Genomic DNA, 68,160 nt, shown 5'->3' with positions numbered 1-68,160 from the left:
AACCGGAGGCGGAATCTTCGGACCATATCCGCCATTCATCCCGAGGGAGCTCCCGAGGTCGACCCAAGAACCCACCGCTTGAAGAAACCGGCTCCTCCGGTTCCGGTCGGCGCCCCGCCTGTTCTGCCGATTTACGACGCTTTGGCTCCCGGTCCGTCTCTAGCTCCCGCTCCCGCCCCCGGACCCGGCGGGCCCAAACACCATTTCGACGGTGAGAGCCAGGTGAAAGACTTTATCCACACTCTCCTCCACTACGGCGGGTACAACGAGATGGCGGACATTCTGGTGAATCTGACGTCTTTGGCGACGGAGATGGGGCGGTTGGTTTCGGAAGGGTACGTGCTGACGGTGCTGGCGCCGAACGACGAGGCGATGGCGAAGCTGACCACGGACCAGCTGAGCGAGCCGGGGGCGCCAGAGCAGATTGTGTACTACCACATCATACCGGAGTACCAGACGGAGGAGAGTATGTATAATTCGGTGAAGAGGTTCGGGAAGGTGCGGTACGACACACTGAGGCTGCCGCATAAAGTGGTGGCGCAGGAGGCTGATGGGTCGGTGAAATTCGGGCAGGGGGACGTTTCGGCGTATTTGTTTGATCCCGATATTTATACGGACGGGAGGATTTCGGTGCAGGGCATTGACGGGGTGCTTTACCCGACGGAGGAGGAGGAGGCCAAAACGGAGAAGAAATCTGTACCGGTTGTTAAGGTTGCTGCTAAGCCCAGGAGAGGTATATTCAGTAGCTTTTTTCTTTCTCTGCATTACTAATTTGCTTCTTGTTTTTCGATTCCTTGCTTAAATCTGTGTTTGTCAGTCATTAGATTTGTAATGTGTCATAATTGATGTTTTCTTTGAGGTTAAATTAGGTCAAATTCTACTAAGGATTGATGTTCATAGTGGAGTAGGTCGAAACAGTTTAGAAATGGTCAATTATGGTATGCTAGATGTTAGAAGTGATTAGGATGATGTGATCATTGATTTATTAAGGGATGGTTTATCACTAGTTCTCTCTTTCTTGGATTATCGGCTCGATTTGTCCAAGTTTTCGTCAATTGAACTTTCGGTGTGCAATGTCAATGAAGTTTCCAAGAGGCTTATGGCAAAACCCCTCTTCCGGCCTTTCTCCCTCCCGATATAGCACCTAATAACCCTTGTTTAGATCACACTCCTATCCTCCTCTGATGATATTCTTGTTTCCAAAGCTTTTCATGAACCTCTCACGACTGTTGCTACAGTTGCTGTTAGCTTAAGCCAAGGAGTGCCGTGCCTTGTCTTTCTGTGATTTGTTCGTTTGGTTTTTCAATTCGATTTCGATTGATTGATTCAGTTGATGTTTGTTATGTGTTGTGAGGGGCTGATAAAAATGCATTTGTTTGCGAGGTTAGGCTCGGAACTAGTAAAAATTTCACTAGTCATTTTGTTTTGTTTTCGGTTGAATTCTGGAGAATCAGTTTACAAATGGGTTGGTACTAATTCATTCATAAAAAATAAAAAAAGGGCAGTTTATTATATGCTAGATGACACAAATGATTAGGAGTGCATGGTTGATTAATGGAGGTTTTCTATGATTCGTCACTAGTGTGATTGGCATAGACATATCCAAGAAAGTGACACCCAACAACCCTAACAAGTTGTAGTCTTTCATGTGAACCATCTCAAAACCATCTATCATCTTGAGATTCATATCAATCAACGGATATCAGTTCTCTAATCGTGCACAAGCAACACAAAACACGACGTTTTTACTCATGTTTTATGTGCCGATATTAGGGTTTAGGGTTCTAAACCCCGCCGTTTTACGACATACACCTAGACTCTAGGGCTAGAAATGTGACCATGGTGTTTCTTGGGGGTAGAAGGAGGAAGCTTGGAAGTTAGGGTTAGGCAGCAAATACTGTCGGTGCAAAAGCATAAAATGTTTGATGTCACGGACTTTGGAGTGTGGGCGAGGACATGGACACTTCCACTACCACCGGTCTCTGATTCCATGTGACGCCAGCCGAGCAATACCCAGCTGTGACCTAATGCTATATGACCCACCACACCACATCCTGTCCCTTAATTAATTCCCATTTGCTTCTGCTAATTGAGAAGTCAGCTGGCATGGTTTTTTATTTTATTTATTTATTTTTATTTTATTTATTTGCATTTGATATTACAGATTTATTCAGTTGACTTATTATTTTTTCCTTTTTCCACTTATATTTTCAGGGAAATTGATGGAAGTAGCTTGTAGAATGCTTGGAGCTCACTTCTCTACTTGTCAATGAAGATACTGGTCTCTCTCTCACTCTCTCCCTCTCTCAAAATTAAATTTCTCCCCCGACGAAAGAAAAAAAAGGCGGAAAAAAAAGATGAATGTCTTCACTGTAAACAGTAATTGATAATGGTAAATACAGTTCTTTCTTCTGCGTCGTTGTAATTTGTTTTTCGAAACACATTTGGTTTTTTGGGGGTAAAACAGAGTTTTGGTAAGCATATCAGTGTAGGATGATCGATCATGAGTCTGCATATTATATAAAGATGAACTGAATGAATGTATAAACAGAGGGAGCGTTTGGGTTGCGGGATTTCTTTGGATATCCACCCAAGCAAAAGAATCTCCACCCCCTCTTGATTTCTCTCCCTTGATTTGTTATCAAAACTGTAATTACATACTCATTTTTTTAATTATTATTCTTATTTTGTTTGGGTTACTATGTTTGCACCAACTTCCTTTTTACTCCGTTGGCTTTGCTTGTGAATCAAAACTTCATCCTGTTTGCTTGCGGTTCAAACAAGCAAAGTTCTTGTGTCCTTTTGTAGATCCTCTCCGGGACTCCTCACTGGTGATCCGGGGGATCTGTTAACACCAACCATTCATCAAAAATTGTGTGGTCACATTTTTTTCTTTTTTATATTTCAACAGTAAGGCAGCTTTGTTTTGCTTGAAAAATATAAAAAAGCAAAAGGGTAAATTACACAGAACTACCTCAACCATTGGGTCATTAATAGTTTTATACCTCGTCTTTAAAAATTTTCAATGGCATACCTCATTTACGAATTTGTTACAATTTCATACCTTTAGTTAGTTGTCTGTCGTAAAAAAATAAATAAATAAAACCCAAACCCATCCCCCCCCCCGGGGCCAAACCCATGCCGCCCTCTCTTCCTCCTCTTTCCCATGGCGCTCGTCCCCCCCTCCTCCTCCTCCTCCTAAACCTCTCCCCCCCCCCCAACCCGAGCCCCAACCCAAAAAAAAAAAAAAAAAAAAAAAACCATCTTCATCTTCCCCGAGAGGGTGGGTGCAAGGAGAAGGGGGTCGGGGAAGAAGGGGTCTGGGTTTTTTTTTTTTTTTTGCAGGTTGGGTTCGGGTGGGGGGAAGACGAACTTGGGGTTTTTGAATGGGGGAATGGGTGTGGATTTAAGGAGTGGGGTGTGTAGATGAGGGAAGAGGGTGGAGGAGGAGAAGGAGGGGGAGGAGGGCCATGGGAGGGAGGAGGAGATGGAGGAAGAGAGGGCGCGAGGAGAGGGGTTCTGGGTTTGGAAGGGGGGACGGATGGGGAAGATGGGAAGGGGGGATGGGATTTGGGTTTGGGTTTCTTTCTTTCTTTTTTTTAAAAATATTTAATTAATATTTTAATAGAAAATGGGTCTCGTCACTTGCCACGTCAGCATTTAACGGAGGAATTGACAGACAACTGACGGAAAGTATGAAATTGTAACAAATTTGTAGATGAGGTATGACATTGAAACTTTTTAAAGACGAGGTATGAAACTGTTAATGACTCAGTAGTTGAGGTAGTTCTGTGTAATTTACCCAAAAGAAAAAACTGTGGTCACATGATTTTTTATGAACGGTTGGTATTAATTGATCTCCGATATAACCAGTGAGAAGATCCAGAGGGATCTAAGTCTTGTCCTTTTAGCCTTGTCTGCTGATGTGTCACCACACGACCTAATTTAGCTGAGGTGTCACCACAACACAACCTAATTTAGCCGACGTGTATGCCAAGCCAAAAAAAATGTGACTTGTAATCTAAACTTGTATTACAAGCAAAAGAACAGCCTACCTGTGTTTAAGTGTATGTTTGCTATGTGTTTTTATAATACAAACGATATTCGTACTATAAATTAAACTACAGTAATGGTTTAGGACCAATTCACAATGGATTGAAGAGAAAAATCCTAACCACCGAACCAATTTACACTTGGAAATCAATAAATGAAGATCTATATGATCATTGAGGCATTGACTGAAGAAGAGATAATAGAGTTGATAAAATGTATTAATCAATGAGATATGATTATGACATAGGAAGAGTGTGAACACTAAAAACTTATAAGTAAACACTCTTTAAGCAACTGATCAGCATTAGTCGTCCCTTTGGATTCCTAATTTGGTGTTCTTTCAAAATCATGTCATGTTGTTCTCCAATCTAACTTTGAGATCGGAATTTAGACACAAGTTGTATCGCAGTTTGAATGGAAAATGATTACGTGGAACTGATACATTACGTGACATGTTGACATGACGTCTTTTTATTTTATTTTTATTAGAAGATATATTCTTATTTTAAGCTACACTAAGAAGAGGTGAGAGAGTTCAAACTTGAGACGTGTGTTGAAGAGAAATAGTTTGGAATGAATTTCAGACCGGTATTCAATATGGCACATCCTGTGTGTCGATTCTTGGTACTGGTGAATCACATGATGGTGGCCAGGGGGAGACTGAAATGCCTCTGTAAGTCTTCTCGGCCACCAAAAAGGGAATTGCCGTAGGGAAAGCCACTAGTTGGTTCCATTTTCTAAAACAAAACAAAAAAAAACAAACAAAGCAATCTACTGTATGTGTTACAAAAAATCAAAACAAGAACCAAAATCCATTATAAATCATGATTCTCCTATGGTGTGGTGTTGTTTATAAACAAGAATCAAACCCACACGAAGCATAAAACTTACAATGTGACTTTAGTGACGGATCAAGAGTGCATGAAGAGTCAAGCTAGGCTGATTGGTTGCTCTAATTACTGGCTGATCACCAGAAAATTTTCATGTGCTACCACTAATTTCAAGCTACTATTTTGCAACATGCTAAGGTCGAACTTTTTTATTAAGGAGAGAGATTCAAACTCAATATATCCTCAATATTGATAATAGAAATGGACCTAAGAATTAACTAGTTAGTTGGCATAAGGTCAACCTTTACTTAGACTACATAGTTTCTTTGCTATGAAGAGTTATTATGTGCTTGAAAATTAGCTCCAAACACATTATCACACAAAGAAAGGCATGAAGCTATATTTGAAGTGCAAATAGCATTTTGCAATTATTTGTGTTAGTAGATTTTTTTTTTTTAATTGAATATTGAAATCTTGTTTGGGTTAACTTTCAGTTTTAGAAAAATGAAAACTGAAAACTCAAGACTAAATTTTGAAAACTCAAGAAAGTAGTTTTCAATTTTCAATTATTTTAACTAAAAACTGAAAGTAGATACAACAAGATTACAGTTTAAAACAAATGGAAACAAAAACTGCAAACGAAATAATTATCAAACCATCCGTCAATAATTTTTTTTGATATATGAATGTAGACCTCAAATTTGGTTTTGCATTAATTTAGAATATAAAAAAATATGTTGATATTGAGGCGGTGGTTGGGTACAGGAATTAATAAAGGAATCACAAGTTGGTGGTCTTTCATGATATGGTCAGTTGGTATTATTTGTCACTGTGTGATCAAATGGGAAAAAAAAGAAAGAAAGAAAGGAGAGATTTTGGTCAATTAGTGGTACTTGTTTAATTAAGGAAAACCCCTTCTTTGCATGCTCATTTTATATCATAAGATTTCTTTTTGTTCTTTCTAATCATACAGCATATAAAAATTGATTTTTAAAAGGAATGTATCACCAATCTGAGTTTCATTAGTAGCAAGATCCTTTAGAAGTGGAATCATCACTGGCTAGTCCCCAGGTGGACCATGTAATTTTGCATTTTATTGTCAAAAAATGTAAAGTGACCATATTGTAATATCATCATGCTCGTGGTTCTAATATTACTAATTCGTTCATATTATAATACGTGTTTAAACACAAATTTGACTTTTACTATGTTGCAACACATAAGTTAAATAACACCACCTGATACGCATGGGGATTCACATAGGGACCTCAATGCTTTTGAGACCCTCCGAAGCCGGAAATAAATAATGATACAGGTCTTTCAGGGCTCACTTGAATGCCCGGTGCAAACTCGTTTGTGCCCACCTAGTGTTTGAGGGAATGCATGTTCAACATATCTCGATAGCATGAGAAAGGAGGTGTTGACATCTCTCGACAAGATGCATCGACATCACTCGGCAATGAGTCTCAACAAAACTCAACATGGCCTTTCAGTAGAATTCATTAGATGTCAATATCTATCAGCATGCACACATCATGGTTCGACAAAAGACGACAGACATGTGAAATGCTCGATGAAATGGCCAATTGAAAATTTTGATTTGTTTTTTAATTTGTGAATGACTCAATATTAACACAAAAAAATAAAAAACACAAATCTATCGTTCAAACTATTGTAACACGTAAATTGATAACACAATCTGACATGTCTAAAGTGGTTTAGTCTTGACTCTTGGGCAAGTAGAAAGCAAAGTTTGATGCCCTTCAACTGGTGCATATGAAGAAAGAAGAAAGAAGAATGAAGAAAGAACAAGAAAAAGGTTAAAAGCCAACGTCTACGTAAATATAAGAAACCCAAATTCTCAGATGCGCAACAAAATGGGGTTTTGCACCAATAAATGCAACCTTCTTAGCATCATTGATTGATCAGTAATCAGTGTCGGTGTCAGTGTCAGCTGCTACCAACTCATCACCCTTCTAAATTATGTAGAAGGACCCTTAAGCTTTGGCCGACAGCCAAAGCTAGGAACAATTTTTTGCTTTATTTTCTTTGGGGAATTAATATAACTTCGTGTTTTTTATACATTTATTTTTATTTTTTAAATAATTTTTTTAATTTTTGATTGTCGGATCAAATAAACTGAAGAAGATTAATGATTAAAAATTAACAAAAATGTGTAGGAAGTAAAAATATGTGAATGAATAGCACTATCCTTAATTTAGAGACTACTATTAAATAAAAAGAAAGACCATATTTTCTTTGGAATTTAATTTATTATATCTATTTCTATAAAGACAGAAAGAAAGAAAAAGTGAATCATTCATAATTCCATATCCCTTCCTATTTTAAAATAAAACAATTTAATTTAAAAACAAAAAACCGAATTGATAAGATAAAATTAAGGAAAATTAATGAAAATGGCTTGAAAACTTTGAGTTTTAACGATAAGGACAAAATAAAAGGTAAAGTGAATAGTGCCGGTTTGACTTTTTAGTGTAAAATGTGGTTTTTCATAAAGTGAACAATACCGCGGACTTTTCGTTAAAAACTCCCATAAAATTAACCATGCTGTGGACAGTTTTTTTTTTTTTTTTTAACTATTAAAAATAAAAATATAAAAAAAATATTTCAAACAAAAATAAAAGAAATAAATTACAAGTAAAAAAATATAATATGGAAAAAAGCAAATTGCCAAGAAGCTAGTGTGTGTGTGTACGTATTTGATTACCCAAAAGAAAAAGTCAAAGCAAGAGATGGACTTGGTTATTATAATGCTTAGTCGGACCATTTAGCTGACTAGATTATTTGACATTTGCAATTTCTTATGACATCACTTAGCTAGTTGTTAAGGGGTTGATGTTACACACATTTGGACATAATCAAAGCTTAAGCTTTATTAAACACGTGGCCAAAATTTGATAAAACAAATTAAAAAACTAAATGAAAAATAGAAAAACAAAAGAGTAACTCCAAAGCCAATGCTATTATATATATATATATATATTTTTTTTTTCTTTATCTTAAACATTAAGGTGTGTTAAACGATTGTTTTATACATATATGGTAGGCTCTTACAATTTTTTAAGTAAAATTGGTGAGCCCACCTACCCTTTGGTTTTGTGGTGATATTAACATAAACAGCTGTTATTGGTACTGCAAAAAATTACTAAGAACTTCTTCTTTGTTAAAATATAAAGAATAGATTGCAATTTGATATGACAAACATTTTTTCTGCGTCCCACTAAGGACTTCCTTTGATCATAAGAAAACACTTTGGTTCCATAGGTAGTCATTCTTGCTAATTACAATTTAACATATGTGCACACATTTTTGTTTGTTTTCATGTTTTTTGATGAAATATATGTCAGAAATGTAATTTTAACATGAACATATTAGTTTTTCCATGGTCAAGGAAGCATAAAACATGTGCAATATCTGGAGCTGAGATCCTTTTCGAATTTCTGGTTCAGTGTTAACGGGCTTGAAAATCCCAACCACTCAATTAAAATCATGTGGTGTCTACTAACTCATCTCACTGACCTACTTCCTACTAACTCATCTCACTGACCTACTTCATACATAGCCAAGCCTTGAATTACTTAAATCTCTCTTTCTTTTTAACAGTCTAAATTTTTGAGTCTGTCGACTCCAGACATACAGATCCATGGAGTATCTCAACTTCAATATCTGAGGTAAGTTTCAATCAATATCCTCTTTGTCATGGGGCAGGTTTTTACTTTCTATGACAAACTTGAAAATTATCTCAAATATCTTCTTCATTTTGTCAGAAAAAAAATTCGAAGATCTTAATTTCTCAAAATTCGATTAGCTGTGCCCAGCTAGTGCAGTGGAAGTGGAATCAAGAATATTGTTTGATTAGGGTCAAAGCAAAGCCTTATTCCTGAACCACTCGATTTAATATTTGAACACCAAATATTGTAAAGCGAATATTAAGATCCCAATAGGCAACTGCATGGAACGTCTCATTTATTAAAATAACAAAATGCATGGAACGTGTGTGGGAAAACCCTTCAAACGTGTTGATTTGAAGACAAATTCATGAGATGTAAACTTAATTTGTTTGAAACTCTTTTTAGGGACTTGGCTTGGGTTTTTAGGTCCAGTTTAAGATTGCTGTACTTCTTTTAATAAATGGTTATTGCTATGTTTTAGAAATAACCATCTGCAAAATAAAGCAGTTGAGCGTTTGATAAACTGTATTTTCTAAAGGCTCAACTCCACTTTTTATTAAAGCAGCTTTTAAGAGCAACCTGCAGGCTGCTTTTAAAAACTACTGTCTGGAGGCCATTTCTTTTAAAAATAAGCGGTCTATTTTATTTTTACCCAATACTATTTTTTTTAATACATCGAAATTTTTACACTAAGGGGAGGGGGAGTTCAGCTAAGCCACACAATTAGCAACCTAATTTGATATCGAATTTGCTATCCACCAGATTCGAACCTAAGACCTCTCACTTTCAAGTGAAGAGGAATATCACTAGACGGTAGTATTAAGTGACTTATCAAATATTTTTTTACTGCTTAACTTTAAAGCGAAACAGTTTTTGGTGAAAAAAAAATAATACCAAACTGAGTATAATCACTCAGTAGTGTTGTAGAGACATTCAACAACCATATCTAATTGTCAATGAATGATTATATTAAGTACTTCAATGTACCCTAACCATTCCCCTTCTCTTAGAAAAGATTTGATGGTAAACTCTACTTCGGTTATATGTGAGTTTCCATCATCTCTTGTTACGTTGTCGGTTTCTTCAAAGTAAGGCCGTTTCTGAGATTTTAGAGGGTCTAGACAAACATCTAAAGTAATAACGCCATCATATTTATAAGAACTCATTTAGAATTTTTGAACACAAAAAGAATGACCTAAGATCCTAGTGCATTGGGCTATAAGCAAAATGGACCAAGGCCGAGGAGTCCTCGCAACCCAGTACATCATAAAAAACAACGGTGGGAACCTCAATTCCGAATAATTGATCCCTTGATAACAATTAACTATGGCTAAGAGTTTGGATGGGCTTGGTCACCTCTTGGACTTTTTTTGTTTTTCTTTTTCAAATTTTTTTTTTCTATTTTTTTTTAACAAACAATATAATTTACATTAAGGCAGAGTGTGTGGACTTAACTTCATAACAAGCAGCAAAATGTGGTTCAAATTCGCTTTTGACGAGAATCGAATCTAAGACCTCTCACTTACAAGTGAAGAGGAATACTATTAGACTGTAGTACTAAGTGAAGATGAATACCATTAGATTGCAGTACTAAGTGAAGATGAATACTATTAGACTGTTGTACTAAGTGGCATGTCACCTCTCGAACTTGTATGGCATGTGTTCACCGTTAGATGACGTCATATGTCAATAATATAAGGACATGTTCTATTTTCTTTTACATCTCTTTTGTTATTAGCACTGGCAGTGCACCCATGCCATAAGTTGTTCTCCACCACCACACACCCTATTGCAAACAAAGTAAAGAAAACTTTGTCATTCCAACAAATCAAATTAAAGTAGAAGATGAAGAAGAGGAGGGTTGTGGTGGAATTAGGCCTGGTCATGGGTCTGGCCGAGCCCATTTTTTGAGGGACCGGACCGGATCCGAATGCAAAGGAAACGGGTCTGGTCGGACCGGGGTAAGCAGATTCTAATATAGGAACCAATCCTAACTTGGGCCGGTTTGGGGTGGGTCCACGGGTCCTTGGTTTTTTTTTTTTTTTTTTTGTTATATATATATATATATATTAAAACAAAAAAACAAAAACCAAAAAAGGTAACATTTGCACATATTCAAATTCCGTCCTAGCCCTAGCAGATTCACTCATTCACATTTGCACAGATTTGCACAGATTCAAATTCATTCCCAGGCCCCAGCAGGTTCACATTTGCACAGATTGAAATCCAAATACAAAGTCCAACATCGTTCGATACATTAAATCCAAAAAAAAAAAAAAAGACGAAATGGCAATGCTAAAGCTAATACTCCAGTATTACCCTGGATGTACCACAATGAATTGTATCACTCCTGCTCCATATAATTTTAATATTTTACTCTAAAATTAATCTCATAAGAAATGGCAATGCTAATACCACTTAGGAGTTTATCTTACATGCCTGGTAATGGTATCACTCTGAAGGAAGTCCACCAAGGACTCTTCCACTAAGAGAATAAACAACCATTGCCAAGGTACCTTGAAAGTTGAAACAGCCGCTGCTACACCTGTAGCTACGAGCCTACGAGTATACAACCAACAATGAATAATCTGATATGATTGAGTGTGTTTGTTTTCCCCAAGAAAAGGGCAGAAAAACTCAGCTGCCACACCAAAAACGTCTACACAAAGTGGATACAGAGTAAAAGCTGAGAAGAGGAATTTCCATGAAATCAAAACGCAAGGAGACTACTTGAATCAAAACGATGGCCATAAGTTTGAAAAACGCAGGGAGACTACATGAATCAAAACTAGAAGAATAAAAATATAAAAAAAATTAAAAAAAAACTAGAAAATCCCTCCCCCCCCCCCCCCCCAAATCTGAAAAACGCACGCAGTTCTTGTTCTTGATCAAATTCCAATTACATTCAAAATTGCCTACTCAGATTGAAATCCCGATCCTAATCCCAATCCCAAATTTCAATCAATAACCAAACACTCCAAATCCCAACACAAATCCAAAATCTCAAATCCCAAATCCCACTCCCATCCAAACATATCCACAATTTCTTCACCCAAATGTTCATGCATTCATCAAATTACTCCCACCTAAAGATTTAGTCTCTAATCAATCATATTATTCATGCTACTGATCATCCGTATCAACAAAAATAAAATTTGGAGAAGTAGATAGTAGCCGGCTAAGTAACGGATGTCGTCGAGGTCGGAGGATGGTTCGATGGGTGGTGGTGGTGTCGTTGTGTTGGTCGCGGTGGCGGTGATGGGCGTTCTCTGGGATGTCGTTGGAGTCGAGGGAGTGACAGTGGAAAGGTGGGCGTGGGAGTGAGTGAGAGAGTGAGACTGAAACTGAAACTAATTTGGAAACCTAGGTTACAAATTAACGGTTCAGATTGGATGATAGGTTATCATTTAATATCGACCGTTGATTATAATTAGAAATGGGTCGGTCCGGGGCCTCATTTTTCTAAGGTTTAGGAACCGGGCCGCCCTATAAATAACCATGGCCTCGTCTGCCCGGCCCCGTTTGTTCCCAAAAAAATAGGACTTGGCCCGTACCCGCCCAAAACCTACATTACCTTCCCTGACCCCCGGTTCCTCTACCCGTTTGCCCACCCCTAGGTGGAATCGTTGGTATAGCTAATCAAGTATTCGTTTTTGCCATTGTCGTCATCAGGTTGCAAACGATGCGTAGAAAGTAGAAACAAAGAGCGTGTCTTTGTTTAAACTTGAACCCGACTAAATTATACAAAAGTTTTGAGGCATATAAGTTAGCGGGTATGAGGTGTATAAAATAAATAGAGTCGAATTAATTTAACCGACGCCTATTTAATACACATGAGTGTTAACACCAATTCGTATTGAATAGTTCTATCCAGTATTGAATACGGAGTGCAAAATGTAGCTTACATGTTATAAACTTATAATATGAATGGACACTTGTGTATTGCCTTGAGGCTTGTGTTCTGGTACACCGAAAAGTCTCACTTGTGTGAATTTTTTTTTTGGAAATTAACTAAAAAGAAGTGAAATATATACAATAGCGAAGGGTAAAATAGTAACCCCAGCACTTAAACCCTAGTACATTAAACACTTGTACCCTGCGCCGATTTATTATCTTCTCCAACCTCTCTCACCCTCGTCTGAAACTCCAGCCTCCAGGTCAGTGTCATGGAATCTGCTACTTACTATGAACTTATTAATTTTTATTATTATTAATGCTTCGTTATGTTATTGTTTTATTGAGAATTAAGCCCCGTAATTAATTAATTTGTTCAAAATTTGGAAGATTTGAGGCAGGCATTGTCAAATAGTCTTCAAATTTCTGTAATCTCATCTGCTGGATGAAGGTGTTTTAATCAACTAGGGTTTGGAGCATTGAGATTTTCTAACTTTTGTAGCTTGAATTGCGGTTATACAGAAACCATGGCCGCTGCGGATGTTGCTGCTCCTGTATTGGAACCAACGCTGGCGCACTATGACGTGAAGCTCTTCAACCGCTGGAGCTTCGATGATGTCCAGGTTTCTGGATTTTTCGCTTAAATTTCGTACCTTTGTTTTCCATAATCTATGATGAATTTGACGAATATGGTTGAGTTTCGTAACAACAAGTTTAGCTGGACTGTTATTATTGATCGCGTATATTTAGAGGTACATTAGGTTTGTTGTCGAATGTCGATATACTCTGTGATATTAGATAATTCTTCAGAGTGAACCGATGGTTGGTTAACCATGGAGGATCTGTGTTTGTTGTGCATTTCCTTGTTGGTTGTTCTCTTGCTTTTTAGAAATTTTAGACATCTGTGTGCCCTCCTTGCTATCGATTAATTGGTAATCATGTGTCAAATTGTTTTTGTTTAAATGTTGACTAGATCTTTTGTTATGTATATGATGAATTTCATTTTTTTCGAACATCTGACGTCTGCTAATTATAATGTGAATTGCGACTTGTAGGTCAGTGACATTTCACTGGCGGATTATGTTGGAGTTGCACCTTCCAAGCATGCAACTTATGTACCTCACACTGCTGGGAGATACTCGGTCAAGCGATTCAGGAAAGCTCAGTGCCCTATTGTGGAGAGGCTTACTAACTCACTCATGATGCACGGCAGAAACAATGGAAAGAAACTCATGGCTGTCAGGATTGTTAGGCACGCGATGGAAATTATTCATTTGCTAACTGATCTGAACCCAATCCAAGTTATTGTTGATGCTGTTGTTAACAGGTACACACACAATCTTCCTCATAGTAATGATTGACCTCTGCTTTGTCCCTTGTTTGATGCTTAAGGAGAAGCTCATGTGCCCCTTAGTATAGTTTTCCTGATTACATGTTGATTTTTATCTGTTGGGATTACGATGGATATGACCTTTCTTCTTCTTTTCAATTCTGTATATTTGTTTTTGTTTTCTCTCATGTTGTATGTCTTCTTCGTGCCAATCAGTGGTCCACGTGAAGATGCAACTCGTATTGGATCTGCTGGAGTTGTTAGGCGTCAGGCTGTGGATATCTCGCCTTTGAGGCGTGTGAATCAGGCTATCTATCTCCTCACAACTGGGGCTCGTGAGTCTGCTTTCAGGAACGTCAAAACTATTGCCGAGTGTTTGGCTGATGAGCTTATTAATGCTGCCAAAGGTTCCTCGAACAGGTACTGCGCTTATTTGCCTATTACATGTTATTTTCTCCAAAGTTTTTTTTTATTGTCTCTTTATTTTCCATGAGTTACGCAGTCTGATTTTATTCCTTTCCCTTGATTCTTTGTTTCTTCGCTGATGATTGGTGGTGTTTTATGTGCAGTTATGCAATCAAGAAGAAGGATGAGATTGAAAGAGTTGCCAAGGCCAACCGTTAAGAGGCTGCAAGAAAAATTTATGCAGGGAAGAAAATTTTGTATGCGTTTTTGTTATTTACGCATTATTTAGAATTTGTCGGGTATGCCCTTGAATGCGAGACATGTCTGTCCTTTCATGTTGCGAAAACTAGGTAATATAAAAGAGGAGCACTTCAAATGTTAATGAAGATAGGCATTGAGGATTTGTTTACTTATGGTTGGAGGTTGATGCAAATGATTTAACACTTTATATTTCAGCTTGGCTTTGGATGTTTCACAGAACATTTGCTTATTATCAACATATATTTGCATCATTCATCGCTAACTAGGCTCGCCTTACGCACGCGTGCTAATGTGAGTGTATAGGCTTTTTATGTTGTGCGTATTTTGATTGCGGTGAATGTTTCTTATCCAACTGCATCATCTCTGTCTAACTAGTACTACGGAGTAGTAATACTTGTTAGTGAGAAGTCTAAGGTTCGACTAACATGACTGACGAGAATGTATAATATTTTTGTTGAGATTGATATCTAGTGTTGACCCATTGTGTGACTTAGCACGATATGGTGGGAACTCAAATCCCCCACCAATTTTGTTGTGTTTCATAGGGGATTTTGAGCTTTTTCATTTCCTGATGAGCTTTTATCACTGGTTCAAGAAACTTGCAGTGTCTTAAGAATGGCTTCCAAGGTCAAAGGCCTATATGTAATCCTAGTTCTTTTTTTCTTCTTTGAACAAACGATAATCTACATTAGAGGGAGTGGGGCGGGTGAGTTTAGCCTCACAGTGGGCTAACAATAATATGGTTCAAATTTGCCTTTGACGAGAATCGAAACAATAACATGAAAAAGTAAAGAAAAATATCACATGACCATGATACTAAGTGGCTGTAATCCTAATTCTTGGACATGGTGTTTAATGCAAATTGGGAAAGCGGGGAGAAACAATAACCTGAAAAATGGTTTCAGGTTATTTTTCTTGAGTGCTTACCACTTGCAAGCACTAAGAATGGACACGTATTTGACCATTTTGGATTTGATCCAAGAGTCATTGATCACTAATTTAAACCATCGGATCCAATTGTTATATACGTATTGTCACTGAGTGTCTACAAGTACTCAAGAAAAATCGCTCCAAGTTCCTAGCCTTTTGATATGTAGGGAAAAAAAGAAATCATCAATTATAAATGAAAGACTCATAATCCATAGATCACTAAAGACAGCATTACTGTCTTCAAACTTCCACAGTAATTTGATGACTGAAAGAACAAACAAACTACATTTGACCTTTAAAGATATCAATAAACGACTTTCTTGAGTAATCCCACGATGGTTCCATATTCACAGCAATATGCAACTTAAACCTTTCAAGACCATATGAACACAATGCATCGGCATCACAAGTACGTCGTTAAACTCCAACCGAAACTTCATGGGGCATGATCTCGGGGATAGGTGCACCGAGGACTGGTTCTTTGATCTGGCGATCACTCGCTTCAGGCTCTATCTCATCTTTGAATTTGGAAAGATGCCCTGATTGGTCCTGAGCTTCTTCAGTTTTTCCAGTGCACGCTTTCTGGTCGTGTGTTTCTTCTTCGGTACACTTTGCTTCGGTTTTGGTAGCAGCAGTTTCCTGAGAATGAAGCCTAGTTTGAGACTTTTTAACTGGCTTCTTTGGATCTATGACGTCCTTTTCGCTTTTAGTCTTTAATCCTTTCTTTGAATTATTCAGTTCTCGATTCAGACGTGGGCTAAGAGACACCCCAGCAACTTCTGAAGAATTGTTTAGTGAAGAAATGGAGCTCTTGTTCCTTCCAAGCTTCGGAGATTTTGGCCGTGTGGTTGGAATCTGAATTGATTGGTGGAGAAGAGTCACACACAATGTTGCTACACAAAAGTAAACATGAAGCAGAGATGGGAGAAGAGTCTAAGACTTACCTTCTTGAGTTCAACTTTCGGAGGAGGCTCTTTATAGAAACTTGGCATGGGCGCTGCCTTAAATGTCAGGCTCTTCCTTAGTCGCTTGATCTCTGCTTCCTGACTTTCCTGCAGAATAAATATACGGAAAATATAATGAATACGCTGAAACTGAATATATGAAACAGAAATTAGAAATAAACAAGTCAATACATGAACAACAAAGGTATAATCGTCAGAGTGCTGTAAACTAGTCTGCACACCTTTGATTTTGCTTGTGAGTTATTTTTTTCTTCTTCCTTAGCCTGTGTCTTCTCTTCTAGCTTTGTAAAAAACTGATGAACGATGAATAAGGTTCGTTAGTGATACGAACTGAAAACTTTATCATGGTAGTTGAGCAGGAGATCCCGCATCCAAAATGCCCGCAATTGGATCCTCCCAATAAGTTGAATTCCATATATTGGGAGGATGCAATTGCAGCACTCTAATGGTGGATTGAGACCCACGAGGGAGTGTTTTCGAACAATTTCTGGCTCGCATCCTGATATTTCAAGCTTTTGAAAATAGTGGTAACTTGATCAGAAACTAGAGGTATGTTTTACCAACCTCCTTCCGTTTTTCAGCACGTTCTTCCAACCTGAAGGAAAACCCAGAAGCGCTGATCCTCCGGCCACTAGGTGTAGTACTTTTGATATAATACAGAATTCATGTAAGTATCAGTACAACAAATAAATAATTCAGATACTGGCAGTAAAGACTAAGAGATGAGAAGCAATAGTGCTCTAGGATATGAGGCATACGAAGCAACGGAGTGAGCATCATCATCCTCTTTGATTGGCAGAGTTGTTTTTACAGCATTTAAACTTTGATCAACTGATCTGTTATCACACAAAACATCATAAAATGACTACTCAATATCATTAAGCAGAATTAACTTTCAGTGGAGTAATTTTTTCCTATGCACAGAATCCACATAAGTAAACACTACAACGATCTGTAATGTTTGAACCAAAAATATAAAGGTTAAGTAAACTCGTGTACTGAATTGAGGTTGTAACCTACCGGATCACATCAGATGGGCTATTGGCGGATGTATCCACAGAACCAGACTTGCCAGGCTGATGCAATTAAGAGCGGGCATTAGCTACATTTAAGAAAGATAATAAGAGGAGTAAAATACAGAAGCAAAAACTTGAAAATGTCTTACTGGAGAGGATCTAATGCTGGGTATTGATGCTAAAGAAGTCCTCTTAATGGAAGCTCCACCAGTGGAGTTCCCATCCTTTGAATGAACTCCTGTGGATGCACGCCTAGTTGGATTATTCAGACGAGAAACTGAAATGGGAGCCTCAGCCTTGGTTGCATTTCCTCGGGCGTGTTTAACTTCTGTTTTCACTGGGTACACATCAATGCTCTTCTTCATAGGATCTGTACGAGATCCTCTTGCTGGAAAAGAAAGACTCTGAGAAAGTGTTGCCCTCTCCTTATGCAGGAATGGAGTTGCGCCTTTCACAATAGGTTTATCCTTGGCCGGTTTGCTCTTTGACAGACCATTGTTCGGAGCATGAGGATTCTGAAAAGACAATATAAAGTAGAAATGCGCATTGGTACATGTGTGTCATGAAATTGATAAGAGAACTAGTTCAAAACGACAAGGAATTCTGGCATGCAGTACCTTTGTAGTTTTTGAATTTTTACCAGGTGGAATGGCTGCAACCGCAACTTCAGAAGAGTTAATGCCTTCATCTTTTGTCACAGGTTCAGATATTCCCTTCACAGCAGGAACTTCTATATTACCATCAGCATTCTTGCCCTTTTTGCTCAAATCGGGTACTGATACATCTACATGTTTTTCCTCAATAACACAACTCTCATCCTCGAATGTAACCCCATTTTCAGACTCCATTTGTGAAATACTTCATGAAATGAAATGCAAAGTAAGCAAAGTCAAACAATAGTTCTACTATGAAAGAGATTAACATTTGGCTTAGGCCAGTAAAATCACACTACTAATAACAATATCGAACAATGACACAGAAAAATAGAGGGAAAAAAACACCAAAAAATCTTATCTTTAATACCATTTTGATTAACATGAATGATTCAACTTTATACCAGTAAGACATAACAAGGGTATGAAATAGCAATACTAAGACATCCAGAATTCTATATAGTTAGGCAGTCAACGTACATGAATGGTTGAGTATCCTATCCTCCCCAGAAGAACTCAATGTCATAACAATTTCTATCATTTTCCGGAGTGCCAAAATCACTTCCATAGTGTGTGGCAAAACTTTAAAAGTGCTTTCAATGAAAATAAAAGCACTTGCAAGCGAGAATCACTCAGAGCCTTTGATGAAACTTTTAAAATACAAAAATCTTCTACAAAAACACTCCCAAATGAACATCTTTTCAGGTTCTCGAAAGGTGAGAGTTTATTCTGCTACTTCCCAATGTGCCAAAGAACAAGATGAGGAGATACCCTCGAGACATTCATTTTTCTATTTGGCTGGCTTTACCCCTCCATCCAAAAGAGAAATGTAAAGCACAATTTGTAGCACGACAAACTACAAACCAAAAACACCATGAAATTTTATATGATGAAATGATTCTAACATAGCCAACTGGGAAAGAATTCCCATCATTTCAGTCATGAAACGCTTGATAATTCTGAGACCACAATGTATATCATTCTAACCCACAACACATAATCCTCAACATTCCAACAGTTCCGCGAAATTCGTTTAAAAAACAAACATCTGCACAGCAATAGAAGCTAACCATTTTACACTCAACACTCCATCACGTTTACAAAATCCCCATTCCCACCAAGCCTTTCATAGCAAACACGCGGCTCAGAAAACCAGTCTAACCAAATAAACAAATTGTATAATTAATCAACTAAGATTGTCACTAGAGTGTTTTTCACGAATTAAGAATTAAAAACAACACTCTGAGGCTCATGGATTTAGTTCTTGTGCACTAACATTTTTATCAAATCATCAATATATGCAAAGTTATCAAAAATACCAAGAACAGGGTAAGCAACAAAAACAAAGAAAACGCAGAAACCCAACAAAATAAGCAATTCAAAGGTTAAGAATTTAAGGTACAATCACTAAAGATCACAGAAAATAAGAACTTACAGAGATTACCAGGCAGTTCCCGAACTTGGGTTTTTGAATTTGGGATTAAACGACTTAAATAAGCACTTGAAAGAGTGATTGATAGCGAGACCAAAGAGCAATGGAAGCAAAATTCTACGACTGAATTATGATAGAGGAGGATAGGAACAGAGCAAAGCAGAGAGTATAGGAATATATTGATTGTGCTTTTGGATTAGAAGCACTTTGTGATGGTTAAGTGCTTCTGATGGTTGGAACTTGAAAGCTATGGAGGGAGTTGGTGACGCACGCTCTGGTTTGGTTCGAGAAATCCGAGAGAGGGAGGGGAGAGAGAGAGAGGGAGAGGACTGTCAAAGAAGCGGATGGAGATAGGAAATAGTAGCAAAATGACTAAACTGCCACTATGGAAGTTACTGGCAAGTTTTTGAATTCTGTAGGAAAGGGGTCTTTCACCTGTTTGGTATGTGAAGAAGTTGGAAGGCATCAAGAGTTATTCTTGTTAAGGTAAGAAAATCCACATTAGGATGTTTCTCTCCTATCTAATGAGATATTTTTTAGTGTGTTGAGAATACGATCCGATTGTTTAAGTGTCCAACTAATTGTATTATGACACTTGGTGTTACCGGATCGTTTTTCCGGTACACTGACTCTCTAATGAGGTTATGGCAAATAAATTGTGGATTTTTTTTTTTGCAAAATTTTAAGGATTTTTTTTTTCCATTTATGGAAAAGTAGTCTTGAGTTTTGGAGGGAAAATTTGATTTCTAAAGAGGAAAAAGTTTATGACCGTTGAATCGGTTAGAAACAACGAGAATTTACGTATATGCAAGTGAGATGTTATTCATGATACTTGGCTAGACGAAAATATATTTTTCAGGTGAAAAGACATCGATTTGACTTATGAGTATAAGTGACCTTATTTATCCTCAATTATTGAAATTTTTATTTTTATTTTTTTGAACAAATGATATTTTTTATACTATAGGGGTGAGAGAGTGAATTAAGTCTCACAATGAGCTAATAATAATATAATTCAAATTCCCCTTTGGTGCGAATCAAATATAAGACATCTCACTTACAAGTGAAAAAATACTACCAAACTGTAATACTAAATGGTCTGGAATTTTCATTTTTAATAAAAGGAAATGCATACGATTGAAAAAGATATGTTCCAACTGAATAAGGGACCCACCATTAAACTAATAAGAAATAAATTTGACTCTTAATCATAAGGATTTCAAATCTAATTAGCACATAACATTTTTGTTGGAAATATTTTTTATGTCAAATATGCACAATGACACCTCATTTGGAAGGATATTGTCAATTTCGATTAGGCTAGTACTATTGCCTACACCATCCAATATTGTAAAATTTCCCAATCTTGTGATTTTCCTCACCAAGAAAGACGATGGCACTCTAGATTGTGACGAGTTATGATGTTGTTAGCTACTAAAACTATATTCGGTAGATAAGAGTCGAATATTTTGAGGATTTCCGGTTGCTGTTATTGAAAACTTGGAAACATGATAGACTTCTATTCAACTAGGTTGGTAGTTACTAAACTAGAAATTCTTGGTGGACGACTAGTATTCTTCAAAAACCAACCGAATTTTGCAAGAATTTTGGTTTGTTCACTATTTGAATCTAGACAAGAAGCTAGAAATTTCTCCTAGTGGGGGCAATCCGGAAAACAACTAAGAAGACCTTATTATAAAATGGCTTATACCCAATATGATAATAGGGGTAATTTCAAATGATGATGTATCACAATCTCAATGTTACAAAAATTTCAGACTAGTAGTGGAAAGTGGCAAAGTGATGAGAAAAATATTACTATAGATAGGTGGTGGAGAGAGGTTTGTCAGTTTGAATGATAGAACAAGAGCACTTTTGCTCATATAATATTTGATATGGAGTGAAGTAGTATGAAGATATGTTGGATATTAGATATTATATTTACTTCAAAGATAACGCGTGTATATTTTATAACTGTAGTCTGCAATTTTAAAAAATAAATTACTTGAGTGTGGGCATCTACCCCCAGTGAACCTTCATTGATTCCATCCTTGATTGAATCGTTACATAATCTTTGGTTTCCAATCATTTCGGTTTAGTTACGTACCACACAAGTTGGGTGCGCGATCGTTGAACATATTTCTAAAATCTTGAGTCGTCGATTCAGTTGAACTGACATAAATTATGGAAAATGTGTCAAAACTTAAAAGTATGAGTCTTGAGAATTCAAACCCTAAACTTCCTACATTGAGTCGCCAGTTCAGTTTTGGTTTGGACATACAGTTCTGGAACTAGTACAGCGAAATTAAAGAATCAATAGTATAACAATTTGTCACTTCCAGGGTAGTAAAGTGTCAATTTCTAAAAAACATGAACCAAATTACAAGGGCGCCTTTATAGTTTGTCCTAAACTACAAGGGTACAAAATATAATTTATCAATAATTAAAAGCCTAATTAAAATGTTACATGATTGTGTAGACTATCCTCGCCATGACCCAAATCTTCCACACTTTACAAGGACGATCAAGACCATTACTCAATTAATTTGATTAATTAATCAGGGAAATTTCTTATTTCATTGTCAATCTCCTTCAATTAGTGGGTGTGATAGATAATCTGATGAATATATATTAATATTAACAAAAAAATTAATTAATTACTATCCACTAAGTGGAGATTAATCAAACATAGCATGGGATGACCTAGTAGTGAGGATGAATTCCAGACCCGTATTGCACACAACACGTCATCTGTTCGATTTCTGAAGTTGGTGAATCTCACGATGGCCCTTAAAGGAAGGCTGAGATGCCTCTCTAAGTCTTTCCAATCTCTGAAAATATGGACTACCGTAGTGAAATCACTAACTGAATTTTTTTTTTAATAAAAAAAAATTTAGCAACCAAAAACAAGCAAAAGGGTAAAATGGTCAGGCAGCATAATCCGATGGAATAAACTGTAAGGGGCAAAATGGTCAAACAACAAGTTAACAAATGATCGAAAACAGCCGGAGGAGGTTACTGTTGGAGAACGTTTGGGACTGTGTTTTTATTGGGTGTGGGGTTCACAGGTGGTGTTGCTGTCTTTCCCGCTGACGTGGTGAGACCGCGCAACATGATTGGTCTCACGCTAGGCCAACCTGGACACCCCACCACGTCCACCAACCGCGCGTGAGCTGTAACGACGTGCGTGAGAGATGGCCATCCTACGGTTGCTTTGAACTCACCAGACAATCTCAGCCGTCCATTTGGGATTTTGCAGGTGGTGCATTGCATTCAACGGCTAGGCTGGATTCTCAAGTGTACTCTTCATTTGTGATTTGGCACTTTGCCCTCTTGGCCCTCAATGCCATTCTTTCATGCAATTCCATTATTGACAATTTATTAGTTTTAATTTTTAATTAAAAGGGACCTTATTTTATAATTCACTTGTAAATAAGGGGTTTTATGTTCGATTCTTATCAATGATGAATTTAAACCACTTTATTGCTAACTCATTGTGAGAATTAGTTAACTCCCACATCCTCTTAGTGTAGATAATATCGTTTGTTAAAACCATAAAAAATAAAAAAATAAAAAAAAATAAAAAAAACTACTTCACCATAGCAAACTGAAGGTAGCATCGCTTTAATTATTATTTGGTTTAGTGACATTTGTCTTAACTTAGCTAAAAGAAAATACTATTACAATTGATACTGATCGAATACGACAAATGTTTAAATATCGATATAAGTGGACATAACAATACACAAATTTATGAAAATATCGATGCATATATCGATTGTCTTCGATAGAAATTTGCAATGGTATGGGTATATCAATTGATTCAAATTTAGTCAAAATTAGAGAAAAAAATTCTCAACAAAAATATCATCCCAATATTCATTGATTTTCCTATATCTCGTCGACAGTGGGTGAAGTTTGCATTTCAACCCCCATTTTCATATCGATCATTGATTTTTTGGATGTTACAACGGAAATATCGACAATTTCATAAATATTGTAAACACTGAGTACGACTATCAAACACCCTTCCAACATTTGACATCTCTCAAATCTCCCCTAACAATAAAATCAGTTCCTTTTGATCGTGTTCATAATTTAATTAATCAAATAAGCATCAATTTTTTAGAAAGGAAAATATTTGACTTCTATCAAAGAATTTGTCATTCCACATTATAAATAGATCACATTTTGACACGCGATCATAATTTTTTATTTCTTATTTTTAATGAGTTATTTTCCATCTCTGTTTCATAATTCATAAGTTATAAGGAACCAACCATTGTTAAGTTTTACTAAAATGGTTTGATGAGGGTGCATCCAATTTTTTTTCGGTAACATAAAGTTTAGGGGGAGATCGGTCACGTTCACCACCAACACTAGAGTATACTCACAATCTCAAGTGCATCCAATTTAAAAACGCCAAGGTTGGTAAGGAAAGAAAAGAAAAAGTGAAGGAACAAGATTACTCCCTCTAAACTTTTTTGGTGAGATAAAATCATGGTCACAAAAAATCTTTCAAAAATCCAAAATAATTTTAAGCTTATAAAAGAAAAGGTATGCCAACATGTAAAATCTCAAGGAAAAACAAACAAGAAGAAGAAACCAAAACAAAACAAAACAAAACAAAAAGAGGACCAAAAAAATTTCACAAGGATGGCCCCGGGGGCCAAAAATTGACTCATCATTGGCCTTTGCCTCATAATTTAAAGTTCATTAGTTGTTTGTAGTCTAAACTGCAAGTTTTCTACGACTTTATGTATTGGCTCCCAGCCCCCGGGGCCACTACAACATCGACATCCCCTTTGCATCCCAAAGCATCATTTTCTCCTATAGCCAAGCCATGTATTATGTGAGGCATTATCGTTCATATTTGTAAGGATACTTACATTTTAAGCCCTCGATTATTTCTTCCTCATCTTTGTTTTTTCGGTCTTAAATTGAGAACACTTATCAACTAGATTTTGATCTACTGATATTTATCTTTCTAATGTTGAAAGAGGTTCCAAGTTGAAATTAATAAAAAAAAATCTTAACAGTATTTCTATTCTATATATCAAACTTGTAACCTATCTTAAATCTAATCTCATCGTCACCACCCTGGTTAGATTCAAAGAATTCATGTCGACTACTTTTCGGAAATGGAAGTGTACATATATGGTGATCTATACAAAGACTCTTTGTGCAAAATTAATCAATAAGTTGAATGCCCCACTTTGGTATATGTCTTATATCTTGAATGCCCCACTTTGGTATATGTCTTATATCTTGAATGCCCCGCTTAAACAATCCCATAATTTCCGCAAACGCTATATCATTTGCTCTAAAAATATTGAAATCAAGAGATGTGAGGCTCGAAATTTGTGGCACCAACAAGACTTGCATGTCTACTTTTGAGCTGGTGATCGAGCTTTTATCATGTCACGTACATTAAAGTTGTGGTTGGAAATAGATCGCAGGTTCTCAGGTGGAGCGGAGACTGAACGTTGGTGGATCAAATAGCTTTGTAATTTGTGTTTTCTTGATCATTTAATTTGTGCAATCGTTTTAGGAGCGGATATCTGCACTGAAAATAGTAAGAGATCAGGAGTGTCGTCGTGGCAGACTGACGTTCGGCCTCCCGTTATCGGTGCAGACATCTGCCTACCTTGTACTAGAATACTTTTTGCCTACACAGATTTGGAACACAAAACCTAAAAGCTAATAACAAAGTAAATAATTTTTTAAAGAGATCCACCCTTGTAATTGTAAGGAAATATGAGACACAACAAGATCAATAAAGATGACTCACAAACATAATTTAAAAGAATTGTATTGATAATTTAATATACGTATATAATCGGGTCAGGTTCTGATCAGGGGATGGCAATACCATATTGCACCATATCTGAATCGGGCTTTTAAAGCATTCTTCAAACTCACCCTATAATCGTTTATTGTCCTCCATAACCACCCCATTAGGGTTGGATATCATCGGATACCCAAATTCTTGAGGCTTTTGCCATCCCTACCTATGATCTAAATCGACAATAATAAGTAAGTGATAGATTGTCCTAGAAAATAAAGGGTTTTCCATTCAACTACTGCGTCCTAGGTCCAAACTTTCACTCTCGCATCCTCTTAATTTAGTTTATGATAATAATATTGTTTTTAATAAAAAAAAATCGACAACAAAATAGTTAAAGCAATTGGTTTTAATTTGTTTTAATTTTTCTTAATAAATTATTCGATGACGTTTCACCACAAACTCTGATTGTTGGACGATGTGCACGAGTTTGGAGATGACTAGGAATGGGATGGGTCGGGCTTTCTGCTCCGGTTCTATGGCCAATTAAGAATCTCAACAAGTTCTCTGAATTCAATTTTCTGAAGACCGTATAAGATCATTTGAAGTCTTTCAATTACGACAATTAGATGAAAGCTTACACTTTCAACATATGAACAGATTTTTACCTCGTGATTTTTCTTTTTCTGAAACTGCTTTAGCAAGGCAACATTAAACGCATTCAACATCATATCAATAACTCTTAAAACGTTGTACTCTTTCTCTTTCGCCTAGATTTTATCACACTGGGCCAATATCTAGTATCTTATTAATTAGTTAAGTTCCTTGATGATGAAAAATAGTTGGGCGTAGCGTCCAAGTAACCCAAATCTTATATAAGAAAAATCTATGAAGATGGAAAAGACACTTAGAATTCTCTCAAACAGTTCTCTCAGTCTGAATAAAATGCATGATTCAAATAGTCACATAAACATATACGTAAAAACTATATGTAGAGGGAAAATATATTCTACAAAGGAAACAAAAATGAAATCGTATGAAGCGATTAAGAACATTCACCTCACTACTGACGTCGCACGTTCTGTGTTTGAATGCTTCCAAACACCCTAATTGAAAAGTCGGTATACAACCCTGAGTTGAACTGAGTTGGGAGCCTTACCTTCCTATTTGATTCAGTAAACACCGTTGAGAAAATAAAAATAACACATATACCCCGAAAATTGAAGGTTATTGTGTTTATGTACAGTCAGTTTTCTCTATCAGAAGATAGTCTGTTTTGATACAAATTAGTGAATTGAAAACTAATTGATTAAATTCATATTTACCAAAGACCTTAATTCTGATCTGTAAATCTCGAAAAGCTGCAGAAATTCACAGGTTGTGGAAGGAAAAATGGAGCCAATTAAGAAAAATGCCTCGCTCTACCACTGTTAACAAACAGATAGTGCCTCCCTAAATCCAACGCCAAGGGCACTGGTGTGAAGCCCCTTCTTATCAAAATCTGCATTGCCTTTCTTCATCATGGCGACGAACTCGTTGTAGTCTATTCGCCCGTCCTGAAAAAAACAAACACGTATGGTAAGTACTTTAACAACTTGCCATTCTCTTTTTAGCATCAGTCCTATGATTTGAGAACTCTTCATGTACTTACATTGTCCTGATCGACTTCTCGGATCAGTTCTTCCAAGTGAACATCGACAATGCCAAACTCCTCGCAGGCTTGTTCAAGTTCATCTTGTGTGATGTAGCCACTACCGTCCTTGTCAAAATATGAGAAAGCTGCAAATAAATGATCTTCTTTCTCTATTTTGTTTAGATGCAATGTTGCTGCTATAAACTCTCCGTAATCAATTGTGCCACTATTGTCAACATCCGCCTGCAATTCAGAACAAGTAATGTTCGTATGAGAACAACTAAATGGGAGAATAGTAAGGGATAAGTCCTCAAAAGTTTCGGACACCTAAAGGCGGTAGCATCATTCAGTTTGGAAGGATAATCAGGGATATAATACGTACAGCTTTCATAAGATCATATATTTCAGACTCATTTAGATTAGCTCCAAATCTTTTGAGTCCATCTCTGAGTTCATCAAAAGTAATTTGACCACTGTTGTCGGTATCTATCATCTTGAACATTTCTTTTAAACCGGCAATTTCTTCTTCCGAGAGGTTCTCTGCAATGACCTGCACACAATAAAGTCGATTTAGAGGAGAGTATTCACACAAAGGTTCATGAAGTTTTAAGTATAAAAAGTAATTGCAAGACGTACTCTTAGAGCCATTTTCTTAATTTTGTTCATTGCAGAAAACTGCTTCAAGCGACTTAAAACAGCGGAATCAAGAGGCTTGTCTGGAGCCACTCCATCAACCTGAACCCATGGGTGGCCTGCAAGAAATCAGAACATACATATTGGTTTGGAATGCTGGTGGCATCTTCCAACAGAACGAAATCAATTTTTTCGCTTATAAAAGTTTCACCCCCCTGAAGTTTAATTTTAATCGATGATGGATTCAGTGGTACAATTCATTCTACATTCTAAGTTAGACGTATCACAGGGAGGATCTGATTGAAAGAGAAATATAACTGAATACGCAAAATGAAGAGCGAATGCGTGCGTCAAGCATACTATTGACAAGGGGACTACAGTGTCACTTTCTTAATGATATCTACAATTATATAAACTTACACAGAACTTGATGAGCAGTTAGCCGCTTTTTTGGGTTTCTAACGAGCATTCTCTGAACGAGATCTTTGGCACTTTCAGAAATACTAGGCCAGGGATCCGATGAGAAATCAAGATCACCGTGCAGCACCTCTTCAAATATCTCTTGCTCAGTTTCTGTTTGAAATGAAAAAAAAAAAAAAAAGAATAAGAAGAGGGGGAAAAGAAAGAGTGCTTTGCGTAATTCTACACATTCGAGACAGGAAGAAGAAAAATCCAGTACTAGACAGATTAGAACTCTTACCACCCCAAAATGGAGGCACCCCACTTAAGAGAATGTAAATGATAACACCAGCACTCCAAACATCTGCTTCTGGACCATAACGCTTGCGCAGGACTTCCGGTGCAACATAATAGGGGCTTCCAACCACATCACCGAATACAGCTCCTGTAAATTAATTGCATCAGTAATAGAAAAGACAGAGAACATTTGTACGTAGCACCAGAAAATTACCTAAAAGTCAACTAAATAATTGGGAGAACTGGAAATGGTTTTTGACAGGGGAGATATTATATACATAACAAGACGTGCTTGACATCATTCAGATACTAATACCAATCTGATAGGTGTTTCGCGTGATAAGTTACCAAAATGTCAAAGGGTATCGATTTTAAAATGATCTAGGTCAACAGTAAACAAAATCATAAGTGGAACTGAGATGGATTGAAAGAAAAACAATGAAAATAAGATGGATCAGTAGGTGAGAAAAAAGACAAATCGTAAGACATACCAGGCTTGAAGAATATTGACAGTCCAAAATCGATAGCCTTAAGTGATGAATCCTCCTCCTCGTTGACAAAAAGAAAGTTCTCCGGCTTAAGATCACGATGCATGACACCCAAAGAATGGCAGGCTTCTATAACTCCAACTATAGTCCTTGTCAGTTGAGCTGCCTTTCTTTCGGTGTAATGCCCTCGCTTGATAATCCTATCGAAAAGCTCACCCCCAGCACATAATTCCATGACAACATGAACCGCAACAGCATCCTCATACGCTGATTTAATCGCAATTACATTTTGATTCCCTGCCAAGTGATGCATAATCTGAATTTCTCTCCTCACATCCTCCACATCTTCTGTAGTCTGGAGTTTCCTTTTTGCAATGGATTTACAAGCATACTCCTTTCCGGTTGCTTTCTCCACACAAAGAAACGTTGTCCCAAACTGCCCATGTCCAAGCTTTTGGCCCAAATTGTAGTACTCCTTCAAATGCCCTGTTTTCGTTTGCAAGACAGACTCGACCTGAAGCCCTGCGCTTGCTACCCTCTTGACATTATGGGGCTTATTGGGTTTCGCATTTGCCGCTGCTGCTGGCTTAGTCTCTTCCTTTTTTGCTACTGCTTGTACCGGTCTAGCCTCTCCCATGTGAATTGTTGGTGGTGCTAGCTTACCCTCTGCCTTCTGAAGTGTTACTTGCCTCGCAAGTAATGTCTCCTCCTTTTGTGTCTGAGGCTTTGCCGGTTCATTAGGCTTGTCTGGATGAACCTTCACCTTCTGATTTGTAGCCTGCACTGATTTATAGTCTCCCTTAGCTATCTTAACTGCTTCTGGGGCCTTGTTTTGAACGTATAGAGGACCTTCTGACGGATTCTTACTCAAATGCGGCGTTGCATCAGTACTATTGATTCCTCTACTGGCAACACCGTCCGTTGATCGCGACCACCAGAGCGATCTCGAGACTGAATGGATGAGTGTATCCTTCCTTGATCCGACACAGTTGTTTCCAACACAGTTGTTTCCCATCGGAATATATATCAATCTCTCAAATTCTCATCAAAATTTTAAATGCAGACACATATCATACAAGGGCCAAAATCCCATCTCTTTTATCTCAAAAAGGTAATGTGTATTAAAATGAAAGGACCAAAAAGGGAGCACCATCCACCAATTTAACCAACTCAATCCCAATCACTTTAAGAACAATAAATATTCGAATCAAACAAATGGAAAAATATCACAATCTTCTCAAACAAAGGTTGTTTCACTCGTACCGTCGAGGTTCTCTGGAGAAAAAGCTGCAATCTTTAACCCCAGGAAGAGCCTCAAAGTACACCAAAAAAAACTCCAAAATAAACTAACCAAAAGGAGGACCCAATGGCCCAAAATTCTTTCTACAAGTTAGAAAAGAACATGAATTTTCCTCAAAACCATTCAACCTTCCAATGCATACCCAATAGAGAAGACGACTGCCGGAAACCGAAACCGGAAAATGGACAAAACCCAATATTTGGGGCTGAAAATGTCGACAAGTTCCACGTCAAGAAGGGAGAAGATTTCAGATTATGGAGAGAGAGAAACAGCAGAAGAATTAGAGAGAGAATGGTAAAACACAGTCGTATTGTGCGGTTTTTGAGATTGTGAGAGAAAGTATTATGGTTTTCTTTCTACCTTTTTTCCATGTTATATAATCACATCCGCACACGAACGAAGGAAGAAGGAAGCAAATTATGGAGAGAGAGAGAGAGAGAGAGGGTTAGGTTTTTCTGTTGGAATGTTTCAAGACGCGTTCCTTCTTTCTTTTTCTTATTTTTTTTATTTTTTTTATTTTTTATTTTTTACAATTTTGACTCAAACAGAGAGAAACTTTTCACCTTCCCATTTGAAAACCGGAATGGACGGCTGGGATCTTTGTGATTTGGAGGGTTTAAGATTGGTAGGATGTGACCGGCATGCCACAATGGGGGTTTGTACAACTGTACAGCTGGGTTATGGCCGATTTGGTCATCCGTCATTGTGTGGGCTGGCCACTCCACCGCCGGCAGCCGCCACTGGCCGGTGAGTTTCTTTTTCTATTTTCGTGTATAGAAAAATTTAATCTAAATTATCACTTTTCTCTGTCTCACCAACCACAAACTCATAAAATAAAAATCTACCAATAATGGTAACTTACTAAATTTCCTCATCATATGGATAAAGACTTAGTGACGGTATTTTTTTCACCTGACTGATTGGGTGACATATATTATCCAAAAATGACACGTAAATCTGAATTATAAATAAAAACTTATAGTATGTAATATTGTTATAATTGGATGATATCTATCAACCAACTTACCACATGGCATGAAGAATCGGTCCATATTGTTTACCCAACTCAGGGCGTCACGACGCAAGCAACAATGCCAATAGAATTACTCTAAATTAATCAAGATTACATATAAATTACAATTATACTATAAGCATACTTTCCTTGTTATATTGGTCGTCCAATTTATTCCAATTTTCTCAAATTCTCAATGCAAATTGTTGAGGAAGCGTGAACAAGTGAAAGTGACCAATTTGTATGCCAAACAAATAAAAAAAATAGAAAAGACCATATTTTTATGTTCATTTGTGTTTGACTTTGACTAGACACTAACCCATTGTACTTGCTGCGATAAACCTCGTAGTTGTAGGAACAAGTTTGACTCCACGGCAACGTGGTCGGCTTTCGTTGGTCAATCATGGCTTACGTGTACTTGTGTTTTGGACTTTCGTACTGGTTGGTACTTGTTAGGCCGTTGGAAACTTCATCAAAAACCAGAGGATCCTATTTAATATCGAACATGCAACACTTTGAGGCTTGCCACTAACTAGGCACCAACCGGAGGATCCTACTCTCACAATTATTGTGAAAAGATTCAACGAAACAAGAAAAGCATAATGTCTACTCGGATGTCTCCAATCGAGAAAATCGGCCCTACACACGGGATAAAAAAGATAGACACATAATTGTATACAACTGATGACAACCAAGACTCTCTCTATCCAGACGTAAGACGACTTCTTTTGTTGAGAGCAATAAGGTTCAAGAAAATTCTGTGATACATCAACGTATCACGTAGAATTGACATATTGCGTAGATTGCGTTTACATGAACCAATACGAAATGATCAGATAATGCATTCAGCAAATAAGATTCGTATAACATTACTAGGCGCATTCACATCGTAAGGCAGGATGATGGATTCATGCTAAAATTCCTTCGTAGGAACTGCTCTACTGTACGCGAGAAATTTTCTGTTGTACTCTATATTAAGTAGAAAGGGAAGATACGATACTAACAGGTAAACCGATGTGGTCATTCTTTTAACTTATCACGGGCAATGGACAACTCTGCTTCAAACATCTCTTGCCAAGCCAGAGAGATCAACGTGCCCCGAGTCGTCGCTACCACTTGCTTTAGGAAAAGCTTCCTGCTGATGATGGCCTTCAATGGGTACCTCGCGCCTCCTAGGAGGTAGTGGGGAGGAAGGTCCCTCATCAAAGATGTTCCCAAAAGCACTGAAGAAGCCACTCTTCAACTCCTCGGCAGCCTCAAAGAATCGGCTGAGGCCACCCATAAAGTTGCGTTCAATGTCTTCAATGTCACTGCGTAGCCCTGGGAAGTCAAATGCTCCATGCTGTGATGACCCAGAGGTGGCAGACCCTTTGAGCACCTCTTCCGTGACGTCGTCTTCAGTGTACTCTTTGTTGGATTGCACCACTTCTACAGGCCTAACAAAAAGCAAGAGTGCTCAGCAATTGGCTCTACATTGGTCAATGTTATCGCAACATATAAACCGCCCATACTCAAACAAAGAAAGAAAACGAAAAGGTTCTTTTTTAAGCACTGCAGCACTAGATAGCTCCAATTACATCCCAAAGACTGCTACAGACATTCGGAGATATGGTGCTTATAAATGTTTTACTACATTCAGCCCCATACCAAACAATTAAAGTGTTCAGCTCTAATGTCAATGTAACTTTTTTCGCACAAGCATAAAACGTTTTACCAGCTGCTAAACCAATTCTACACGCATACTTGTTGATGTTTTCGAGGCATCGTTCAAATTAATCTCAAACAATTTATCAAGGAACAAATAGCATAAAGAAGTGCTGAAACTGATACTGATGCTCTAACAAGAACCTATTTTGCATAACCACAAAACGACCTTTAACTATATTCACAATTCATCCGACATAATACAAATCAAAGCCACAACTCTTTCCGTATGCAGAATCAACACAATCTAATCAGACATCTTATGTGTCGCTGTTATTAACACGCTCTTATTAACCACACGCTATATATACTTCACTCAATTGTAAACCACGTGCACTCGAACAATTTATAAACGAATGCAAGAAGCCGCGTTTTCTCATCTCTCTTGTCTCATGTTTCCATATATATTTTTCTTAATTATAAACACTATACAAATTGGATTCAATATCGAATAGTGTTGTAATGAAAATTACAGAAAACCCAACATTTCCTACAACAATCGAACAAATATCATAACGTTATGATTCTCAACAATCGAATAGTGTCATAACGTTATGACACCATCAGGCAATTTCCAACAATTCACAGAAACCCTAGATAAAATATCCCCAATTTGCCATTGGGTTTTAGGGAAATGGAGAAATCGACAGAGAGAATGAGAGAGATTGGGATTTACCGGCCGGCGCAGTCCCTGAGAAGCTGCTCGGTCTTCTCGCACTTCCTGACGAACTTTCCAGGCTCCACCTCCTCAGTCTTGCACTGCGTCTTCACCACCTTCCTCGTCAAGCATCGATCGCCGTCCGATCTAGGATTTATGTCAATCGCCGTTGAATTGTTGTCATCATCCTCGTCGTCCCTCCACACCCACCCCATCTTTCTCCTTCCTTCTGTCACTCTCTGTTCGCGCGAATTCCAGAAATATTTGCGATGCTTCACAGTCGGTCGACCGTCGAAGGTTTGGGAAGATGGATTTACTTGGGCTCCAAGGCGGCATGTTGGGCTTGAACTGCGCCATTGTGGACCTGATTGGAAAGGATGTTGGGGCCCACCAAGATTGCAAAACAAGTAGAATGACTTATATTTTTTAATCACACACAATACGTGATACGTCAATAGTGAAACAACATATAGTTACTGTTAACGGTATATACGTATATTGCATTGATGACGAAGTGAAATCGTTTTTCTTATACTTTCTTTTAAGTTAAGTAAGTATAATGGTTTCAAAAACGTGATACGACAATAATGAAATGGCACGTATTTATCGTTGTTGGTATATATATTATATTGATGATATAGTTAAACAATTAGTCTTATACTTTTTTTTAAGATAAGTATGTACAGTGATTTCAGAAGCGCGATAATCAATAATAAAATGACACATAAATACCGATAAAAGTACGTACGTATATAGCATTGGTGATGCAATAACCGTTGTTCTTATGCTTTCTTTTAAAGTAAGTATAAGACTAACTTTTCCTATGTGCCTTGCTCTTCCACCTTTTTTCCGTTTTCGATCTATCCTCATTTCCGATGCAGTAACCTTTGCTTTCTTTCCTACTTTGCCTATCCACCTTGCTCTTCCACCCTTTTTCCGTTTTAGTCTTATGCTTTCATTGTTCCAATTCCATGGCTCTTATCTATCCCTCTCACTCTGTTTTTCCAATTTCTTCTAATCCCACTCCAGGTTGGCTCCAACCCTTCTTGTTGCTTTCTCTTTTCTAATTTGCAATCTCTTTTCTTCACAGCACTCAGCTGTGGTTTCTTTGGAAGGTGCGTAGAGTTTTTATTCAGGTGTACACATCACCACCCTCCATTTGCTTGCCTTTATTGGCACTGTCGTCGATGGGTTCTTTCGTATTTTGGTTGCGATCGGCATGGTGGTTGTTGCAGGTTGTAGGAGCCACCATCTTCTTCGTTTCTGGGAGGTGAATGCTTGATGGCAGTACAAGGCATTGGTTTGCGCTGGCAATGATGCTATGTGTACGCGGTGGCGATGTCTGTAGAAACTCCAACTAGTGTGTTAGGCCCTATGTTGTGTAACTTTGGGTCCTTTTGTTTTTTGTTGCGTTTCACTTGTTTTGGACCTCTTGTATTTAGTTGTTTGTTGATAATAAGTTTCGCACCTTTGACCGAAAAAAACAAAAATAGAAGCACGCTCGGTGGGACTCGAACCCACAATCCTTTGATTAGAAGTCAAATGCCTTATCCATTAGGCCACGAGCGCTTTTGTGTTTACATTTGAAATCTCAATATATTAGAAGTTTATTATCATTATATCCGCTGGCTTCTTCCGCTCCTGTGTTGGAGCTCAACCTGCAAGATTATCCATTTCCGCTTCTCAAACTTGTACAAGATTGATCGTTTTGCAACAGGCTCAGCTATCAAAGCCTAATAAACTGCGTCCCCTGGATCGATGTGGTTTTCGGGGTTCCGATGAACTGGTGTTTCGCAGCTATCTGTCGCCGCAGGAACAACATTGTCTTCTAGTTCTAAATGAGTTTTCCTAGAATTTGTATTCGAATGTTTTGATTTATATTCACGAACTGGACGTCAAAACTAATCCCGAAACAGTTAACGCTATTATCCATCTGGGTTTCGATTCCTCTTTCACTTGTGCAGAATTCAGGGACACGAATCAGGCAAACAACACTTTGGACTAGGAACATACTATATGCGACGAACTCAGCATGCTTACAAATAGACCTAACATTCGTGTCGTGTTTTCCATGTTCGTGTCGTTTTTGTGTCATACCAAATATCTTAATAGGTCGTGTTATGTAATACCCGTTACAACAAACAGGTAAAATGACCCGACCCGAAATCGACCCAATAATATTAACAGGTAATATAACTCGACTCGTTACCCGTTAAGGAAAATATATTTTAAACCAATAAATAATCAAATGAAAAACATAATACTAAATAAGTATATACATACTATATTGTCACATCCAAAACATAAGAACGCATTTTTCTTTTAAGTATATTTTCGCTTACCTAAATTGATCAAATGGTAAAATTAGAAAATATTGGAATAGAGAAGGGGTTTTTTCGTCCAAAAAAGTTCTAATAATATAAGTGAAATAGAATCCAACGGTACAGATTTACTCTCATTTATCTTACGACTGTTATTTAAATAAAGTCTTTAATAGTTTTTTAATTAATGTAGAAGTGTAAAAAATATAGGAAAAAAAATATATAAACGCTCGTAATGACAAGCTTTACAACTTTCATGAAGAGCTTAACTTCGAAATTCGTCACTATAATCATATAAATCATAGTTCAAAATGTAACTGTTGATTGTTGTTTACATTTAGGCTTCATTGTTCTCATCAAATTTTATTTTTTCAAATTTTATTTTTTGAAAACATGATCTATTAGAGGATGCAGGAAGATGAACAGTTTGGATCATTGAAATTATATTCACAGTTTTACGGTTAGTGAAAATATTGCTTGATGTTTATAAAGTTTCTACAAACTATATGACATCAACTCATATTTCACTTAACTGTAAATATCGAAACATGATATCAAAGATCTGAACTGTTCATCTTCTTACATCCGCTAGATGGTCATGTTTTCAAAAAAGAAAATTAAAAAAAATGAAATTCAGTAAGAAGAATAAAGCGTAAATGACAATCGACGGTTAAATATAAATTTAAGGTTTATGGATTATAGTGTTGGATTTCGAAGTTGACCCCTTCATGAAAATTGTAAAGCTTGTCACTATGAGTGATTGTATATTTTTATTACATTATTTACACTTCTACAATAATTATCATTAATTTTGCCCTCAAATAAAAAACATTATTCATGAGGGTTTGAATGATTTTTAAAATTTAAACGATAATGTAAGTGTAACAATTATCTACTCGTGGAGGAATAATGATGGATCATGAGTGTTTATATATTCTTTTACATTTTTCATACTTGTATGTATGTCTTCTTAATTCTTGCCTATACAAATACTATACTAGTTTATTTTAATTTTGGACAACAACATATTAAGCAAAATTTATCTTAGTAATGATAATAAGGAACTCTCATAATAAAAATAAATAATGACAATTTTTTTTCTAACTTATATAGAATAATAATACAAAACTATATATTTAATATAGAATATATTGTATATATTAATATGGCTATTGTATTTTATAATAAATTTTTTAGTAATTAAAATTTAAAATTATCAAAATAATTTTTTTCTTAACGGGTTACCCGTGTGTTACCCGCGTGTATACCCATTAAGAATCTATTATTTTCATGTCGTTTTCGTATCGTATCAAAAACTGCTGAGTCTACTTACAAAGTAATTACTGCCACTGCACTCAAGTAAATTCGACAGACGCGGTTTAGAAATTTACAACAGTAAAAAGCATGAGTGATTATTTCTGCCATAAATTTAATACAAATGACAATTTATTCAACATCATATTATTAAGAGCTACCTCTTAACCATCTTTATAAGATTACATAATCGAACGATGGAAAAATATTCGCAGCTCCAACAAATCTCCGCCCAATCTTCGTGTTTCCAGCATTTAATTTATATCGAAAGTAAGCCGGAAAAACCTTTTCAAGTAAAACCTGGCTGTAAAGAGGAACAATCTAGGATCAAGTTACAGATTTCATTAAAATGTAATATGCCAAAAAAATCAAGCATTTCTTAAATTTAACGTACTCACACTTTGTCACGAAATCTTCTTGTCAAATCGTGCAGTTAAACTTTGTTTGCTCAAGAACCACTGTTTGAGATCCTAAGAGCCTGAAGGCTGCCAGATGATAGCCTCATTAGCATTATCCATCTGTTCATATGTTAACAACAAAAACATATAGATCCAATCTTTTCAAATAAATATTCAATTTACTACTAGACATTACAGAATGACGGCATAACCATATAAAGCAAATGGTACCCTCCTTTCTCAAATAATCCCGTCAAAAGTGAGGTTTCCAGGTCAATACCCTGGAGGTCTCTGTCTGCGTGTGTGTTCTCGTGCGTAACCATGCCAAAGAGAAAACCAAACAAATGTGCATTGAATAGAACAGAGCCCTTTTCCCAGAGGCACGTTCTTGAACACGGATATGATTATACACCTTCTGCCCTATATGTTGATTCCTACACTCATTTTTTCTATTGAACATTGATGATTTAGCTAAGTAGTTGCGTAGGGTACCTTTATTACTGCTTCTTTACAACACTTTCATTTACACGCTCATAGTAAGTCATTCTCCGGATAGCTTTTAGAGCTTCTCCAAAGTTGCGGCTATGAAATGCGTTTGCAAAAGCGTCGGACCAATGCTTTAGTTTCTCTTTCATCTAGATGAGCAAGAACAGAGGTGAGTTCATAAAACATAAATGAATAAAAAGGCAATAAAGTCGGCATCATGCATTATTTTAATTAAAAAAGACGTGAATTAAAAAGATAAATATGCAAGCTCTTCTTCATGGGAACCTGAGTAAACACAGAACTTTTACAATAAGAACCCCTCTCAAAAGATCATAAAACACTAATTAACCTTGGTCGAATCTAAAGAATCACATTGAAGACCACTCAGTAGCTTAGTCCTTCACTTAACTTTTGATCTTTCGGAAATTTCAATATGTGATAGTTTTGAGAACTACATCTAGGAAATTGCTCTACAAATTAGACTGCAAGCGATATGTGAGAAGAATTGTCGTGCTCCTTGCTAATTATTCCCACATGTATTAAAAAGGTCTAGGTTCATACCTGAGATTGAATCTCATCCAAAGCCTGAGAGTCAGCAGCCTCTTCAACAGCTTCCCTGATTTCCAAAATCTGAACTTTACAAGCCAGAAGGTATTAGAAAACCAAATTAATGTTCCCTGAATGACCCTCAACTTCAGCATATCCATCAAAACAAAAGAAAAACAACTCGGTGACTCCAAAACTTCTATAGGGACTATGCTTACAAATTCATTTCTTGAAGGAAAAGAATGCTAGAATAGAAATTTATAAAACCATTCGACCATAAACCATCGCAATTGTAAAACTTTATGACACAAGCTTCAACTAGATTACAAAATTTTCTTATGGATGATATTCGTCCCAGACATGTGCACTCTAAATATGTCTAATTACCCATCTAGCTTAAAGCAATAAACTCTTATCATTTTTTTCAATCAATATATCACTACACTTTAGATTAGGGGTAAAATTGAAAGGAGATAATAGATTGCATAAATACTCAATTTCAACTTTTTCAAATTACCTCAGTTAGCAAGTCTGATTCTGAAAGTGTCTCTTCTTCATCAACGTCCACACCTTCAAGCTTCAGCTGAAAACAAAATAGCCCAATTTAATTCAAAACTTGTAGAATATGAATAGCAAACATTAATAAACTAGATCATCAAGAAACTTTGCCTAAGTGATCTTCTCGCCCTTATCTTTTGAATCATGGGACCATGAAACCAAAATGCAGTTAAGGAAACCTACCCACAGATGGAAGTGATAATATACACACAGATTCAAAATGTGATTTATTGAATAATAGGCTTATATCATGACACTGTTGTCAATGAAGAATGTGAAGTCATCTATGCTTTAACCACACACGTCACGAACCTCTGTATCATGGTCACAACACCCAAGTGCACCCTTTCCCTCAGGACTTGTAAATATTCAATTCACTTAATGCGCACACACATATAAGCGTTTATAAATAAATAAATATCAGGGTTGAGATTGATTTGTATCTGTACCAAGTAATCAACATTTGACTTATATCCTCTTCTACTAAACCAGTATAGTTCTCAGAACATTGGTTTGAACACAAGAAAAATGCATCAAATGAAACCTCATAGGCTTGCACAGTTACCATGTAGATTGCCCTCGCCAAGGGCTGGCTAAGCGTGCGGTATGCATCAATCACCCGAGCAGACTGTTCAGCAGCATACTCTCTTTCCTTCTAAAACCATAAACATTAAAAAAAAATTACATTTACTATATCCGGAAAGTATTAGCTTTTACATTTGCTATGTGATGAAAGTGAAGATATGTATAAGAAATACCTCCGATTTCGTATGAACAAGATCAGGGTGCAGTTTTTTCTGCCAGGCTTTATACTTCCCCTCCAGATCGTCCACTTTGCTATCATACTTCCTCTCCCTGTTAATTTTAATTTTGAACAAAAAAATTGAAAACAAATCACTGTAAGCACTAGCTAAGATCTTCAAAATTTATCCTTCCAATTTGTGAGAAATGCTCAATTAAGCATAACATAAACTAGCAATTTGTAACCGATAAACGTTCACCGCAGCTTGTAGCTCAGTTGGTTAAGAGCATTCGTGCATGCACCTGAGGTCCCGAATTTGATTATTCCCCCACCCCAATATCTCTTATACCAAAAGCAACAAAAAAAGGTTCAAAATTTTCATCTTCTTTCTACCTTTCTCTCATTTTCTGAGCTACCAAACAAACAGAAACCACAAAGGCAGAGAAAACGTAATTGTTAAACCCTTAATTACTTACAGACTTACAGTCCAAATATCTGAAAGTAATCCAACGACTGATCCACGGGCTGAATGCACCGACAAGACGAACACAACAGAAACGGCACCGTATCGGCCGCGGAGGCACTGCAGTTCCAGCACTTAGCGTCGGCTTTCTCCGCCGATTGGGAGCTGGCGAAACATTTCCCGGGAATTCTGTGATCCCCGGGAAAATCAAATCTGCCGAAGGGGAAAAGGCGGCGGTCCGTTTCTACATTGGGTGAAAAAAAAGCAGGGGATTGGAAATTTCTTGAGGAATTGAAGGTGAAAAGAGTGGTCGTCGGAGTTAGGGTTCGCCGGAGAATGGCGGAGAGAGGAGCGAGCAGCTTCTTATTCGACATTCTTGGAGCATACAAGACCTGTTCGAATGCAACTTCCAAGGGCTTAAGTGAGAGTTTAAGTTAGAAACGGCAGTTGGGGACATAGCGGGAATATGGATGAATGAGAAGGGTAAAAAGGGTAATCTCGATTTTTGGAGATGATTTTAGTAGGCTCAAGGTTTTTAAGGTTGTTCCCTTTATTATACACGAGAGTCGAATTTAGGGCATCTCAAACAAAAATTGAAAACGAAATGGTTATCAACGATTCCTTAAGTATGTGAACATCAGATCTCATCTTGCTTGGGGGCCAAGGGAACTCCAACAAAGAAAGAGAAGTCACGTGGCATGGGTTTCCTCAAGGCTGAAGTAATGTGGAAAGAACTTACATGTCACAGATGATTATCATCATTTGTTGAGCGAAACTAATATGTCACGGGCGTATGCCACTTTTGGCAGAAGAAAACTTACATGTCACGAACGTGTATCCTTTCGTTGGATTTATTTTTCGGAATCTAAGACGTGGCAAATGGAGTTGCATTAATAAAACATTATTGTAGATGATTATTCTTAAATATTGTACATCAACCTCCTAAAAACAGTATATATATCTTTAAGCGTCATATCAGTTATTCTCATGACTTATAAGTATCATGTTACAATCACAAACCCACTCTTTAACTCATCTACTAGGCTTAAAACTATAGTGACTTCAACAAAATTCCACCCTTTCAAATTTCAGCCTCTTGCCACCTCTTAAAAATCTGTGTGTTCAACTGATGCTGAAGCAACAGAACCGTTGCGCTCCACGCTGCCTCGACTTCTTTGTTCTACTAGGGCTACATTCATGATCGCCGTTTGTATTGGACTTCATCTGGTCTGTTCGATGCATAATATGATCCACAACGGGTGCCTCTGTAGTTCCGTCTTTGGAGGAACGCAATGCAACCTGGTTACTGTCATAAGAAATCGAAAGTTCTTGCTCTAGGGAAGTAGGTACTATTCTGTTGGGGTGAACATCCTTCGACAAGGAATTCGATCCTGCATTGCTGCAACATAAGTTGAATAAAAAAAGGTTAACTTTGGATCCTAGATAAAAACAAGAAAGTAAAAGATTGATCATGGTGTTTTGTCTTAACGCTAAATGAAGCGATAAAATATGTTAAGGAATAAGTTTCTAAGCTAAAATTATGCGGTGTATGATTTGGACCCCAAACAAGAAAGTATGATCAGTATTATTGACACAATTACCTTAAGTATTGAACGACAGATGTATTCCTTGCGGACTTGGGCAAAGTCGTCTCGACTTCTTTAGATACTTCAAGAACATGTTCACCACTTCCGCAAACTCCACCTTCTAAATATTTTGGGTTACCTACATCATTTTCCTTTGGGAGGATTCCATTGGTGAAGCCAGAAGAGGACTGAATATGAGCATTCGATCCATTTTGCCGAACCTTATAAATTACCTTTTCTAATGTTCTGAGAGCTTGTTCCACTTCAGAACTGATCAAAACATTTCTCTTTCCATTTACATGATCCCTTTCAGCAACTCTGTTGGGTGTTTGAACCTCAAACTGCCTGCTTTTTTCGCTCTCTACCTCCTCAATCTCACCAAATGAGCTTCCACCTATAACTTGTGCAACTTCTGAAGCAGCTTCAATTGCAAGGTTAACTTGTGCATCATCTGGAGCAGCTTCAATTGCAGGGTCATCATTATTGACCTTCTGATCCACACCTACCAAACTCTCATCCGCCTTATCTTTTGCCAGATGTTCTTCCGAGAGACTGAATGTGTCACTGTGTAGCTTGTTTTCTTCCAAAGCCCCATTTGATTCATTATGTGAATAAAGAGCTTCACGTATCCAAGAGTACAGTGGGCCACTCAAGACCTTACTGTAATCTTCGTTGTAGTTAATCTTAGAGGACACTACCTGTAAGTTTGTAACAGTGTTAAGCATTGGCAAATGTGAAGAAAAGTGATAAAAATAGTCCCATAGTGAAGGGATGCTTGCATGCAGTTTCGGCAGAACGCCCAACAGGCAACCTCAAGAAATTTCTCTACCCTCCCCTTCCCTTCCTTTTCGAAATATCTCTGAGTATATACTTTGTTCCATATGTCTAATCTTTAGCTGCATCGTTTTATACTTAAATACGAAACATATAACCTTTTGATAGAGTTTGAAACCACTGCCAATGAGCTGCCGCGAGATAAAATTTATAAGGGATGGCGGGACAAAATCCATCTTTATATCCATACTTGCTATTGTCCTACAATAATAAACATTGTTCAAAGCTTTAATTACAAACCGCAAAACAAAGTCAACAGATATTACATTCAAGTAGCCATAGCTTACCGAAAGTAACTTCTTTCATTGGTAACCTTCTGCAAAGCAAAGCCACCCACCAAATCTATCCTTACAGCATCCTTTTCTCCAGCAGTAGCCTCATTGGTGGGACAGTGAGTGCCATCAATGCTTTCCAAGTCGGAGATCTGAGATGACATTTGTGATAAATCAGTTTATTCAGGTTTCTATTTTGGAATTGCAGGAGTATTGGGAATATGGATGCCAAAATAAAATTGAAGCCAAAAGACTATTTCGGTTACCTACCGATTTCAAGAGCACAACAATCAGATCATCTTGGAAATACTCAAACATAAAATAGTGTACAGCAGCCTCCCTAGGTGAAAGTGGCCATGGAATTTTCATCCTTTCTTCCAAAAACATAACAAAAGTCAGCATTTCATATGGAAATATTCTCGAAAGTGAAAGAAATCAAATAAGAATTTTTTAACACATGATATAGTTTTATGCTTTGTCTTAGACAAACCTCACTAAAGATATCTGTTCACCGATCCGGACCTTCTGCAAACATTTGGTAGAGAGGACTTTGAAAGTTGGAACTGTAGACTGAGGCCACCTGGAGGAAGTTAAAATAAACCCATTTATTGTCTAAGTTGAGTTAAATCCCTTCAGTACATAGTCATTTAGCTCCTTAACGACACCCTTGATGCGAACTTGCAGCCCACTTCTCTCAGGCAGAAGCACTATAAATTATTGATGAAAGACGTGTAGGACAAAACAGAGAAGAACTTTTTCGATACAAACTCCATCAAGCAGACCATATCTCATTGCAAATATATGCATAAATCAAGTGCGCACGCAGTGACTGAAATGACTTACCATTTCTTGTAAAGGTCTGACTCCCACGAGATGCATAAACCTACAACAAAAGGAACCTTGTTAGTCTCGACTTATTTAAAGTTCGATATTGTTAACGAGGCATATGAACTTTCAAGTATTTTGGTTTCACTTACAGACATCTACAGGCCCGTCTACATAGCCTTCAGCAAGTAATGTATGAAATGGACTGCCTTCAATCCCCTCACGATACATCACACGGAACTCTTCATTATCCTGTTTTAACTGTAACAGAAGTATATTTTTAACTTAAGTGTCATGATATAGGGGTCACAACACCTTGTCGATTAAAGAATAGAAAAACTTAATAATCATTATAACTTTTAACGACTACTGATCAACATCCCAATTGAATAGCGCCCCCATTCCTCCCCCCCTCTAAAAAATTAGAACTTTATAATGTTCATGATGATGTTAAGTTTTAGAAGTTGTGGTCTACAGAAGCGAATTTATAATCAAGGACATTATAATGTTCATGATGATGTTAAATCTCTCAATTATTAAAACGCAGAGAATTGATTCTACAGAAGCGAATTTATAATCGAGGACATGAGGGACAAAGCAGGATATCGAGAACATAATGCAGATTCGATAACATACTTTCCATTCGGGTTGGGTTGTGGTCTCACAGGTACTCAATCCCTTGTCATCAACAAAGGAAGCACTTCTTAACATGTCCAGTAAATTGGATACTTCAGCCGTCTTTTCTTCAACCTCGTTCTCATTGCATCCTGCAGGAGCCATAAATCTAAACATTATTAAGTGATCACATATTTGCTTACACTATCTTAAGATATTGGTGGTGCATGATTGGTGCCCGACTAAAAATGTCAAACTCGAAAAGGAACTCGTTAAGAACTAACAACCTTCATTTCCATTTTCCTTAGAACGAATCAGCTGATTCTTGACGAGGGTTTTCAATGCTTCCTTATCAGTTAGATTAGGAGATGCTAGTGTTCTGTCCAGCCTCTCCCTGTACTGAGTGATCTTTCGCGGTTTCTCCATCTTCGCATCTCCAAGAAACTGGGAAGATCCTTCTCTCAGAAACTTATGCTAACAATCAAGCCAGATATTCCCAATATTTTGCAGTTTCAACCCCTTAACTAATTATATTCAAAACAAAAATTAGAGTCTGTAATAATCAGGAATAAACATCTAAATCCATATGTGCCAATAAAAAGACACAAACAGCTATACCAAATACAGGTTTTTCTTATTGGCTTAGCCAAGTTTGTTAAAGTAGTGCGCTCTTCGCACCCCAAAGTTTGAATTTTATTTTCCGTAGTTTAAATGAATTTAATGTAGAATATCGCTCGAGTCAAAACACTCAAATATTCACAGCAACAAAAATTCAGTTTTGAACGGCTGGGTGCAGAATAAAACAGATACATTAATTCTTGAGCCTAAAAGAATCCAATTACCATAAAATTCATATAAAAAGTAATCCAGAAACAACATCATAGATAACAAAAACGAAAGAAGAAGAACAAAAAAAAATTGAATCAAAAGTTTAAAACTAGGACTCACAGGAAGCTCTCCAACCAGCTGCAGTTGCTGCCCAGTTCACAACTGTGGAGTCTGCAGAGAACCCAGAATTTGAATACTGAATTCTTGAGGATGTGCAGATCTCAATAAAAAAGTAATGATTCCGAGCACTGAGAAAATAGACAAGGCCACCTGAATGTTGATACCACCCAGACGGGTTTCGAACATGGAAAAATACATAGGCCCTTTTTCCCCTTGGGCGTAACGATTGCAGAAGACTAGCTGATAACCAAAACTATATGTTAAAATACATATCATAGATTAAAATACATAATTTGTTTTTCATTTTTATAAATAGTAGTGGGGACGGGTTTTTCAATCCGATAATTTATTTAAAGAAAATCAAATCTAAATTCTTTTAGACCATTACCACTTATTATATTTATCAAACTCATTATTAAAAGGCAATTTAATCTCAAATTTTTCAAAAAAAAATTATCACTAGACCGCACTTATAAACAAACAATAATTAAGTATCGAACTCTTTATTTAAAGTGAAACAAACCAGAAATTGTTCAAAAGAAGACTACCACTAAACCGTATTTTATTTTTAACATCAAACTTATCATTTGAAGATAATAAAACATAAAATTTATAGAAAAAAATTATTACTAGACCGTATTTATAACTTAACATAATTTATTGGTGCGGAGATGTGTATTGTCTCTTTAAGACAAAAGTGGGAGGGGGGCGTTATGGAGCGGTATGGGGCGGTTGAGAAAGCAGTCGAAGGTGTCCTGCTAACCACACATACTTTAATGGGTAGGTTGGGGGTGGGGAATTAATACATACTGACAAACGAAGAATCTAGGGATTGAAATAGCAAAATAGAAGCAAGATTTTGTTTAGATGAACAAGTGCAATGAACGTTTGGAAACAAATAAACTTATTTTTTGCCATTGTGAACTTTAGAACTTTAATCCAATCTCACTTTGTTTTTTGAAATGAAATTTGTGTCATTATGTCTTCTAAAAGTCGATTTTTGTTTCATTTTGTCACATTCCGTTGAATTTGTTAAAAAAATGTTAAGTATGTGATGTAGCATTAGCGAAGCTCACTTATGATGACTTATTTGTCAGATCAGCTTAGGAATATATTTAATATTTTGAATATGTAAGAAACATTAAATCGCACCAGTGGTTAAAAAACATAACAATATTTCCAAAAAAAAAAACAAAAAAAACAATGTCTTTGTGTTTGTTAACGGACTTCACCATAAAATGGAGGATATCAGCTTTTTCATCACAGGGATTGAGTGGGAACCATGAAAAAAAAATTTGGCCAATTTATTTTAACTTGACAAGAAAAGTAGATAACTTGTTGATTGTCAATCATATTTACTTGCCAAAGAAGGTATAGGTTCATGGAGACAAAATTAACTTGCTATTGTTGCCAAATATGGGGAAGCGATTTCGGTTTTCAATTTTGACTTTGTGCGCTGCTCTGCTTAATTTTGTCTCTTAATTCTTGTTAGACTTATCCAATAAACAATATGTTATCATATTTGGTAGAAATCATTTAAATAAATAGATTTTAAATTTTGTTAGCGAGAATCTAAAACTTGTATGTAGTGAGCCACTAAGAATTGTTCAGGTGGGTGTTGTTAAATGTCAAAATACTGATGATTGAAGACAGGTGACTTTCACACACTCATTTTTACTCTTAACAAATAGAAAGTGAAACAAGGGAGACAAATTATTTTGGGGCACGTTTACGTAAGGGTAATTAGCATCAAGAAATGGAATTGAATTCCGATTACGAAATACTCAGGTGTTAACCAAATTCGAGGGAATCAAAATTTCGTGGGTCCCACACAAATTATGGAATTCAATTCCGAAATTCAAAGGAATTGGATTCCTAACAATTGGATGGTATTTGAATTCCGGATGATTAAGGGGGTGAGGAATCCATTTTTCTTACCCATTGTGCCCTTGCATAAAAGTTGAAATTCCAAAGAAATCCAAGCTCTTGTCCCCAGTGTTATCCTGCTTCTTCTCCCTCACAACCGTCACACATCCCTTACTTTTCCCAGGACACGAACCCGACCACCATCATCTTCCACAACAATTAAACCACAAAAGTAAATCAAACCACAAACCAAGAAGAACCTTGCTAACCAACAAAAAATCACAGCCTTGTAAATTAATCCTTCGACATCACCACCACTACCACTGCCCATCGGCCACAAATTAACCCACCTTCAATTTCAAACTGTTGAAAGATGAGAGAGGCGGAAAATGAGAGGAACAATTAGGTTGGGGTTTGGTAATTGGTTAGTTTGCTTTTTAATTTTATTTTTTATCATTTGACTTTCTATTAATCAACATATAACATTAGTTTCTATTGTGATTCATGTGAACTAGTAAACAATTTATATAGGTTAATATCATTCTTACTTTGATTCCATAAAGTTTTAGTAAACAGCTTTAATAAGAATATGATTCTAACTCCACCACATTCCAATTCTTCTGAATTCCATTCTTCCTCTTCAATTCCCCTTATTTTGATTACGGATTAGTAAACGAGGTATTAGAGTTTATCACATCACATCTAGATACGCTTGTGTTTGTTTTTTGGTCAGTTCACCTAAATATTTATTTGGACAAGGTTAGAAAAATCATCTTTTTAAACTCTGGTCCAAAAAACATAACAATGTCTTTGTGATTGTTAACGGACTTCACCATAAGGCTATCAACTTTTTCATCACAGGGATTGAGTAGGAACCACGAAAAAGAAAAGAAGGCCAATTTATGTTAACTTAACAAGAAAAGTAGATAACTTGTTGATTATCAATCATATTTACTTGACAAAGAAGGAATAGGTTCATGGAGACAAAATTAACTTGCTGTTGTTGCCAAATATGGGGAAGCGATTTCGGTTTTCAATTTTGACTTTGTGCACTGCTTTGCTTAATCTTGTCTCTTAATTCTCGTTAGACTTGCCCAATAAACAATATGTTGTCATATTTGGTGGAAATCATTTAAATGAAAATAGATTTCAAATCTTGTTAGCAAGAATCTAAAACTTGTACGTAGTGAGCCGCTAAGAATTGTTCAAGTGGGTGTTGTCAAATGTCAAAACACTAATGATCAAAGACAAGTGATTTTCCCACACTCATTTTTATTTTTAACAAATAAAAAGTGAAACAAGAGAGACAAATTATTTTAGAGTTTGTCACATCACATTTAGATTCACTTGTGTTTGTTTTTTGGTCAGTTCACCTAAATATATCAAACATTTGGCAAATATTTATTTCGATAAGGTTAGAAAGATCATCTTTTTAAATTCTATGTTTTGTTTGTTAACGGTTGATTTTTTTTCTTTTCAAAATTTGTAAATCATGAAAGTGATTTGCAAAAAAAATTTTTTTTTTTAAATTCTCTCAATATTTTTCTTTGACTAATCAATGTGATGGGTGCAAAATTGCAAATGAATAAAATACACGTGACATGATGGTGATTGCAGCAAGAGGGTGGTTGACACGTTGATTTATTCGTCAATCAGTTAGGGACGTAAGGCATTCAATGACGTGGCCCTTTGCATTTTCTTTTTGGGTTCGGTTGGAAGGAATAGGAAGTCACTACTAGATTCGGGCCATTCAGGGATCGGATTTCCGTTGGATTTAAAGGAACTGAGTACATTAATCAATTAATTCAAATTATTGAAATTTAATTCAATGATTACAATTATTATAACTTTTAGAGATATTCTCTGTTTATAATCGTTGTATCAAATTTTAATGGTCTAAATTAATTAATTAATGGACTCATTTCCTTTAGATCCAGAGGGGATTCCGATTCCGGGCCATTTAGGCAAGCTAGCTAGCTTTTGAATTGACTACTAGTTTTGTTTTTTTTTTTTTTTTAATAGACTATAATATCTATATTAAAATGATGAAATAGTGGGTTAAACTTTATAATGGATTTGCAATATTAATGTGATTCAACTTCACATTTGGCGATAATCAAACCTAACACATCTCACTTACAATTGAAAAAGAATATTATTAAACTGTAGTACTAAGTGACTGACTATTAGTTAAGCTAGTACTTGAGTTCATTCTTCTGAAATAGCGTACTTTTATATGTTAAAAGTTTTACATGAAATTGTTTAACTTATGTTGTTTAATACTATAGTGTAATGATATTTCTCTTTATTTGTAAGTGTAAGGTCTTAGGTTTGATTCTTGCAAAAAACGAATTTGAACTCCATTATTGTTAACCATTGTGAGACTTAAGTACTTAACACACTTCCTCACTTCCTAAGTGTGGATAATATCGTTTGTTAAAAAAAAATTTGTTTAACTTCTTAATTATTATTATTTAGTCATTCAATATTTTAAATAAATGAATGGTTCATGATGAATACATTATTTGTTATATATACAATTAAGGATTGCTACATATATAGTTAAATAAATTTTGGTTCAAATGATTTTTCGTTCAGATGTTCTTATAAAAAAATTAAGTAATTGAACATTTTTAATTATGGTGGAACTTTAATCTTTTTGATGGTACTAGAACAAATTGTTTTACGTGTGAAGTTTAATAACCACACGTGCTATAAATCATTTTGTTTGCGTTGTCTGTGCGTTTGATTTGAAAATTTCAACACGTGAAAGAACATGTTAAGAATAAACCTCATATTGATAAAAAAAAAATAATAATATAATAAGACACCTAATTATAATGAAGAAGAAATATGTAATTGTAGTCAGAGGTGGATCTATTAAGGGACCGGGTGGTCCCAGGACCACCCGCAAGCTTAGATAAAGGCTTATTGAAACCACCAAGGACCACCCAAGTCTGGGCTGTGGTGGTGGAGAACAGCAACCATGGCTGCCGATGCACTGCTCCTTCTGTTGCAGAAGGGGAAAGAAGGGGACTTTGTTTTAAAATGACTTGGCCAAACGCACCATTTTGAGCCAAGCCAATAAAAAAAGGTTTTAAAAGCACTGCCGACTGCTCTTCTCATTGTGATTGGACATCCTTTAGACTCCACGTGATGGGTTTTTAATCAATTCCCAAGTAAAAACAATTTAGAGATTTTAATAAAAAGGAGAGAGTAAATTAAGCGGGTCACAATCTCATTCGAGTAAACATTTCGTTTAACCTTTGGCATTTTGCCTTTTGCTATGCACCTTTGCCATTTGGTTGTTGGCAAGAAGCGAGGAATCTCGCCGGATTCTTTTTGTGAGGATTCTAAAGATTTTTTAATCATATCTATTTATTGCAAATCGTGCGGTTAGAAATTATTGTAATTTTTTTTATTTAAAATTGAATATAAACAGTATCTGACGAAAACTGGTCGCACCATGTACGATGAACATATGTAATTGAAAGATTCTCGGAATCCTAAAAAAAGGATCCAGCGAAGATCCTCATTCGCTAGCAAAGATACTTTGGGATTCCTCAACTCTTCCAACCAGTAGAAGACCTTTGAACTTACCCTCCTCTTTATCCCTTGGCATTAGGGTTTAGCCTCTAGGTTTGCAAACGTCTTCCATTCTTCTTTTGATCCCAAAACCCTAATTAGGGTTTAGTTATGCAAGTTTTTCTTGGGGAGGCTGGTTTATTTATTAGTGCATGTTGTAAGGACTTGTCACTCAAGTGTTCAACACTATGTTTATTTATGTATTAATCGTAAAAGTTTTGATGGTCTTGCATTCATGATGAGAGTTATACATATGTAGTTGTACTCATTTTTATTTTGGTAGACATATAAATAGTAATGACTTTGTCATTTATTTTTTTTAATGTTATTTTGGTCTTTTTATTTATTTATTTATTATTTTTTTTACTATAAAATTAGGACTACCCGATACTAAAATTTTGGATCCACCGCTGATTGTAGTTGATGTTCTTACCTAATAAAGCATTGAACGTCAGATCTAAGGTTCGCAACTTGCGTGGGAATGTTTCCTGGTCCACATAAAAACAAAAGAATGTTGTTTAAGTAGGTGAGTAAAATATATCGATTTCACTTTCTCACTCACAATTAAAAAAACACGAAACAAATAGTTTTGGATAAGAGCATAAAATTTGGATGTTGAACGTATGAATGGAATCACAGGATAATTTTGTTTGTTGAATAAACAATATTATCTTCACATTAAGAGATTAGAGATTGAGTTATGTATCATATTAGATTATCTATAATAATGTGTTTCAAACTCGTTTTTTGGCAGAAATTTATCTTAAGACATCTTATTTACAAGTGACAATGAATATTACTAGACCGTGACATTAGGTAGCGGCTTTGTCTGGATCATTGGTTGCTCCTATTGGTATTTTTGGATTTAAAATTCAAATTTCAGTGTTTAATGTAAAAGTTTAGGGAGGGTTAATGAGATAAAATTATGATAGGCCTACGATGCGATTCCCTCAAATGTAACAAACAATAATGCATGAAGTGTAATATAAGGATCTCAAGTAAACTTTAAATTAATTGAAACAAACGATATGAAATGTTTATATTCAATTCTCATGCTTCCACATCTTCCATTTCGAATGAATCCTTAATACTCATATCCAAACAGACTCATATCCCATGTTTGGTAGGTTTGCTTGGATTGGCTTGGATTGGCTTGGATCGGGCTTGATATTGGCTTGGGCTGGCTTCGAAACCTAAAGTTGGGTTCCAAAATCTCTATTGTAGACATGGATCCGAGATATGTATTTAATCCGCGATTCACTTAAAACTCCATCAAATGATAGACGTAATTCATGTTGAATTTAATTAGATTTATCCTATCCAATGCGGCCCACCAAACAGAGTTTAATGCGGTCGCCTGCTCCGGAGCCTCCGTTTGATCATTTAGCTTCGGGACCATATAGCAGAGAATGTTGAAATGTCTCACATCGATCATATCAATGAGAAAATAAGAGTTTAAATATCATAAACTCACTCTCACTAATACCGATGTATTTTGTGGTAAAACCCCACACTTGACGAATTGTGCAGATGATAATTACCAAGTTGGAAACAATATCAATGTTGTTGAAAGTGGGCCGTGTGGCCCATCTCTTTGATAATTTCTACATGATATCAGAACCAGGAAGTGAGCCGTAGGTGGGTTTCCTTGGCCCCGTGCGATGATGGTGAGTCCTTTGGCCCCGCGTGTAGAGTTAGTCCCCTTGGTTGCACGTGTAATCCACTAATTGGGTCTCACGTGAGCTCCACGTGGTTGTTGATGTAGGAATTCCCATTTCCACGTGTGACCCAATTAGTGGGTCACACGTGAGGGGGCGTGTTAAAGAGCCAATTTGGTAGTGCATTTTATTTTTCCACCAAAAACTGCTTCACTTTAAAGTTAAGCAGTAAAAAGGTATTTGATAAAGATAAAATATATTGCTTATTTTAAAAGCAATGATCTCAAGACAGTAGCTTTTAAAAGCAGCATGTTGGTTGCTTTTAAAAGCTGTTTTAATAGAAGAAGTTGAGACATTATAATATTTTTAATTTATGTAATGAGTTTATTAATTTTAAACAATGACATTATTTATCCTTCTAGACACTATTTTTCATACTCACAACACTTTTAAAATATAGTTTATAAAACGCTTAACTGTTTTATTTTGCAACTAATTATTCTTAAACACAACGCAAGCAATTTATTAAAAAAGTACAACAATTCCAAATTGGTCCAAAATGTCCTACATCGATTGTATCTATTGGAAAAGAAGAGTTTAAATATCCTAAACCCACTCCAACTAATACCGAGACTTTTTGTGATAAAACCCCACACCTCACGGATTGTGTAGGTGAAATTACCAAGTTGAGGACAATATCGATGTTGTTAAAAGTGGGCTGTATGACCTGTCTCTTTAATAATTTCTACAAAGAGCATACCAGTGCTTGACTAAGGAAACATTTGATGAATGGGTAAGGGCAAATGTTGTAGCAAACCAAAATGTTGTAGCTTGGTTGAGGAGTACAACGTGAATGCACTCGACGAGTACAACTATAGCAAATATTTAACGGAGAAATTTGGTATTTCATGACATATTTGTTACCTAGCTTGTACAGTTATAAGAAATACCCAATGATTAATTTGTGATTATGAAATAGACACGACACATCTGTTTGTGATTCAAAATGTTGCATTATACTGTTCACGATTTCCTTCTTCTGAAATTGCTTGTATAAGAATATAAATAATAAATAATGGATTCACTTAGTAAGTATTATGATCTAGTAATATTCATCTCTACTTATAAATAAAATGTCATATATTCAGAATCCGTGAATAACGAGTTCAACACCAAATTGGCCCAAACCCCAAGTATTTGGAAAAGAATTTCAAGCTTTTATTTTATACGGCACGTCTTGAATTTGATTCCTGACGATTCACGTAATTGTGCCCAATGGATGGCTAAAATAACTTTATGAGTACTATGAGTTCCTAGAATAGTGAAAACCACATTTTTAGTAGAAGAAATATCAAAGTAAAAAAATTAAAAAACTAATGCAAAGAAAACAAATCCAAAGCCAAACAGAAGTATTCTCTCTCTTATCCCAGGACAACCTTATTCCCCATTTGTCAGCCACGGCTCGTTGGCTCAAACGGCGGTCACAACGGGTACTTCGCAATTCCTATTCTTCACCGCTGTTTGTTTCATCGAATTTCTGATTTATATTATTTATTCATGTAATATTGTCATCGAATCGATAATTTATATTTGCATTTTATTTTCTCTGAATATTTAGAGAAATCGTCCAGAAACGTTTTCTCAGCAACCAAACCGAGAATTAGGGTTTCCATCGAATAGCTTTGAAGCAATTACGCATTTGGGAAGTCAGAATTTTGATCCCATTGAAATTGAAACGGAGAAATTTCAACTGATCCGATTATCTGTAATTTCTTGTTGCATTTGGCAGTTGAGAGATTGTAGGAATTAGTAGAAAAGGTTGTGCTTTTTTGTTTTGGTGCTTGGTTATGTGAAGAATACAATACAAAAATAATGTGAAAAAGAGAGTAAAATTTTGGTAACTTCAGTGGGATAATAGTGTCATTTGGTACGCAAAGTTTTTTCGGGAACAGAAGTGATCTCCACACATCCCATTTCTTTCCATGCGCACACTTAATGAGAATCGAGGGACATAAATAAACTTTGATGTGCAACGGGGAAAAGAAGTGTGCGGAAATCATTTTTCTTTCAGGATTCCATGGAATTAAAGTTTAAAATTGCCATGGTTAAAACATTTTAGCAGCCTAAGAATTTTTTTTTTACTATTTCCTTTGGAGTTGTAAGGCTGAAAGTGAATCATGTAAGAAGGAAAAAAAAATGAGAATAGTTGGAAGGAAAAGGGGCAGTGTCAGAAGAAAATGGTGAACAAGGTTATGTTAAGGCAGTCTTGGTGGGGAAGGGGGGCAATGTAATAAGGAAATTGTAGAGCTAGTTTGAAAATTTAGTTGTGGTGCCAGGCGGCACGGGTGTTGTGGAATGAACTAGATTGAAAATTGTGTATCCATGAAGATTAGGATAAGAAGCTATGTTACAAGTATCTAATAGGTGACAATACATATTACATACAATACTGGTAGCGGTGACATTATTAGTCTTAGCGGTCTAAGTTGGTAAAGTGATGATGGTGGTGGGAGCTGTGGAGTCGTAGCAGTTCTGCTATAGTGAAGGTTGTAGCTATGGAGGGGGAAATAGAGAATGGGACGGTGTAAACATGGTGATGGTGATGAAATGTGTGAGAAAGAAAAATGTGACTCATTATATAGTTTGCATTTTCTTCCCAATTGGGAAGAAAATTGTTTTTGCTTCTTCAACTATGGCATACAACTTCTTTGTCGTTTTTACTTGATTTTAGAGGGAAAGGGAAACAAAAGTAGTATAGTGCAAATGCAGCTTGATATGTTTAACTGAACAATACTTTGCATACATTTATCTACGGTTACAAATCTGGTCTTCATCTAGCCAATATGCGTATTGGGCTCAACTACATCTATGGTTATTGCAATTTGACTCGCATGAGCTATCCTTTCTATTGACAAAATTCTTAAGTTGCAGGTTAAGGATGTATGCCGGTTCTTCTACCACCAGTGACCATGTAAGGGCTAACTGGACTCCATCACAAGACAGTTTCTTCATTGACCTTATGCTAGAACAAGTGAGCAAAGGGAACAAAACTGGTCATGGATTTAGGAAACAAGCTTGGGCAGATATGATTGTTCTCTTTAATAATGAATTTGGGTTTAAGTATGATACAGATATTCTGAAAAATCGATACAAAAGATTGAGGAAGCAGTACAGCGAGATGAAGAGTCTTGTTGATCAGGGAGACTTTAGATGGGATGAAACGCAACAGATGATAACAGCTGATGATAATGTGTGGAATAATTATATCAAGGTATACCGTTTAATCTTTAAACTTTACTGTCCACGCACGAGAGTTATTAGGTTGCACATGTTCTATGCAGGCCCACCCTGAAATGCAACCGTACAGAACAAAAGTCATTTCACATTATAATGAGCTGTGCATAATATGTGGCCATGCAGTTGCTGATGGAAGATACAGTCTTTCATGTTATGATGTGGACTTTGAGAACGAAGGTACATATTGTGTGGGAAATCGTTATTAATTGATGTCAATTTGGCAAAGCTAATTTTCTGTTTGATAAATATGTGCAAATGCATTGAAATATGGTTTGTAATTTTCTCAAATTTTGTAGCAAGAGGAATGGAATTTCAAGATCCCACTGATGCTGATCCTAAAAAAATTGACTGGTCACAGATTATGGACCAATTTTTCATTGGACTAATGTTGGATGAGGTGTGCAAAGGGAATAAGGTTGGTTGCACTTTCAAGAAGAAATCATGGATTACCATGATCACATGCTTTAATGAGAAATTTGGGTTTCACCATGGTAGGGCTGTATTGAAAAATCGGTACAATGTCCTCAGGAAACATTACAGTAGCGTTAATGCCCTGCTTGATCAAAAGGGTTTTACTTGGGATGAAACACAACAAAAGGTGGTAGCTGATGATCCGGTTTGGAACAAATATATAGAGGTATATTTGAATTGTTATTGATTAGGAATTTAATGGAGACATTCTATTGCTCGTACCTTACTTTTTTATAAATGCAGGCACATCCCAGTTTCCACATGTACAGAAATAAAGCTATGCCATATTATTCCGATTTGTATGTCATATGTGGAAATGAGGCTAGACTTTTGAAAAATGGTCCATCAAGCTGCAATCGAGCTCTTGACAAGGGAACCGTTGCTAAGAAAATTGACGGAGATGCTACACCTATTGTTGACAAACAAAATGTTCAGAAAAAAGCATTGGGTTCAAGTGATGTCAAGAATTTATCAGATCAAAAGGAAGGACAGAGTCATGAAGTCACACAAACCTTACAACAGTCTAAGAAACCACAAAGAACCGATGGATTTGCAGCCAAAGCTCTAGGGGATATGGCAGTTGCAGAGTCACCGTTGAAGAAGAAACTGAAGAAAGAGGCATCTGTATCCATAGAGAAAGTTATTGATGTCTTAAAGGCTATACCGGACATTGACGATGATTTACTGCTGGATGCCATTGACCTTTTGGAGGATGAGAAGAGAGCCAGGATGTTTTTAGCATTGCACCCCGCTCTGCGAAAGAAGTGGTTGATGAGAAAGCTACGTCCACAGTGATCCATCTTTCTTCCTCCTCCGATTACCTTTACAAGTGTATAGTTTTGTATCTCATAAGTCGTTAGTTGGACACATTGAACAATGCTAGCAATATTTGTAGAAAGAGCTCCTTGCTATACAATTATACTTGCTTTTGCTTCAAGTCATGAATCAAGCAAAATTCCAAGTCATGAATCAAGTAAAATTCTAATCTCTATATTTTCACGCATGCAATTTTAGAAGCTATCAAGTAATAACGTAAGTACTCGCTTCTATGAAAAGGAAAAACATACAATCAGAAAATGTAACATAATATACAATCAGAAAAGGTAACATAATAAAAAGTATTCAAAAATGTAACATAATAGAATAATAAGTATTAAAAATGTAGAAAATGATTGTTACTTATCCATTATCAACACAATTACATTATACAGGTAAATATACGGTTGTTGGCTTTTAGTTTGTAATCGAAATTTTGCATTGAATATACATAATAACACCATAACAACAGCAAAACCTCTTAATCACGCTTTGAATAGGATTCAATATCTTTTGGATTGGGAATGCTTCTCTAACGAAAAATAAACTAATCCAGTGTGTTTATGTGAAAAACATGATTTAATCACATTTAATCTCAATTTAGACCTAAGTAATTCCTCACATCCAATTCGCTCCTAGAGAAATCATCTAAACGCATACCAACTTTAAACTTCAACCATTCTAAAGAACTCCTTAAATTTCTAAGACACTTCTAACATGTTTCGCATCATGCAACTTCATATTCTGAATCGATTGCCTGGTTGGTAGGTCGCACCAAAATCTGCTGCCTCCCATGTCCAATGTGGCTTTGTACTCCTCCATCTGCTTGATAGTATTAGTTTCTTCCAATATCTTAGATTCATGTAATTGCAAAGTGAACTTGCATTTGGATTTACAACAAAATGATTACTTGGTAAATAATGCACTATGGTTGGACTTTTAAAGTATTACCTCCATATTTGATGTGTGTGTCAATGCTCATCCCATTCTTACTCATTTACGACCTCAGACAAATGGGATCATGCATGTTCTGTATGAACAAAAACAAAGCTTAATTTTTGCATGTGAATTTTCTAATTTAAATTTAAATAAAAAACGTATAAAATATATAACACCAAAAAATCAATTAACTAACACTGGTGTGGTGTTTGCCAAAAGTCATCTATGCCTAATTCCTAGAGTGTTTGCCAAAAGTTATCTGATGCCCTAATTCCGTAAGTGTTTGAGAGAAACTGAAAGTATGTAAATAGTTCTAAACTGAATTCGCAATTACTAATTTCTTTGGAGGACTTGGATATATATTTAAAGTGGGAGAACTTTGTATCCTGTCTGCTAGGCTAGGGCTAGGCAGGATGAGGGGTGGAGCAGTCTCCTTAGGAGATGCTTAGCAATAGGCATTCATAGGTCGTTGACTTGATCCTAAGCTTGTGCATGTAAGAGTTAATATTAGACATGGAACAACGTAGGAAAGTGTTTGACCTTATTTAAGACTCCAATGAGCCTCCCGCGCTTGTCGTGCTTGCTTGTGTGTCTGATGGGCAGACCGTTGAGGGGTTAACGACCAATCCTCCAAGAACGAATGATGTTTCCTTGTGGGTCGTGGTCTGATAGAGAACTTGGCATATGCTTTGTGCCGTGGGGCCAAATGGTTGTGAATGGAGTCTTGTTGGCCCTTGGTTAAGCTCTTAGTCTGCTTATGTTGTCTAGGGTAACTTCGATATTTAGATCTCATAATCCATGTGATATGCTCTTTTGAATGTGGTTAATTTATGCCTCCACATATTCTTTGCTTGTGAGGAAGATCATCTGCGATCAATAGTGTTCATCAAAGGGAAGTAATAGTAAGGATGGTGTGCGGTGTGCTACAAGATCAAAAGTACAATATAGGTGTTGCAGTGTAGGAAGTGTTTATTTTGTTGAATCTTGTAAAAATTCTGTTTAACAAATGGATTCGTGATTGACTGCAATAGGCCAAAGAATATATGTATATAGTATATGGTTATTATCTATATCGTGTTCTAACTTCCAACATAATATTCTGATTAGCGTTTATATTTCATGCATGCAAATTTTAAAGCTAACAAAATTTTATAACCATTACAAAAACGAATTAATAAACCAACTATGTTTCAAAAACTTTCTTCCATGAAAAAAGAAATACAACTCAGAAAAATCATGAGACAATAAAATACAAAGTACGAAGAAAAATCAATGTACACCCAAATAATCCGTCAAAGCTAGTTCACGCATTGACAAATCATCATAACGTGCACAAACTTTGTCTTTCAACTCTTCCAATGAACTCTTGAACAGCTTCAGTTTCTGCAAATTCATATTGTGAATTGGCTGGTCCCACCAGAACCTGCCACCTCCCATGTCAACATTCACCTCGTCCACTTCCATCTCCTCCGTGACTATTCCAAGTCTCGTTTGGTACATCGTGCTAGACTGTACTGAATTGAACTCGACTATACTACTTTTTACGTCGTTCTCATTCTTGACCCTTGCATGCATAGACACATTTTGTTGGCGGCCATGTAAGGGAGTGTTTGTACTTTCAAGGCGAGAGAGGACAGAATCCACCGAAGGGTGGCCGAAGACATACGTCTTGCCATGCGGCGAGAAGATAATGACGGCTACCTCAGCGCCATACAGAGCACTGAGCGCGGAGGCCTTCCTGAAAAGTCCAACTTTCCGCCTCGAAAACGTGACATATAGGGAGCCTGAATTCTCTATTTTCTTGATTTCAATCTTTCTAGGTTTAGGTTTCTGCTTTGTGAGAATAAGAGTGCTACTTCTGATGTCAGACTTATCTCTGGCAAAGATAGAGTCAGTATATTGAGTTTGCGATGGTAGGCTTGTACTTGTAGTCTGTAGAAGAGGACGTACGGGAAGATATTAGAGAACCACAGAGAGGGTATATATAAGAGTTGGTTCGAAGACTTGTAATTGATTAGGATTTGGTTTCCTTATTACTGTCTTATTTGGATTTATCTTGGCAAGAAACAGGTCGGTTTGCGTTTCGTAAAAGTTAGTAAACAAGTCAAAAATGGGAAGGAAAATCAAACATTCATTCTTGTTTCGATTTAGGGTTGTTTGTAGTAAGCCCTTTAGACCAACTCCAACCCACATGATAAAACTTATAATATAAGCTTTAAAACCACCCCCCCTTCTCACCCCCAAAACTTATAATATAAGCTTTAAAACCACCCCCCCCCTTCTCACCCCCAACCCGCCCCCCCCCCCCAAAAAAAAAAAAAAAACCATCTTCGACCATGGGCTAAGAAAATATATTTATGACCTAGATTCCCCTCAAGATTTAAGTCTAGCTTAAATTATTCTGAACCCACCAAATTATCATATTTCAAACTTTTATTTTGTTTTTTTTTTACTTATAATCTAACGGTTATGATCAAATGAGATCAAATCTAATGGTAAAAAAAAAAGATTTGACGGCCTAAAATTAAATCTAACGTCTAAAATAATTTAAGACAATTATTTAAATCAAATTTAACTTAAAACTTTATAAATACCTATGTATTTGTATGATTTTTAATTACTTATCGGAATTTAAATATCTTTAGACTAAAATGTTCATAAAAATATATAAGATAATCTATATAAATTTTGTTTTAAAAAAGGTTACTGAAAACAAAAAGTTAGGCTAAAATCATTATTTAATCATCATAGGTTAAAATTTTAAGCCACAAGAATTTGAGGAGAAAAACAGTTTCTGACTTATGGCTTAAAATTTTCTAACTTAAATTTTTAAACTTTATCCCCAAAGATTGGAGATGGTCTTAATGACAATTCCCCTTTCCCTTGTGCAATTGCCGGCCCATTCTAATCAGTAATCTAAAAAATCAAATCTAAACACTTTCATCATATTTGGGAGAGTTTAAACTCGGAACTCATATTGTGGCAAATTGAATAGAAATCTATTACCCAATGGTTTTATGAGCATAGAACAGTTTGGTCAACGTCCCTTAAAATTGGTAAAATTAGTCTGTAAAGTTACAAGAACTCGGTAACTTTGGTCATAGGGCGCCATGTTGATGTCAAGGAGATCATTTTATTAACAATGTTAAGATTTTATTTAGTTCTTAGAATTTCTTTCATTCATTGGTCATATTGTATCTGTTAATTTACGTGGCACCTTTATTACGTTCATGTAAGCAAAAAATAGGTCAACTAAGTATTATTAAAAAAAAAACAAACGTTAATTTATATATCTACAACAAACAAGCGAAACACACACACAAAAAAAAAAGGCACATCCGGAAGAGAACGTAGATTAACTAACTTTTTATTTGATTAATAATTATATTTGCACACAGAAAGTTAACACACTTCTTAGAGATTTTTTTTTTAATCAAGAAAAGAAATTTATTAAAAGGAAAAACCTCTACAACAACCGATGCCCAAGTAATCAAAGTTGAAGGCATTAAACCCTATAAAGGGGAGACAATGATCCCAGAAATGCAGATTATTAAGAGTGAGACCTAGATAAGCTGACGCTTCTACCACAAAATTTGCTTATCTGAAAACATGGTTTCATTCGATGCGATTGAACTCTAAGGCAATCCGGCAAATATCCTCGATAATAGAATTTTAGTTCCAAGGGACATCCCATTTTTCTTGAACCACACAGACGATTAACTTTGAATCTCCCTTTACCATAATGTTTTGAAATCCTTTACGTTTGGCAAACCCTAATCCTTCCCTCAAACCCATAGCCTCAACCACTGCAATAGTTACTTTGTCTAGGTTGAAAGCACCAGCACCAATAACTCAACCCTCAGAATTCCATAACACAAAGACGGTAGTAGCTCTGTCCAAAAGATAGAACCATCAAAGTTTAACTTTATAACGTCCTAATAGAGGGTGTCATCGCATGACCTGCTCAGAAATAATGTATAAATGTACTTCAAGTAGATAAATCTAATATTGTATATGGATTAAAATGTACATCACGTAGGGTATAAATTGTGTGTCTAATAAATAATTCGGCTGGTATTCGTATGTAAAAAGACAAAGCAAAGATTGTATTTTGCTGTTGGAATTGCTTGGCTAATTAGTTGTATCTCTCCACACAGATCGTTTGCCCCCGAGTGCATGACTTGCCTGAGAATTCGACTGCTAGGCTAAAACTTTTTCTTGGTCCTTGTGGTGACACCATAATTTAAATAAGACTCTCGTAGTGGAAGAGTTATCAATTAAATTTTCATGGTGAGCCCCTTTAACAATTGATGTACAAATTTAAACTTGTGTTAGCTTTTCGTTTAAAAATACAGTGTCTCTCACGTGGATAGGTTGTGTTATGCCCTACTCTGAGATATGCTCAAGATCGGCACGTGGCCGCAAAAAGTAGCGTTACAATAATACAAAGAATCAATTGGGACTCATACATAATATAGATAAGATATTCAGCATAAACAAAATTACAATACAGGTTAAACAAACCATACTCTCGAGCGCACTATGAGAATATGCATTGGGCAAAGCTAAACCCGAATAAGTTATGAAGCTCGTGTAAGTAACAGTAATACGACATATGTGATTTAAAAGTCAATTGATCTCATTTAGGAAACATTTCTTAAATCCTCTACATATAAAAATCACTCACAAATTTCGATTGAGACCACAGAGGCATTCAACCGTCTTTTCATTACTGATGCATACATGCATTTAATCATGTTTTTCATATATGTAATAAAATAATATGACTAGCACAACTCATTCCATGTAATCTACATGATGTACAGTTCTGCATTCTAACTGTACTCATGAAATTAGATAGAAATGATACATAAGATAGGATGTAAGATTCCAAACGCACTTCATGTAATCCATAGAATATGTAGTTCCAGACGCACTCAAGGGCAACCAAGCATAATGTAAGGATCCGGACACACTTTAAAAAATTCTCCGAAATAAGCTTGGAAAATTCAAATCTCCGAATTTTCTAAAGTCTCAATATGCATTCTAATCTTTATGAAAATTTTGAACTCGGGTTAGAAATTTTATTGGTGGAATCGATAATTTTAATCCAACTTTTACCCCTCCATTAAGAAATGGCATTGTGAAAACAAAATATTTGCAAAAAATATAAAATAAAATAAAATCCTTTGGTCTCAAAAAGGTTAATTAATTTTTTATCCGTAAAATTACAGTGAAAAATGGGTCTATTACTCTATTATTTAGGTTTGCGGCGGCAACCGAGCCTTGAGACTCTTCACGCTTTGAGACTTTGCGGTGTCCGTCGCGGTTGAAACGAGGCAGAGGTAGGTGGAAGCGCACAAAGAACTCAACTTTCAGATTTTCCAACCTCCGATTCTCCCCCAAACGCCCAAAAACAATAACAAATATCTGTATTTTCCTCCATTGTTGCAGGTGGAAAGCAATTCTCTGTGGCAGCCATGGCGGCTTGGCAGAGGCATCTGCAATCAGCAATCCGGAAAATCAGCAAAAGGGTTGAATGTAGTTACAACCCTTCAGCCAATTTCTCTTCTTCTTCTTCCTCTTCTCGCTTGGAGGGTCAGTACCTATTCGAATTCTCCAATTTTCTCACTTGGTGTTTTGGGAAAGTGTTAAATAATCAGAACCGTAATGTTGCAGGTCTCTTGCCTTATTTCCAAACTCTTTGCAAGCCATCTTCTCCAACCATTTCAAGACCCCTTCATCAATATTTTCAGCACTTGGTAATTCTCAAATATATATATATATATATGTGTGTGTGTGTGTGTGTGTGTGTGTGTGTGTTTTCATTTCTAACAGTGTTGTGTTTATCTCTGCATTGTCAATATTTGTGTGGGTTTTGTTTTTACAGGGAATTTCGAGTTCGAGAAAGTTGAGAGCTGAGGAAGCGCCTCTTCCATCTCCATTGACTCCTGTTTTGGCATCAAATACTGCGACAAACGAAGAGCACAAGCAGAAATCGCTCACTAAACCTGATAAAGTTCAAGCTATCTTAAAGGGCATCAAACAGGTAATGACATTGCGCTGTTGTTGCATTGCTATAAGGCTTTGCAATGGATTATATGCTTTTATTGGATTTGGTTTTTGAAGCATTGAGCCATGAAGCACATTTTCTGCCATGTGGTTTATTTGCTTATGTTGTGATTATGATGTTCCGTTGCTGCTCAGTAATCAAATTAATGTTAGAGCATTCACGTGCACATCACGACCAAATTGACATTCGAATGGATGACTAATGGAGGAGTCAAAGAAGACGTGGTAGGGCGTTGGTCACTTTAAACAAGTTCTCAGAAAGGAAAACATTATGCTTGTTGGGGGTTGAACGAGTTCTTCTGTACTATTCCTTTTGCCAATTGTGTGTGTGCGCGCTTCATCTTGGATGCTAATAGTCCCTGCTATTGGAACTGTATCTTGAATAGTTCATCTTCTTGCAGTTTAGACATTTAAAGTGATGATCTCTGGTCGTATAAATGATTGCTCTAAAAGTTGTATGTTTAATGCTATTTTCAAGTTCTCCCTCTTATCAGTGACTTACGTTTATTAATTTTAACTCACCAATTTGTCACTCTCAGAGTCCTAAAAAGGTAAACTTGGTTGCTGCACTGGTACGCGGTATGCGTGTTGAAGATGCATTGTTGCAGTTGCAAGTGACAGTAAAGCGAGCTTCAAAAACTGTGTATCAGGTGATACAGCAACTCTTCACCTAGTTGAGCTAGAATCCATTTTAAGTAGAATAGATTCACGATATATATATATTACACACACACACACACACACACACACTATGCTATGTAAAAAACATGTGTGAAAGTCAGGAGAGCAGAACTGGATAGCATTAGCATTTAAGGTGATTTTCTTTTTATTATTTTTATTATTATGATTGTGAGAAGGCAGGTGTGAATGCATCAAGAACTTTACCATGTTTTTTATTATTAAGAATACTTCTGGAGTTAGTTATCATCATTCAGTATCAGTATAAAGGCTGGGTTTTCACATGTAACGCTTTCGCTATGCTCATTTCTTACTCAAATGAAAAAAATGTACTCCAGAATGTCAACGTTAATGAAGAAACTACTATTTGCAGGTCATTCATTCAGCCCGAGCAAATGCAACTCATAATCATGGGTTAGATCCAGACCGTCTCCTTGTTGGTAAATACTGCAAATAAAGTTTAGCTTTTCCTATATTTTTTTTTTGTTTTTCAGTTTTAACCTTCTTTATTCCGCATTTTCTCTGTAGCTGAGGCTTTTGTTGGAAAGGGATTCTTCAAAAAGAGACTGTCCTACCATGCTAAAGGCAAATGTGGAGTTAAAGTGAGGCCAGAATGCCGCCTTACGGTCGTAGTAAGGGAGATTACCCCTGACGAGGAGGCGGAGATAGCCAAACTGAAGGTTAAGAATTTCATTAAGATGACTAAGCGCGAAAGAAAGCTTGTTCCTCACCAGCTTATTGAGACAACTCCAATTTGGGGCCGCAAAGGCAGAAGTTGTGATCGTGAACGAAATGGTGTGGCTTCATGAGCAAAGCTTCCTTCCCGTGGTTCCACATTATAAAGGAAAGTTTTGAGACTCCTCCCCTGTCCTTGCATTTGGATCAAATTGTCGTGTTGAACTGTGAAAGACGAAGTGCCACAGTAGGAGCAAACCTTGTTTCAGTTTCTGGTAGTAGCTGCTTGTAGTTTTAAATGTTTTTGCCATTACAGTTAACGCTTAATATGTCGAATATCATCGCAGTCATTTCTTAGTTGGCTTTTGTTGAGAGAATAAAGTTATGAAAATTTTAAAGGAAATGCTGGATTCTCGTCTTCCAGTGCCTTTTTATCAGAAACCTCCTAGACATAGTTATGGAGAGCGTCAGTTTCGACATAGCAACTTATGACAACTAGTAACAAATCTTGCTAACTGATGTAACTATTTCACCGAGGAACAGCTGACTCTGCATCTCACTTATCTCTGAATTGCTGCAGAAGTTCGGGGACTGACCCGTTGCTGCAATCTTGATGAAAAACATTCAATAAAAGAAAAGTTCACGGGTATCGACTACAAACCCAATGCAGCCAACATCAAATCCCAGTAAAAATCAGAATAGTCGAAACGCTCATGAGTTTGGGCTTGGGTGTGAGTTTGACATGTGCCTTCCTGGGCATAAATCATTAATTTCATTTATTTTATGTTTTTTTTAATTATTTTTGTTAAAATTTTGTTTTTCCCATACCACAACACTAAATTATCATCTTCAGGTTCTACAAAATATATTTTCAGTGAAAATTTTCTTGTAATCCATGTTGAAAATTTTCTTATAATCCATGTCAAAAACAAGGATATAAATCTTAATCTAAAGGTATTTGAATCTAAATAACGTAACTTAGGAAGAAAAAAAATTCAATGGAAAAAGAGAAAAGGAGAAAAAACCATAAAAAAAAAAAGAGAACGATAGGATCGGTACTTCGGTACCGATCCACCTCGAAGGGTGTTGCTATCACGCTGGCGACTGTACGCTCTATAAGTCACGCTAAATGAGGTGGTCTTGAAGCACAAAAAATGTGGGTCATAAAACGAGGCCTACTCCATGCGAGCAAATCGAGGCGGGCTTCTGCACACGCGAAACGAGCAGGGTCAGTGCATAAAAATTTTGGCCAGTAGGACGAGGCGGGCTTGGCGCACAAAAAATGAGATAGGCTTCTAACACGCAAAAAGAGGCAAGCTGGCACAAACTAAACTAGACGTATCAATGCACATAAAACGATGTGAGCTTGGGCGCACGGGTCAACTATTGTTGCCTGCACGAAGCTTTGGTGTCGAGGGGTGCAACATACATAAGCTATTATCAATATGGGGTAGGGTTTAGTTTTAATCTCACGGGTCAACCTATGTTGCCCGTACAAACCAATTATGTGGGGGGTAGAGCATTTATAGGGGGTAGGGTTTAGTTTTAATTCCATGTGTCAGCCGTGGTTTGCCGTACGAATCATAGGTGCCAGAGGTAGGGCATTTGTAGGGGGTATGTTTAGTTTTAATCCCACGAGTCGACTGTTGTTGCTCACACGAAGCATTGGTTCCGGGATAGGCATTTATAGGTCATTAACAATAGAGGGTAAGGTTTAGTTTTAATCTCAGCGGTCAACCATGGTTGGCCGAATGAAACATTGTTGCTGGGGGTGGGGCATTTGTAAGCCACTATCAACCATGATAGAATTCACACTAAAGTCGTATCTTTTAACATAGTAACCCCTTCTTAAAAAAAGATTGGACCGAACACTGAAATGCGCTGAACTTAGGGTGTTATTATTCATACGCCTTTAAACTCTTGAACTCAGGGTGTACTATTCACACGCCCCTAAAGCCTAAACCTCATAGGCGTCCACTGCTTCTACTGCGCCTTCGGCCTTCCCAAGGGCATGAGTTTGGATTGTGTCTCCCTACGCCTAAACTATTAATTTTATTTATATTTTGTTTTGTTAAATTTCATTTTTCTTATACCACAACACTAAAGTATCATCTTCATGTTCTCCAAAATATATTTTTGATGAAACTTTTCTTATAATCCATGTCAAAACATTCGAAAACAACAATGGAAATCTAAATCTAATGGTGTTTGAATCTAAATAAAGTAGCATAGAAAGAAAAAAAAAAGTTCAATGGAAAAAGAAAAAAGAGAAAAAAAAAATTATACGATCGGTACTTAGTTACCGATTATATTGGAAGCTTGTCGTTTATATGGTAGCGACTCATCATTTATATAGTAGCGACTCAATGGGTATAAAGTCGCTAGCTTCATACCGATCCTATCTTTTCTGTTTTTTCCTTTTACATTTTTTTTTAATTTTTCTTTTATTTCTCTTACCATAACAACAAATTATCATATTCATGTTCTTCAAAATATATTTTTTCGTGCAAAATCTATTATAATTCATATTTAAACACTTAAAATTAATGATTTAAAACCTAAATTTGAAGATATTTTTCTATTTTTCAACTTTAAAAATTAATAAAAATAGTTTTGGGCCATAATAAACAGTTGGATCATGTCCAAAATTCTTGCAATATTTTCCTTAACTCTGACACAAAAGATTTCCTAAAGCTAAAAGTTTCAATTTTTTCACAAAAATAGTGAGTTGCCCACAGTTTTCCAGTTGATTTTGACAACTTTTACAACATTCGTTATAAACTAAAGTTAGAGTCATTATACTCAAACCACATATTTCCTATAAT

At 36.5% G+C, this 68,160-nt stretch overlaps 10 protein-coding genes and 1 non-coding gene across 22 annotated transcripts in view; 4 read left to right on the top strand and 7 right to left on the bottom strand.

Moving 5' to 3' along the window:
* Positions 1–2,699, top strand: part of LOC103940249 (fasciclin-like arabinogalactan protein 16) — a 3,639-nt gene extending 940 nt beyond the window's left edge. The window contains exons 1-2 of the mRNA XM_009350340.3: positions 1–733; positions 2,215–2,699. The exon at positions 1–733 is cut by the window's left edge and continues 940 nt beyond it. Coding sequence (XP_009348615.2) covers positions 1–733; positions 2,215–2,273 — 792 coding nt within the window. The 3' untranslated portion in view covers positions 2,274–2,699. The remainder of the gene's footprint in view (positions 734–2,214) is intronic.
* Positions 2,700–12,585: 9,886 nt separating this feature from the next.
* LOC103940259 (40S ribosomal protein S5) lies at positions 12,586–14,720 on the top strand. 2 transcript variants are annotated; one of them, XM_009350351.2, is made up of 5 exons: positions 12,586–12,732; positions 12,992–13,092; positions 13,525–13,796; positions 14,016–14,219; positions 14,369–14,720. In XM_009350351.2, exons 2-5 carry the CDS (start codon positions 12,997–12,999, stop codon positions 14,421–14,423), a joined length of 627 nt encoding a protein of 208 aa, XP_009348626.2. In that variant the 5' UTR covers positions 12,586–12,732; positions 12,992–12,996; the 3' UTR covers positions 14,424–14,720. The 2 variants fall into 2 exon arrangements, with proteins under 2 accessions (XP_009348626.2, XP_048432318.1); XM_048576361.1 differs by having other exon boundaries at positions 12,717–12,732; positions 12,972–13,092.
* Positions 14,721–15,557: 837 nt separating this feature from the next.
* On the bottom strand, positions 15,558–19,794 carry LOC103940268 (protein WVD2-like 4). 2 transcript variants are annotated; one of them, XM_048576682.1, is made up of 9 exons: positions 19,474–19,794; positions 17,994–18,234; positions 17,526–17,891; positions 17,381–17,436; positions 17,119–17,196; positions 16,925–17,003; positions 16,582–16,653; positions 16,340–16,447; positions 15,558–16,250 (listed from the first exon to the last, which is right to left on the bottom strand). In XM_048576682.1, the coding sequence occupies exons 2-9, from the start codon at positions 18,222–18,224 to the stop codon at positions 15,813–15,815; spliced, it is 1,428 nt and encodes a 475-aa protein (XP_048432639.1). In that variant the 5' UTR covers positions 18,225–18,234; positions 19,474–19,794; the 3' UTR covers positions 15,558–15,812. The 2 variants fall into 2 exon arrangements, with proteins under 2 accessions (XP_048432639.1, XP_009348636.2); XM_009350361.3 differs by having other exon boundaries at positions 19,465–19,793.
* Positions 19,795–26,278: 6,484 nt separating this feature from the next.
* LOC103941416 (calcium-dependent protein kinase 26-like) lies at positions 26,279–30,810 on the bottom strand. Its single transcript, XM_009351610.3, has 7 exons — positions 28,700–30,810; positions 28,213–28,356; positions 27,933–28,085; positions 27,516–27,631; positions 27,262–27,429; positions 26,898–27,122; positions 26,279–26,802 (listed from the first exon to the last, which is right to left on the bottom strand). The coding sequence occupies exons 1-7, from the start codon at positions 29,709–29,711 to the stop codon at positions 26,677–26,679; spliced, it is 1,944 nt and encodes a 647-aa protein (XP_009349885.2). The 5' UTR covers positions 29,712–30,810; the 3' UTR covers positions 26,279–26,676.
* Positions 30,811–31,830: 1,020 nt separating this feature from the next.
* Positions 31,831–33,653, bottom strand: LOC103940283 (fra a 1-associated protein). The gene is made up of 2 exons (XM_048576358.1): positions 33,389–33,653; positions 31,831–32,444 (listed from the first exon to the last, which is right to left on the bottom strand). The coding sequence occupies exons 1-2, from the start codon at positions 33,583–33,585 to the stop codon at positions 32,069–32,071; spliced, it is 573 nt and encodes a 190-aa protein (XP_048432315.1). The 5' UTR covers positions 33,586–33,653; the 3' UTR covers positions 31,831–32,068.
* A 1,213-nt stretch (positions 33,654–34,866) lies between these two features.
* On the bottom strand, positions 34,867–34,939 carry TRNAR-UCU. The gene has a single exon. It is a non-coding gene; the product is annotated as a tRNA-Arg (tRNA).
* A 2,116-nt stretch (positions 34,940–37,055) lies between these two features.
* On the bottom strand, positions 37,056–40,611 carry LOC103940292 (iron-sulfur cluster co-chaperone protein HscB homolog). Of its 4 annotated transcripts, none has more exons than XM_009350396.2 (8): positions 40,220–40,609; positions 39,752–39,848; positions 39,559–39,648; positions 38,953–39,018; positions 38,451–38,519; positions 37,896–38,038; positions 37,404–37,523; positions 37,056–37,309 (listed from the first exon to the last, which is right to left on the bottom strand). In XM_009350396.2, exons 1-6 carry the CDS (start codon positions 40,570–40,572, stop codon positions 37,901–37,903), a joined length of 813 nt encoding a protein of 270 aa, XP_009348671.2. In that variant the 5' UTR covers positions 40,573–40,609; the 3' UTR covers positions 37,056–37,309; positions 37,404–37,523; positions 37,896–37,900. The 4 variants fall into 4 exon arrangements, with proteins under 4 accessions (XP_009348671.2, XP_009348677.2, XP_009348659.2 ...); XM_009350402.2 differs by having other exon boundaries at positions 37,404–37,483; XM_009350384.2 differs by having other exon boundaries at positions 37,404–37,490; positions 40,220–40,607.
* Positions 40,612–41,071: 460 nt separating this feature from the next.
* On the bottom strand, positions 41,072–45,870 carry LOC103940317. 3 transcript variants are annotated; one of them, XM_009350414.3, is made up of 11 exons: positions 45,279–45,870; positions 44,618–44,854; positions 44,352–44,482; positions 43,868–43,976; positions 43,734–43,773; positions 43,381–43,470; positions 43,161–43,260; positions 42,906–43,042; positions 42,717–42,819; positions 41,800–42,482; positions 41,072–41,597 (listed from the first exon to the last, which is right to left on the bottom strand). In XM_009350414.3, exons 2-11 carry the CDS (start codon positions 44,754–44,756, stop codon positions 41,321–41,323), a joined length of 1,809 nt encoding a protein of 602 aa, XP_009348689.2. In that variant the 5' UTR covers positions 44,757–44,854; positions 45,279–45,870; the 3' UTR covers positions 41,072–41,320. The 3 variants fall into 3 exon arrangements, with proteins under 3 accessions (XP_009348689.2, XP_009348703.2, XP_009348710.2); XM_009350428.3 differs by having other exon boundaries at positions 44,618–44,849; XM_009350435.3 differs by having other exon boundaries at positions 44,618–44,774.
* A 7,876-nt stretch (positions 45,871–53,746) lies between these two features.
* On the top strand, positions 53,747–57,092 carry LOC103940356 (L10-interacting MYB domain-containing protein). 5 transcript variants are annotated; one of them, XM_018645734.2, is made up of 6 exons: positions 53,747–53,877; positions 55,319–55,418; positions 55,509–55,658; positions 55,729–55,861; positions 55,981–56,321; positions 56,399–57,092. In XM_018645734.2, the coding sequence occupies exons 2-6, from the start codon at positions 55,326–55,328 to the stop codon at positions 56,948–56,950; spliced, it is 1,269 nt and encodes a 422-aa protein (XP_018501250.2). In that variant the 5' UTR covers positions 53,747–53,877; positions 55,319–55,325; the 3' UTR covers positions 56,951–57,092. The 5 variants fall into 5 exon arrangements, with proteins under 5 accessions (XP_018501250.2, XP_048432648.1, XP_048432645.1 ...); XM_048576691.1 differs by having other exon boundaries at positions 55,319–55,658; positions 55,808–55,861; positions 56,043–56,321; XM_048576688.1 differs by having other exon boundaries at positions 55,319–55,658.
* Positions 57,093–59,179: 2,087 nt separating this feature from the next.
* On the bottom strand, positions 59,180–63,392 carry LOC103941427 (agamous-like MADS-box protein AGL62). The gene is made up of 2 exons (XM_009351624.2): positions 63,300–63,392; positions 59,180–59,842 (listed from the first exon to the last, which is right to left on the bottom strand). The coding sequence occupies exons 1-2, from the start codon at positions 63,390–63,392 to the stop codon at positions 59,180–59,182; spliced, it is 756 nt and encodes a 251-aa protein (XP_009349899.2).
* LOC108866678 (50S ribosomal protein L22, chloroplastic) lies at positions 63,146–65,738 on the top strand. Its single transcript, XM_018645738.2, has 7 exons — positions 63,146–63,255; positions 63,365–63,508; positions 63,590–63,672; positions 63,801–63,959; positions 64,522–64,632; positions 65,034–65,100; positions 65,189–65,738. Exons 2-7 carry the CDS (start codon positions 63,391–63,393, stop codon positions 65,467–65,469), a joined length of 819 nt encoding a protein of 272 aa, XP_018501254.2. The 5' UTR covers positions 63,146–63,255; positions 63,365–63,390; the 3' UTR covers positions 65,470–65,738.
* Positions 65,739–68,160: the final 2,422 nt, after the last annotated feature.

Source organism: the organism of the source record quoted next, unplaced genomic scaffold (assembly GCF_019419815.1).
Source record: "Pyrus x bretschneideri cultivar Hongxiangsu unplaced genomic scaffold, Pyrus_bretschneideri_v1 Contig9, whole genome shotgun sequence".
NCBI lineage: Eukaryota > Viridiplantae > Streptophyta > Magnoliopsida > Rosales > Rosaceae > Pyrus > Pyrus x bretschneideri.
This window is presented reverse-complemented; position numbering and strand designations above follow the sequence as displayed.

Excerpts from the sequence above, each read along its gene's own strand:
- LOC103940259 (XM_009350351.2), top strand. The coding sequence starts at position 12,997 with ATGGCCGCTGCGGATGTTGCTGCTCCTGTATTGGAACCAACGCTGGCG. Across the intron at positions 13,093-13,524 it reads GGAGCTTCGATGATGTCCAG|GTCAGTGACATTTCACTGGC; the intron begins GTTTCTGGATTT and ends TGCGACTTGTAG. Across the intron at positions 13,797-14,015 it reads GTTGATGCTGTTGTTAACAG|TGGTCCACGTGAAGATGCAA; the intron begins GTACACACACAA and ends CGTGCCAATCAG.
- LOC103940268 (XM_048576682.1), bottom strand. The coding sequence starts at position 18,224 with ATGGAGTCTGAAAATGGGGTTACATTCGAGGATGAGAGTTGTGTTATT. Across the intron at positions 16,654-16,924 it reads GTGCTGAAAAACGGAAGGAG|TTTTTTACAAAGCTAGAAGA; the intron begins GTTGGTAAAACA and ends ATCGTTCATCAG. Across the intron at positions 16,251-16,339 it reads CGAAAGTTGAACTCAAGAAG|ATTCCAACCACACGGCCAAA; the intron begins GTAAGTCTTAGA and ends CAATCAATTCAG.
- LOC103941416 (XM_009351610.3), bottom strand. The coding sequence starts at position 29,711 with ATGGGAAACAACTGTGTTGGAAACAACTGTGTCGGATCAAGGAAGGAT. Across the intron at positions 27,123-27,261 it reads TATATGATCTTATGAAAGCT|GCGGATGTTGACAATAGTGG; the intron begins GTACGTATTATA and ends TCTGAATTGCAG. Across the intron at positions 26,803-26,897 it reads GAGAAGTCGATCAGGACAAT|GACGGGCGAATAGACTACAA; the intron begins GTAAGTACATGA and ends TGTTTTTTTCAG.
- LOC103940283 (XM_048576358.1), bottom strand. The coding sequence starts at position 33,585 with ATGGGGTGGGTGTGGAGGGACGACGAGGATGATGACAACAATTCAACG. Across the intron at positions 32,445-33,388 it reads CTCAGGGACTGCGCCGGCCG|GCCTGTAGAAGTGGTGCAAT; the intron begins GTAAATCCCAAT and ends GCTTTTTGTTAG.
- LOC103940292 (XM_009350396.2), bottom strand. The coding sequence starts at position 40,572 with ATGTCGAATAAGAAGCTGCTCGCTCCTCTCTCCGCCATTCTCCGGCGA. Across the intron at positions 39,849-40,219 it reads TACTTTCAGATATTTGGACT|GGAGAGGAAGTATGATAGCA; the intron begins GTAAGTCTGTAA and ends TAAAATTAACAG. Across the intron at positions 39,019-39,558 it reads TGGCGAGGGCAATCTACATG|CTGAAGCTTGAAGGTGTGGA; the intron begins GTAACTGTGCAA and ends TTTTGTTTTCAG.
- LOC103940317 (XM_009350414.3), bottom strand. The coding sequence starts at position 44,756 with ATGGAGAAACCGCGAAAGATCACTCAGTACAGGGAGAGGCTGGACAGA. Across the intron at positions 43,471-43,733 it reads TCAGACCTTTACAAGAAATG|GTGGCCTCAGTCTACAGTTC; the intron begins GTAAGTCATTTC and ends AACTTCCTCCAG. Across the intron at positions 43,043-43,160 it reads TTGTTGTGCTCTTGAAATCG|ATCTCCGACTTGGAAAGCAT; the intron begins GTAGGTAACCGA and ends ATGTCATCTCAG.
- LOC103940356 (XM_048576688.1), top strand. The coding sequence starts at position 55,326 with ATGTATGCCGGTTCTTCTACCACCAGTGACCATGTAAGGGCTAACTGG. Across the intron at positions 55,862-55,980 it reads TGTGGACTTTGAGAACGAAG|CAAGAGGAATGGAATTTCAA; the intron begins GTACATATTGTG and ends CAAATTTTGTAG. Across the intron at positions 56,322-56,398 it reads TTTGGAACAAATATATAGAG|GCACATCCCAGTTTCCACAT; the intron begins GTATATTTGAAT and ends TTATAAATGCAG.
- LOC108866678 (XM_018645738.2), top strand. The coding sequence starts at position 63,391 with ATGGCGGCTTGGCAGAGGCATCTGCAATCAGCAATCCGGAAAATCAGC. Across the intron at positions 63,673-63,800 it reads ATCAATATTTTCAGCACTTG|GGAATTTCGAGTTCGAGAAA; the intron begins GTAATTCTCAAA and ends TTGTTTTTACAG. Across the intron at positions 63,960-64,521 it reads TCTTAAAGGGCATCAAACAG|AGTCCTAAAAAGGTAAACTT; the intron begins GTAATGACATTG and ends TGTCACTCTCAG.
- LOC103941427 (XM_009351624.2), bottom strand. The coding sequence starts at position 63,392 with ATGGCTGCCACAGAGAATTGCTTTCCACCTGCAACAATGGAGGAAAAT. Across the intron at positions 59,843-63,299 it reads CGTTTGGGGGAGAATCGGAG|ACTACAAGTACAAGCCTACC; the intron begins GTTGGAAAATCT and ends CCTCTTCTACAG.